The following is a 72,089-nucleotide window of genomic DNA, read 5'->3' as shown; positions in this document are numbered from 1 at the left end:
CAACAGTATACCCCTGCTTTTATATCCTAGTCATCTCAAAATGAACACTAGCAGAGGGAGCTCTGTTACATAGAATGAATACTGAAGGATTTACGGTCCGACCCTCCATTATTTCCAACTTTCCATAACTCCCTGACCAGGAACATCCCATCTCGGCTGTAAATGTTCTACTTTGGGTATAAAAAGTGTTGGATTGAAGGGGGTTAAGTGAAGCTGTTTGTTTAGTGACTGTAATTGATGTGAGTCTCCATGGATCCGATTAGTGTGTCTGGAGGGATTCCCCTCTTCTATTAATAAGGGGTTCCGTTCAATGTGTTGTCCCATTGAGGCAGCGGGAGCGACAACTCCGACACTAACAGAGATCAGCGGCTGTGGAGAGAGAGGGAGGGAGAGGAGAGATCAGAATCCGGGGAACAATGGATTGGAATGTTTCAACAATGGATCAGAATCTGGGAACAATGGATTGAAATGTTCCAACAATGGATCAGAATCTGGGAACAATGGATTGGAATGTTCCAACCAAGGACAGGAGTTTATTCTATTGGATTTCTTGGTTTACTGCAGATTATTCGTGGGTAACATCAGCTCATCGGATTGAATATCTACTGAAGGCGATTCAGTGCATTTACTATCCCCTCCTGGCGATTGTTGGTGTTCCGGGTAAGTCCTGGCTGGAATTGTACCGGCCCGACCGCCACGGGAATCGGAGCAGGCGAGGGGCGGAGCATGGGAAGGTCTGTTGAACACGGGTGGGATTTTGCAGCTTTGGGAAGATTGAGGCTGTAAACTCCCGTCCCCTGTGTCCAGCTCCTAATTCTAGAAAGGCTGTTCAACTGTATTGATTTCCTTGACATTTACTGTACTCGGCTTGCTGCTCTTGTTTCTGGTGAATCTCAGTCTCCGGTTATTAATTCTTTCAGCCACTGTCTGAGGGCCTATGGGCTAGGATGTCTTCTGTGTGCTGTGACTTTCCATAGACATGTGACCTCAAACGTTATTCCATCGTGAGTAAAAGATTGAGACAGAATCATTTTTACCCTCTGCATATAACACCAGTTCACCCACCAAATCACCACGCCACAGAATCAATTTTATTGGTCATATATGCACAGCAGGATCCCACAGAGAGAGAACATATTTCATAAAATTTTAAATTTATGCGTCAGTGTCACAAGTATGCGAACATTAACATTGCAATGAAGTTACTATAAAAATCCCCGAGTCGCCACACTCCAGCACCTGTTCAGGTACACTGAGGGAGAATTTAGCATGGCCAATGCACCTAACCAGCACAACTTTCAGAGAGTGGGAGGAAACCGGAGCACCTGGAGGAAACTCACGCAGACACAGGGAGAATGTGCAGACTCTGCACAGACAGCAGCCAAGACTGGAATTGATCCAGGGCCCCTAGTGCTATGAGGCAGCAACGCTATCCCTTGTACCATCACAAACTCTCCTAGAGTCACAGGAACACAAACACACAGACACACTCAAACGCACATATATTAATACAGACATTTACTGATAGAAGCAATCAGATTAGACACTTACTCGCACACACACAAATTCAAGATCCAAAATTGCTGTAACACTCCAGAATAACGCACACTTTGGAATACTCGTCAGGTACTCTGTTGCTCACACACAAACACACATGCATACTGGTAAAGACAATATAGACACACGCAACACACACACGGTAGGGGGCAGGATAACAACTACTGCCTGCCCATGGATGGCGTAACAGCCGAGAACTCAGGTCCACGCCCCATTTCTCGCCTCTTGCAACCTTCACCCGCAACGGAAATGGGGCGGATTGAGTCTCCTGCCCATTTCTGGCAAGAGGCTGAGTAAATTATTGAAATTTATTTTATAACAAATTTAATTAAAATTAGCGAGCCTGGGATGTAATCGTCCGGGCACGCTTACCTTTGCAGCCTCACCGGGAGAGGCTGTGTCCAGTGAGGGAAAGAGCTGGCCACATGTATGAGGACGAGTTGTGATGGCCTCACCGGTAGAAGCGAAGGCCATTGAGGACACCGGGCAAGGTCGAGGGCAAAGGAAGGTTCCCCTTGGGCAATGCCCACCGGGCAGTACCAGGGGGTGGTGCCTGAGGTGGCAGGGTCTACAGAGCGGAGCCTGAAGATAGCGGCGCCTGTGGGCCATGGCGTGCAGGAGCGGGACCTGCAGGGGCTGGACCTGCAGGGGTGGGAGTTGAAGGGGCAGGTCCTGAAGGCAGATGGGCCCTTGGGGAGCGGGCTGATCCATTCAGTTGAGTGGCCCAATGCCACGCTGCATGTGATTGGTGGAGTAGGGAGCGCACCCCCACTGCTGCTCTGCACGAGATTGGTGAGTGTAGCGGGTCCTCCAGCCACTCTGCACACGATCGGTGAGGCAGGGATGGGGTCTCGCTGCCTCTCCGCATGCACAGTGGGTTAGGGAGGGTGACCCTTAGCCTCTCTGCATGCACAGTGAGGTAGGGAGGGTGGGCGTGCTTCCTCTCTACATGCACAGTTGCGTAGGGAGGGTGTCCCTCTGCCTCTCTGCATGCACAGTGGTGTAGGGAGGGGGTCTCGCTGCCTCTCTGCATGCACAGTGGTGTAGCAAGGGGGTCTCGCTGCCTCTCTGCATGCACGGTGGGGCAGGGAGGGTGCATCGCCGCCTCTCTGCATGCACAATGGGGTAGTGAGGGGGTCTCGCTGCCTCTCTGCATGCACGGTGGGGCAGGGAGGGTGCATCGCTGCCTATCTGCATGCACAGTGGGTTAGGGAGGGGGTCTCGCTGCCTCTCTGCATGCACAGTGGGGTAGGGAGGGGGTCTCGCTGCCTCTGTGCGTGCACAGTGGGGCAGGGAGGGTTCCACGCTGCCTCTCTGCATGCACAGTGGGTTAGGGAGGGGGTCTCGCTGCCTCTCTGCATGCAAAGTGGGGTAGGGGGAGGGTCTGGCTGCCTCTCTGCATACACAGTGGGGTAGGACGGGGGTTCTCGCTGCCTCTGTGAATGCACAGTGGGTTATGGAGGGAAGCTTCGCTGCCTCTCTGCTGCACAGTGGGGTAGGAAGGGGGTGTCGCTGCGTCTGCATGCACAGTGGGATAGGGAGGGGGATCTCACTGCCTCTGTGAATGCACAGTGGGTTAGGGAGGAAAATCTCGCTGCCTCTCTGCATGCACAGTGGGGTAGGGAGGGGGTTCTCGCTGCCTCTCTGCATGTAATTGGTGTGGGGGAAGGGTGGATGATTGGTCTGGGATATGGGGAAGCGGGGGCCCTCTCTCCGGTCAGGGGCTGCTCGCGAAGAGCTGCGGCCCCCAGACTATCTGGATCGTCATGGAGGGACCAGGACAGGTTGTTGGTGATCTGGACCCATAAAAACTTGATGCTCTCGACCATTTGAACTTCACCCCAATGTTTAGACAGGGGCATGTACTCCACTCTGCTTCCTGAAGTCGATGACTATCTCCTTTGCTTTGTTGGCATTCAGGAAGAGATTATTGTGGTCGCCCCAGTTCACCAGATTATCTAGCTCTTCCCTGTCCTCGATCTCATTGTTGTTTGAGATCTGACCCACTGGTGTCATCAGCAAACTTGGAAATCGAGTTGATGGGGAATTTGGCCACACAGTCATCGGCGTATAAGGAGTATAGTAAGGAGCTGAGGGCACGGCCTTGTGGGGCACCGCTGTTGAGGATGATTGCGGAGGAGGTGTTGTTGACTTTCCTTATTTATTGCTTTCTGCGTATCAGGAAGTTCCGGATCAAATTGCAGAGGCAGGAGCCGAACCCCAGGACACGGAATTTGGACATGGGTTTCGCAGGAATAATGATGATAAAGGATGAGGGTTGGCAGCAGGAGAAATACTTAATACGATTAATGTTACCAGAGAGGCAGTGCTGGGTAGACTAATGATATTAACGATAAAGGGTTGGCAGCAGGAGAAATACTTAATACGATTAATGTTACCAGAGAGGCAGTGCTGGGTACACTAATGGGACTGAAGGTGGACAAGTCCCCGGGTCCGGATGGAATGCATCCCAGGGTATTGAAAGAAATGTCAGAGGTAATAGTGGATGCGTTAGTGATTATTTATCAAAACTCGTTGCATTCTGGGGTAGTGCCGGTTGATTGGAAAACGGCTAATGTTACGCCGCTGTTTAAAAAAGGAAGGAGACAAAAGGCGGGTAACTATAGGCCGGTCAGCTTAACGTCTGTAGTAGGGAAAATGCTGGAATCCATTATTAAGGAGGAGATAGCAGGGCATCTGGATAGAAATGGTTCGATCAATCAGACGCAGCATGGATTCATGAGGGGAAAGTCGTGCTTGACGAACATGTTGGATTTTTATGAAGATGTGACTAGGGCGGTTGATGGAGGAGAACCGGTGGATGCGGTGTTTTTGGATTTCCAAAAGGCGTTTGATAAGGTGCCCCATAAAAGGCTGCTGAAGAAGATTAGGGCACACGGAGTTGGGGGTAGTGTGTTAAAGTGGATTGGGGACTGGCTATCCGACAGGAAGCAAAGAGTCGGAATAAATGGGTGTTTTTCCGGTTGGAGGAAGGTAACTAGTGGCGTGCCGCAGGGATCGGTACTCGGGCCGCAACTTTTTACCATTTATATAGATGATCTGGAGGAGGGGACGGAGTGTAGGGTAACGAAGTTTGCAGACGACACAAAGATAAGTGGAAAAGTGAATCGTGTGGAGGACGGAGAAGATCTGCAGAGAGATTTGGACAGGCTGAGTGAGTGGGCGAGGATATGGCAAATGGAGTATAACGTTGAGAAATGCGAGGTTATACACTTTGGAGGAAATAATAACAAATGGGATTACTATCTCAATGGAAACAAATTAAAACATGCTACCGTGCAAAGGGACCTGGGGGTCCTTGTGCATGAGACGCAAAAGCCCAGTCTGCAGGTACAACAGGTGATCAAGAAGGCAAATGGGATGTTGGCCTATATTGCGAGGGGGATAGAATATAAAAGCAGGGATGTCTTGATGCACCTGTACAGGGCATTGGTGAGGCCGCAGCTGGAATACTGTGTGCAGTATTGGTCCCCTTATATGAGGAAGGATATATTGGCATTGGAGGGAGTGCAGAGAAGGTTCACCAGGTTGATACCGGAGATGAGGGGTTTGGATTATGAGGAGAGGCTGAGGAGATTGGGTTTGTACTCGTTGGAGTTTAGAAGGATGAGGGGGGATCTGATGGAGACTTATAAGATAATGCGGGGGCTGGATAGGGTGGAGGCGGAGAGATTCTTTCCACTTAGTAAGGAAGTTAAAACTAGAGGACACAGCCCCAAAATAAAGGGGGGTCGGTTTAAGACAGAGTTGAGGAGGAACTTCTTCTCCCAGAGGGTGGTGAATCTCTGGAATTCTCTGCCCACTGAGGTGGTGGAGGCTACCTCGCTGAATATGTTTAAAGCGCGGATGGATGGATTCCTGAGCGGTAAGGGAATTAAGGGTTATGGGGATCAGGCGGGTAAGTGGTACTGATCCACGTCAGATCAGCCATGATCTTATTGAATGGCGGGGCAGGCTCGAGGGGCTAGATGGCCTACTCCTGCTCCTATTTCTTATGTTCTTATTATGAGCTGAAGTCGATAAACACGAGTCTGTGTTCCAGGGTTCACTGTAGGGTGAGGGAGATGGCGTCTGTGGACGTTGTGGCGGTAGGTGAACTGTAGTGGATCCAGACAATCTGGGGGGCTGGATTTGATTTATGCCATGACTAATCTTTGATGCATTTCATAATATTGAATGTTCGAGTCACCGGACGATAGTCATTAAGGCAGACCGCTTGGCTTTTCTTTGGTCCCGGCCTTGGTTTGAGTTTTTCTTACTTCGTGCATAGATTAGCAACTTTCCTGCTGAGAGAGGACTCACTAAGCTTCAGTGGTCCAGTAGGCCATAGTGGGAGAGCAGCAAACGCACTGGGCACTCGAGACAGTAGCTATTCACTGAACCCTGAAGTTTTCTCCCACTGTTGAAAGCAAACCCTGGTAGTTGTGTTCTGTGCCAATCGAGTGTGAGATTACTGTTTCTTCCTGTGTTGTGCTACCGGTGGCCACAATGCTGTGGTCTCCTCTCCAGGGTACAGTCCTGTGTAAGTATAATAGAGTCGGAACTGTTGAGGCATCAGGATCTCCCTCTGCCAACTTTTAGTATTGTCCAGAGGCAAGGGTGAAGCCAGTACTGTTTGGTACCAGCTCTGCTGCAGGGGTTGTCAGTAAGCTGTCTGAGAGACGACAGATAACCACCTACAGTACTCCACTCCGGCTTTTCTGACAGGGTTTACTCCCTCAGCCTTCTTACCCTCCAAATCCCCCACAAGGTAGAGGGGCTATTCACCCGTAGCTGAGTGAGGGTCAATGTTGTGGACTCCCCGGAAAACTCTCACTCAAGTGTATACCATTGTGTCGCTACCATGGAGCAGAATGGTGACACAGTGGTTAGCACTGCTGACTATCAGCATCAGGGACCTGGGTTCAATTCCAGGCGTGAGTCACTGTCTGTGTGGAGTTTGGACCTTCTCCCCGTGTCTGTGGGGGTTGCCTCCAGGTACTCCACTTTCCTCTCACAGGCTGCAAAAGACGTGCTGGATTTTCTAAAAGCATAGATTTAATTATTCTGTGTCTGTGCACATTATTTCTATTTTCACCCGTCCTCAGTCTGAATTGTAATTTCTTCCCCTGAATCATATCTAATTTCATTCTTTATTTTCCTTCCTGACAGTGAACATAATCACAATTGTGACACTGATGAGCAGAAACTGTGGTCTGTCCAAATGTGTCACTCGTTACCTGGTGGCCATGTCAGTGGGGGATCTGCTGGTCGTTATCCTCGACCTGATATTGAGACACATTCCCATTGTTTATTGGGAACAGTTTTCTTTCCTGTACTCGCTCCCCGTGTGTAATATCCACGCCGTCTTGGTGTATGCAGCCACTGACTGTTCTGTCTGGTTCACCGTCACTTTCACCTTTGATCGATTTGTGGCCATTTGCTGCCCCAAGCTGAAAAGTAAATATTGCAGTGAGAAATCGTCGGCTGTGGTTCTGGGAACAGTGACGGTGCTGAGCTGTTTAAAGAACATCTTCTGGTATTTTAAGTTATTAAATGGATATTGGCTGATGAACAACCCCTCGTTTTGTGGCTTCACAATGGATGTTGTGGAATCTCCGGTCTGGGTAACAATCGAGATCCTCCACCACATTCTAACCCCGACTGTCCCATTCGCCCTGATTCTGCTGCTCAATGCTTTCACCGTCAGACACATTTTAGTGAGCAGCAGAGCCCGCAGGAGACTCCGGGCTCACAGCAGTGGGGAGACTCCCAGAGACCTAGAGATGGAGAGTCGAAGGAAATCCATCATTTTACTGTTTGTTATCTCAGCCAATTTCATCCTCTTATGGTCAACATTAATGGTCTTTTCAATATGGGGTCAGATGTATAATTTGGGCTTCCGGTTAGTGTGGTTAGATTACTTTGTTATGGATTTGGGCTTCATGCTGCAACTCCTGAGTTGCTGCACAAACACTGCCATTTATGCTGTGACACAGACTCACTTCAGGCAGCAGCTGAAAAATCTGCTGAAAGCTCCCCTTACTGCAATTCTTCGACTCATTAAACCCTGAGAGGAAACTACAACCACAAGACCCCTGACTCTTCCTATTGGACATTCAAACTACACATAACAAACAGCCTCACAGAGACAGAAAGAGTGACAGATAGAGAGAGAGAGAGGGGGCAGTGAGAGCAACAGTGAGAGTGATAGAGAGGCAGAGAGAGGGAAGGGCACAAATAATGGAGTGTGACAAATTTTGAAAGAGTTTCTAACAGGTTCAGGGATAGAAACAGAGACAGTGAGAGAGGGAGAGAGACAGAGAGAAAGGACAGAGACCGATAGGGACTCTCACAGAGCGAGAAAAACAGGGATAGAGATTGGGGGAAGTGGGGAGGGCGATGGACAGGGAATGAGAAAGGGAGACAGGGGGAGACAGATGGGAGGATGTAATCAGAGAGCGAGACTAAGATAGAAAGGGAGACAGAAAGGGAGGCAGAGAGAAACAGATACAGAGACAGAGAGCGTCAGCGAATTTTAAACAGTGAGACTGAATAAGTAGAATGGACACAGCAAGAGCAAAGGACAGAGCGATGCAGAGAGAGAGATAGACAGAGAAATAAGCAAAGGGGAACAGAGAAGGAGAGGGAAAAGGAGAGAGAGAGACTGAGAAGGGGAAGGAGACACAGAGGAAGAGTGTAGATAGAAGGTGAATGAGGGAGATGCAGAGAGACGGTAAGAGACAGAGAAACAGGCAGAGAGAGAGAGAGATACAGAGAGAGGGATGCACATAAAGACAGAAAGAGACAGAGAGAGACATATTTAATGACATTAACGATAACCATCAGTTGGAATTATTGGAAGTTTGTCACACTACACTTGGTCCCCAACTCCAAATCATCTATGTAAATCATAAACAATTGCGGTCCCAACACTGATCCCTGAGGCACATTTCTAGTCACTGATCGTCAACCGAAAAAACACTCACTTACCCCCACTCTTTGCTTTCTGTTAGTTAATCAATCCTCCATCCATGCTAATACATTACCCGTAACACCGTGCGCCTTTATCTTATGCAGCAGTCTTAGGTGCGGCACCTTGTCAAATGCCTTCTGGAAATCTAGATCCACCACATCAACAGGTTTCCCAATGCCCACTGCACATGTAATGTTCTCAAAGAATTCCACCAAATTAGGCACACATGACCTTCCCTTCATGAAGCCATGCGAGATCATAAGAACATAAGAAATAGGAGCAGGAGTAGGCCATCTAGCCCCTCGAGCCTGCCCCGCCATTCAATAAGATCATGGCTGATCTGATAGTGCTTTAGTTCCACTTACCCGCCCGCTCCCCATACCCATAATTCCCTTATTGAGATCAGAGATCTATCTACCTGTGACTTAAACATATTTAACGAGGAAGCCTCCACTGCTTCAATGGGCAGAGAATTCCAGAGATTCACTACCCTCTGAGAGAAGACGTTCCTCCTCAACTCTGTTCTAAACTGCCTCTCCCTTATTTTCAGGCTGTGTCCTCTAGTTCTTGTTTCCCTTCCACGTGGAAAGGATCTCTCTGCCTCTACCCTGTCGAGCCCCTTCATTATCTTATGTGTCTCTATAAGATCTCCCCTCAGCCTTCTAAACTCAAACGAGTACAGGCCCAACTACTGAATCTCTCCTCATAAGCTAACCCCCTCATCTCCGGTATCAACCTGGTGAACCTTCTCTGTACTCCCTCCAAGGCCAATACGTCCTTCCGCAAATAAGGGGACCAAAATTGCACACAGTACTCAAGGTGCGGCCTCACCAGTACCCTGTACAATTGCAGCAAGACCTCCCTGCTTTTATACTCCATCCCTCTCGTGATAAAGGCCAACATTCCATTTGCCTTCTTGATCACCTGCTGCACCTGCAAACTGAGTTTTTGTGATTCATGCACAAGAACCCCCAGGTCCCTCTGCACAGTACCATGTTGTAATTTTTCACCATTTAAATAATAGTCCATTTTACTACTATCCCTTCCAAAGTGGATAACCTCACACTTGTCAACGTTATACTCCATCTGCCAGATCCTTGCCCACTCACTTAGCCTATCCAAATCTCTCTGCAGGCTTTCCGCATCCTCCACGCAATTCACTTTCCCACTCATCTTTGTATCATCCGCAAACTTTGTTACCCTACACTCGGTCCCCTCCTCCAGATCATCTATGTATTTGGTAAACAGTTGAGGCCCCAGCACCGATCCCTGCGGCATGCCACGAGTCACCAACTGCCATCCAGAAAAGCACCCAATTATTCCAACGCTGCTTCCTGTGAGAAAGCCAATCCTCAATCCACGCTAACACTTTACCCCCAACTCCGTGTACCCGAATCTTCTGCAGCCTTACCAATGCTGCGCCTTACCAATGGGACAACTTATATCCAGATGTCTCGCGATTTCTTCCTTGATGATAGAATCAAGCATTTCCCTACTCCAGAAGTTGAACTAACTGGTCTAAAGTTTCCTGCTTTTAGTCTACATCCTTTTTTAAACAGTGGTGTCACATTTGCTGTTTTTCAATCTGCGACGAACACCCCAGAGTCCAATTTTGGTAAATTTCCACTGCTGCATTTGCTATTTCCCCCACCATTTATTTTAATACCTTGGGATGCATTCCATCAGGGCCAGGAGACTTGTCTACCTTTAGCCCCATTAACTTGCCCAACACTACCTCTTTAGTGATAATGATAGTTTCTAGAGCCTCACCTGCCATAGCCTTCCTGTCATCAATATTTGGCATGTTATTTCTGTCTTCCACTGTGAAGACCGACACAAAATACCTGTTTAATGCCACAGCCATTTTTAAATTTCCAGTTATTACATCTCCCTTCTCATCTCCTAAACGACTAATAACCGACCTATAATTTCCTGTCTGCTGCCTACCTCCTTCCTTAAACAGGTGTTACATTAGCTACTCCCTGCCTCCAGTGATTCCTGAAAGATCACCACCAATGCCTCCACAATTTCCTCGCCTATCTCGAATAGAATCCTGGGGTGTCGTCCATCCGGTCCAGGTGATTTATCCACCGACAGACCTTTCAGTTTCCCCAGAACCTTCTCCTTAGTGATGGCCACTACACCCACCTGTGCACTCTGACTCTCCAGGAGCTCTGGCATCCCACTGGTGTCTTCCACCGTGAAGACTGATGCAAAGTAACTATTCAGTTCCTCTGCCATTTCTTTGTTTCCTATTACTCCTTCTCCAGTCTCATTTTCCAGTGGTCCAATGGCTATTTTTGCCTCTCTCTCTCTTACCTTTTATATCTTGAAAAACACTCTTCCTATCTTCTTTTATATTACAAGCTGGCTTACACTCATATTTCATCTTCTCCCCCCTTATTGCTTTTTTAGTTGTCCTCTGCTCGCTTTTAAAGGCTTCCCAATCCTCTGCCTTCCCACTAATCCTTGCCACTTTCTATGCTTTTTCTTTTGCTTTTATCCCGTCCTTGACTTCCCCATCAGCCATGGATGCCTCGTCCTCCCTGTGGCATGTTTCTTCCTCCTTGGGAAGAATTTCTGTTGTGCCTCTGGAATAACTCTCAAAATCTCCTGCCATTGATGTTCCACTGTCTTCCCTGCCAGGCTCCCTTTCCAATCAACTCTGGCCAGCTCCTCCCTCATGTCCTCGTAGCTACCTTTATTTAATTGTAATACCGTTACATCTGACTCCAGCTCCTTCCTCTCAAACTGCGGGGTAAATTCTATCATGTTTTGGTCACTGCTCCCTAAGGGTTCCTTCACCTTAAGTTCCCTAATCAAATCTGCCTCATAACACATCACTAAATCCAGAATTGCCTGTTCCCTAGTCGGCTCTGTCACAAGCTGCTCTAAAAAGCCATCTGTCAGACATTCCACACTTTCCTTTTCTTGGGATCCACTACCTACCTGATTTTCCCAGTCCTCCTGCATATTGAAGTCCCCCATGATTATTGAAACCTTTCCTTTTGTATCGGCCTTTCCTATCTCCTGATTGATGTTCTGCCCCTCATTCTCTCACTATCCTCATCACTACCCTCAGTCTGTACTTTGCCCTTTACTCCGCCAATCGTACCCGATGTTTATATTTGAAGGCCAGTGTCTGAAGTTCAAAGTCTATTTTTCCTTCTCCCTTTCCCTTGCCTCCTTTTTTCTCATTTGCTTGTAATTCATATAGATTTAATTATTTTGCTTACTGTTCCTCCCTTTCCATTCCGTTTGCCTGCAATTCAAAGAGTTTTAATTATTTTTTGTATTCAGTCAGTTTCATTTGTAACTGAATTCTCGCCATTTCCAACGATTCTGACTGAGCTTCTGACAATTCCAAATCCTGTGCTATCGCCACAATTATCTCTTCTTTCCGTAATCTGTCAGATAATGTCAACGTCAATGCGTTTCCAATTCCAAAAGCTTTGCTTTAGTCACCATCTGTAAGGTCACTTGCATGAATTTCTCCACCCGCAGAAACTTCTGAGCCTCTGAAAGAGCCATCAATCCAAACCACACTCCCTATTTAAACTTCAATACAACACCTGAAAAGAAAACACAAATCTGCGCACCACTCACTGTCTTTGAGTTCACTAATCCCAAATCAATCAAAACAGACAGATTTCAACCCCGGAGCCCCCAGTTGTTATCAGTCAGGTTGGATACTTCCAGGTGTTCCATGAAGCTCCAGTGACCTGTAACGCTTTACCTTGAATCTGGCTAGAAGGAGCACGAGAGGTTTCACTTCAAGTGTGAGTCAACTGACCCACAAGGAACTTTTATTCAAAACAAAGTTTAATTAAGAATATTGTTGACATGTATAGGAAGACAATTAGCAAGAACTTTTAACATTTACAAACAAGAAACACTATCATGTATAACTCTGAAGGAAATATCTCGAGTGTGTTCCAACCAAAGCCAACATCCAATCCACAAAACCCTCTAAATCACCACAATACAGCAGAGGTAAGTGCCGAATTATTACATGTGTCCAGCCTCCTGGGCTGAATGCTCAAAATCCCCTGAGAAGAAACTCAGAAGAGGTTGTAGCCGATTCTGTTTGCAAAACACAGCTTTTTAAAAAGAGGACAGGACGAGGGAGAAAGAGATTGCTTCTTAGCTTCCACTAAACTGCTTCCCAAAACTAAACTAAAAGACCAAAAGGAAAAAAAATGATGACCTGACTGCCACAGCTTATCTCCACCTCCATGTAAGCTGCAAGATTCAACAAAACATTCTTAAAGGTTCATTCACATGACAACATTAACACTCTCGCTCTCAACTCAGGACCCCCCATTACCAAAACACGCTCCCTCTCACACCAACACTATCCTGTCACTTCAATACACACCCTTTTCTCAACACCCCCCCCCCCCTGCTCACCTCCATACTCCCCTTCCCCTCTCTACCCAATCTCTATCACACAGACATTACACCCTTTCTCCTCAACACTATCCATCTCACATCTAAATTCTCCCTCTCACATCCGAATTCACCGCCTGCGATCCACACCTCCCTTATCTCAAAACCCACCCCTTCTGATCTCAGCGACCATTCCTATCTAAACACTCCCCGCTCTCCTTAATACTCCCCCTCACACATCAACACAGCCCTCTCACATGAACATTCCTTCTCTCAGCTCGACATGCCCCATTACCTTAACACTGCCGTGCCTCAATGGAACAATGTCCCTCTCATGTCAAAACTCCCCTACTCACCTCAACACTCTCACCCCTCAAAACCACACCCTCAATTTAACACTCTCCTCCATCTCAACACACTTCCCCAATCCTCAACACACATCCCCGTACCGCAACATATTCCTTCTCATCGCAACAGGCCAATTCTCACCTCAACACTCAACTTCTCACATCTACATTCTCCCACTGACAACATCAGCCCTCTCACCAGAACACCACCTCTCAACTCAACACTCCACCACTCAACACAACTCTCCCCCTCCCACCTTAACATATTCCCCCCTCAGAACAATCCTCCCTGCTCACCTGTACATTACCCCAACCACCACAACACTACCCATCTGATCTCTACACTCTTCACCCAGCTTCACACTCTCACCTCAAGATCCCCAAGAGATAAATCTCCCATCCCACACCACACGGGGGTCGGAGCAGACGGGCACAGACCGTGTGAAGATCCCATTACCTCTGGCGGGATTATCCGATTTGGGGGTGAGCGTGGGGGACAAATCCCACCCTCTGTCTCACCACAACATTCTCCCCCCATCACGTCCGCTCTCCCTTCTCATCTCAGCACATTGCCTCACCTCAACTCCCACCATCTCATTTTAACTTTCCCCCTCTCACCTCAACAAACCCCCCTCATCACAATACACCACCTCTCATCTCATCACTCTCCCTCTCACTGCCACAACCCCTTTCCCCTCAACAATCTCTCTCCTCCACACCCACAATCCCCCCCTCCTCCTCGCTCCACCTCCCTCCCTCCCTCCTCCAGGCTCTCCCCTCGCTCTCTCCTCTGGCTCACCCCTCCCTCCTCTATGCTACCCCCTCCCTCCCTCCCTCCCTCCTCCAAACTCTCCCCTCCGTCTCTCCTCCAGGCTCTCCCCTCCCTCCTCCAGGCTCTCCCCTCCCTCCCTCCTCCACGCTTCCCCCTCCCTCGCTCCTCCACGCTCCCGCTCCCTCCCTCCTCCCTCCCTCCTCCACGCTCCCCCCTCCCTCCCTCCTCTACGGTCCCCGCTCCCTCCCTCCTCCCTCCCTCCTCCACGCTCCCCCCTCCCTCCCTCCTCCACGCTCCCACTCCCTCCCTCCTCCCTCCCTCCTCCACGCTCCCCCCTCCCTCCCTCCTCTACGGTCCCCGCTCCCTCCCTCCTCCAAACTCCCCCCTCCCTCCCTCCTCCACACTCCCACTTCCCTCCCTCCTCCACGCTCCCCCCTCCCTCCCTCCTCCACGCTCCCGCTCCCTCCCTCCTCCCTCCCTCCTCCACGCTCCCCCCTCCCTCCGTCCTCTACGGTCCCCGCTCCCTCCCTCCTTCAAACTCCCCCCTCCCTCCCTCATGCACGCTCCCCCTCCCTCCCTCCTCCACAGTCCCACTTCCCTCCCACCTCCACGCTCCCCCCTCCCACCCCCTCCACGCTCCCCCCTCCCTCCCTCCTCCACGCTCCCCCCTCCCTCCCTCCTCCACGCTCCCCCCTCCCTCCCTCCTCCACGCTCCCCCCTCCCTCCCTCCTCCACGCTCCCCCCTCCCTCCTCCACGCTCCCCCTCCCTCCCTCCTCCACGCTCCCTCTCCCTCCCCCCTCCACGCTCCCCCCTCCCTCCCTCCTCCACGCTCCCCCCTCCCTCCCTCCTCCACGCTCCCCCCTCCCTCCTCCACGCTCCCCCTCCCTCCCTCCTCCACGCTCCCTCTCCCTCCCCCCTCCACGCTCCCCCCTCCCTCCCCCCTCCACGCTCCCCCCTCCCTCCCTCCTCCACGCTCCCCCTCCCTCCCTCCTCCACGCTCCCCCCTCCCTCCCTCTTCCACGCTCCCCCCTCCCTCCCCCCTCCACGCTCCCCCCTCCCTCCCCCCTCCACGCTCCCCCCTCCCTCTCTCCTCCACGCTCCCCCCTCCCTCCCTCCTCCACGCTCCCCCCTCCCTCCCTCCTCTACGGTCCCCGCTCCCTCCCTCCTCCAAACTCCCCCCTCCCTCCCTCATGCACGCTCCCCCTCCCTCCCTCCTCCACAGTCCCACTTCCCTCCCTCCTCCACGCTCCCCCCTCCCACCCCCTCCACGCTCCCCCCTCCCTCCCTCCTCCACGCTCCCCCCTCCCTCCCTCCTCCACGCTCCCCCCTCCCTCCCTCCTCCACGCTCCCCCCTCCCTCCCTCCTCCACGCTCCCCCCTCCCTCCTCCACGCTCCCCCTCCCTCCCTCCTCCACGCTCCCTCTCCCTCCCCCCTCCACGCTCCCCCCTCCCTCCCCCCTCCACGCTCCCCCCTCCCTCCCTCCTCCACGCTCCCCCTCCCTCCCTCCTCCACGCTCCCCCCTCCCTCCCTCCTCCACGCTCCCCCCTCCCTCCCCCCTCCACGCTCCCCCCTCCCTCTCTCCTCCACGCTCCCCCCTCCCTCTCTCCTCCACGCTCCCCCCTCCCTCCCTCCTCCACGCTCCCCCCTCCCTCCCTCCTCCACGCTCCCCCCTCCCTCCCTCCTCCACGCTCCCCCCTCCCTCCCTCCTCCACGCTCGCCCCTCCCTCTCTCCTCCACACTCCCCCTCCCTCTCTCCTCCACGCTCCCCCCTCCCTCTCTCCTCCACACTCCCCCTCCCTCTCTCCTCCACGCTCCCCCCTCCCTCTCTCCTCCACGCTCCTCCCCTTCTCCACACTCCCAGTCTCACCTCACCATGCTCTGACAGTCACATTAACAATCCCGCCTTAACTCAAAGTTCGCCCTGTCATCACAACACAAACCATCTCAACAGAGCCCTCCCCCACTCACCTTAAACACTTAGTCTCATATCCGCCAGCCCCTTTGTCCTCAACGCTCTGCCCCTCACCGCAATACTCCCCTCTGACCTAAACACTTCCCCCTCACCTGAATATTTCCCTCTCACCTTAAACCACTTCGTCTGCCCTCAATACTCACCCCTCACATCAACACTCACCATGTGTTACCTCAACATTCACCCACTCTGTCCTCAACAAGAACCCCTCACACCATAAACCTCACCCACTCTCACCTGCACTGGCCCACCCCAATGTCGAAGCTTCCCCTCTCGCCTAAACACTGCCCCCAACTCAGAACTCACTGTTCACCTCAACAGCCCCACTCTAAACTCTCGCACTGTCACCTCAACCATCCCACAATCATCTCAACACCCTCGCCGCTAACCTGAGCTCACCCCCCACTCACCGGGACATTCCCCTCTCATCCCAAAACTCCCCCTCCACTCACCCCAACACACCCCCCTCCTCACCCCTACACACCCCCCTCCTCACCTCAACTCACTTCCTCTCACCTCAAAAGTTCCTTTTCACTTCCACACTCTCCATCTCAACGCAAAACTGCCACCCATGTCCACCCACCCCTCGCCCTCCAAGTTCCCCTCCCTCTCCCGTCGGCGTTTCCCCTTCCCTTTCCCGTCGGCAGTTCCTCCCCTCCCTCTCCCGTCAGCCTTTCCCTCTCCCGTCGGTCTTCCCCCCACTCCCTCTCCCGTCGGTCTTTCCCCCTTCCTCTCCCGTCAGCGATCCCCCCTCCCTCACCCGTCAGCCTTTCCACCCTCCCTCACCCGTCAGCCTTTCCCCCTCTCCCCCCTCGGCATTCCCCCTCTCAGGACCAAACAATCCCTCTCATCTCAAAACACCACCATCTCATCTCAGCAATACCCTCTCCCCTCAACTTTCTCTGATCTCAGCACGCCCCTTCTCGCCTCGACAGCCCCCACACAACTCAACACTGCCTCTCTCACCCCTACAATCTTTCTTTTTCTCCACAAAATTATCCTCTCATCATAAAATTTCCATCTCACCTCATCACTACCCATCTGACATCTAAACTCTGCTGCGGCTCCCACACTCGCTCCCCTCGCGCGCACGCGGCCCCCCTCTCCCACCCGCACTCCCCCCCACCCGCACTCCCCCCCCCACCCGCAATCCCCCCCCACCCGCACACCCCCCCACCTGCAACCCCCCCCACCCGCACTCCCCACCCACCCGCACTCCCCCCCCACCCGCACTCCCCCCCCACCCGCACTCCCCCCCACCCGCACTCCGCCCCCACCCGCACTCCCCCCCCACCCGCACTCCCCCCCCACCCTCGTACCCGCACTCCCCCCCACCCGCTCTCCCCCCCCACCCTCGCACCCGCACTCCCCCCCCACCCGCACTCCCCCCCACCCGCATTCCCCCCCACCCGCACTCCCCACCCCACCCTCGCACCCGCATTCCCCCCCACCCGCCCTCCCCCCCCACCCGCACTCCCCCCCCACCCTCGCACCCGCACTCCCCCCCACCCGCCCTCCCCCCCCACCCGCACTCCCCCCCCACCCTCGCACCCGCACTACCCCCCACCCTCGCACCCGCACTCCCCCCCACACGCACTCCCCCCCCACCCTCGCACCCGCACTCCCCCCCCACCCGCACTCCCCCCCCACCGGCTCTACCCCCCACCCGCACTCCCCCCCACCCGCAGTCCCCCCCCACCCGCCCACCCGCACTCCCCCCACCCGCCCCCCCCACCCTCGCACCCGCACTCCCCCCACCCGCACTCCCCCCCCACCCACACGACCCCCACCCTCGCACCCGCACTCCCCCCCACCCGCACCACCCCCACCCGCACTCCCCCCCACCCGCACCCGCCCCACCCGCACTCCCCCCCACCCACACCCCCCCACCCTCGCACCCGCACTCCCCCCACCCGCACTCCCCCCCACCCGCACTCCCCCCCCCACCCGCACTCCCCCCCCACCCGCACTCCCCCCACCCGCACTCCCCCCCCACCCGCACTCCCCCCCCACCCGCACTCCCCCCCACCCGCACTCCCACCCCCACCCGCACTCCCCCCCCACCCGCACTCCCCCCCACCCGCACTCCCCCCCCCACACCCCCACACGCACTCCCCCCCAACCCCTCACCCGCTCTCCCCCCCACCCGCACTCCCCCCCAACCGCACTCCCCCCCACCCGCATTCCCCCCCCACCCGCACTCACCCCCACCAACACTTCCCCCCCCACCATCCCACCCGCACTCCCCCCCACCCGCATCCCCCCCCCACCCGCACTCCCCCCCACCCGCATTCCCCCCCCACCCGCACTCCCCCCCCACCCGCACTCCCCCCCACCAACACTCCCCCCCCCCACCATCCCACCCGCATTCCCCCCCCACCCACACTTCCCCCCCCACCATCCCACCCACACTCCCCCCCCAACCCCGCACCCGCACTCCCCCCCACCCGCACTCCCCCCCACCCACACTCCCCCCCCACCATCCCACCCGCACTCCCCTCCCACCCACACTCCCCCCCAGCCCTCGCACCCGCACTCCACCCCACCCGCACTACCACCCCACCCTCGCACCCGCACTCCCCCCCCACCCGCACTCCCCCCCCACCCTCGCACCCGCACTCCCCCCCACACGCACTCCCCCCCCACCCTCGCACCCGCACTCCCCCCCCACCCGCACTCCCCCCCCACCGGCTCTACCCCCCACCCGCACTCCCCCCCACCCGCAGTCCCCCCCCACCCGCCCACCCGCACTCCCCCCACCCGCCCCCCCCACCCTCGCACCCGCACTCCCCCCACCCGCACTCCCCCCCCACCCACACGACCCCCACCCTCGCACCCGCACTCCCCCCCACCCGCACCACCCCCACCCGCACTCCGCCCCACCCGCACCCGCCCCACCCGCACTCCCCCCCCACCCACACCCCCCACCCTCGCACCCGCACTCCCCCCACCCGCACTCCCCCCCACCCGCACTCACCCCCCCACCCGCACTCCCCCCCCACCCGCACTCCCCCCCACCCGCACTCCCCCCCCCACCCGCACTCCCCCCCCACCCGCACTCCCCCCCACCCGCACTCCCACCCCCACCCGCACTCCCCCCCCACCCGCACTCCCCCCCACCCGCACTCCCACCCCCACACCCCCACACGCACTCCCCCCCCAACCCCTCACCCGCTCTCCCCCCCACCCGCACTCCCCCCCAACCGCACTCCCCCCCACCCGCATTCCCCCCCCACCCGCACTCACCCCCACCAACACTTCCCCCCCCACCATCCCACCCGCACTCCCCCCCACCCGCATCCCCCCCCACCCGCACTCCCCCCCACCCGCATTCCCCCCCCACCCGCACTCCCCCCCCACCCGCACTCCCCCCCACCAACACTCCCCCCCCACCATCCCACCCGCATTCCCCCCCCACCCACACTTCCCCCCCCACCATCCCACCCACACTCCCCCCCCAACCCCCCACCCGCACTCCCCCCCACCCGCACTCCCCCCCACCCACACTCCCCCCCCACCATCCCACCCGCACTCCCCTCCCACCCACACTCCCCCCCAGCCCTCGCACCCGCACTCCCCCCCACCCGCACTACCACCCCACCCTCGCACCCGCACTCCCCCCCCACCCGCACTCCCCCCCCACCCTCGCACCCGCACTCCCCCCCACCCGCTCTCCCCCCCCACCCTCGCACCCGCACTCCCCCCCCACCCGCACTCCTCCCCCACCCTCGCACCCGCACTCCCCCCTCTCATACCCGCACTCCCACCCCACCCGCACTCCCCCCCTCTCATACCGCACTCCCCCCCCACCCGCATCCCCCCACCCGCACTGTCCCCCCACCCCCCCACCCCCCCACCCGCACCCCCCCACCCGCACTCCCCCCCACCCGCACTCCCCCCACCCGCACTCCCCCCCACCCGCACTCCCCCCCCACCCGCACTCCCCCCCACCCGCACTCCCCCCCCACCCGCACTCCCCCCGACCCGCACTCCCCCCCACCCGCAATCCCCCCCCCACCATCTCACCCGCACTCTCCCCCACCCGCACTCCCCCCCCACCATCCCACCCGCACTCCCCTCCCACCCACACTCCCCCCCCCACCCTCGCACCCGCACTCCCCCCCACCCGCAATCCCCCCCACCCTCGCACCCGCACTCCCCCCCACCCGCACTCCCCCCCACCCTCACACCCGCACTCCCCCCCACCCGCTCTCCCCCCCCACCCTCGCACCCGCACTCCCCCCCCACCCGCACTCCCCCCCCACCCTCGCACCCGCACTCCCCCCTCTCATACCCGCACTCCCACCCCACCCGCGCTCTCCCCTCTCATACCGCACTCCCCCCCCACCCGCACACCCACACCCGCACTGCACCCCCACCGCCACACCCCCCCACCCGCATCCCCCACCCGCACTCCCCCCCCACCCGCACTCCCCTCCACCTGCACTCCCCCCCACCCGCACTCCCCCCCACCCGCACTCCCCCCCACCCGCACTCCCCCCACTCGCACTCCCCCCCACCCGCACTCCCTCCCCCACCCGCACTCCCCCCCGCCCGCACTCCCCCCCACCCTCACTCCCACCCCACCCACACTCCCCCCCCACCCTCGCACCCGCACTCCCCCCCACCCGTACTACCCCCCCACCCGCACCCCCCCCACCCACACCCCCCCCACCCGCACTCCCCCCCCACCCGCACTCCCCCCCCACCCACAGTCCCCCCCCCACCCTCGCACCCGCACTCCCCCCCACCCGTACTACCCCCCCAACCGCACCCCCCCCACCCGCACTCCCCCCCAAACGCACTCCCCCCCACCCGCACTTCCCCCCCATTCGCACTCCCCCCCCCACCCGCACTCCCCCCCACCCGCACTCCCCCCCACCCGCACTCACACCCCCACCCGCACTGCCCCCACCTTCACTCCCCCCCTCCCGCACTCCCCCCCACCCGCACTCCCCCCCCCACCCGCACTCCCCCCCACCCGCACTCCCCCCCCACCCGCACTCCCCCCCACCCGCACTCCCCCCCCACTCGCACTACCCCCCCACCCGCACTCCCCCCCACCCGCACTCCCCCCCCACCCGCACTCCCCCCCACCCGCACTCCCCCCCCACCCGCACTCCCTCCCCCACCCGCACTCCCCCCCACCCGCACTCCCCCCCACCCTCACTCCCCCCCACCCGCACTCCCCCCCCACCCGCACTGCCCCCCCACCCGCACTCCCCCCCACCCGCACTCCCCCCCCACCCTCGCACCTGCACTCCCCCCCCACCCGCACTCCCCCCCACCCGCACTCCCCCCCCCACCCGCACTCCCCCCCCACCCGCACTCCCCCCCACCCGCTCTCCCCCCCACCCGCACTCCCCCCCACCCACACTCCCCCCCCACCCGCACTCCCCCCCCACCCGCACTCCCCCCACCCGCACTCCCCCCCACCCGCACTCCCCCCCACCCGCACTCCCCCCCACCCGCACTCCCCCCCCACCCGCACTCCCCCCCACCCGCACTCCCCCCCCACCCGCACTCCCCCCCACCCGCACTCCACCCCCACCCGCATTCCCCTCCCACCCGCACTCCCCCCTCCACCCTCGCACCCGCACTTCCCCCCACCCGCCCTCCCCCCCCCACCCGCACTCCCCCTCACCCTCGTACCCGCACTCCCCCCCACCCGCCCTCCCCCCCCACCCGCACTCCCCCCCCACCCTCGCACCCGCACTCCCCCCCACCCTCGCACCCGCTCTCCCCCCCACACACACTCCCCCCCCACCCTCGCACCCGCACTCCCCCCCCACCCGCACTCACCCCCCACCCTCGCACCCGCACTCCCCCCCCACCCGCACTCACCCCCCACCCTCGCACCCGCACTCCCCCCCACCCGCACTCCCCCCCCACCCTCGCACCCGCACGCCCCCCCCACCCGCACCACCCCCACCCGCACTCCCCCCCACCCGCACCACCCCCACCCGCACTCCCCCCCACTCACAACACCCCACCCTCGCACCCGCACTCCCCCCACCCGCACTCCCCCCCACCCGCACTCCCCCCCCACCCCCCCACCCGCACTCCCCCTCACCCGCACTCCCCCCCACCCGCACTCCCCCCCACCCGCACTCCCCCCCCACCCGCATTCCCCCCCCCACCCGCACTCACTCCCACCAACACTTCCCCCCCCCACCATCCCACCCGCACTCCCCCCCCATCCGCATTCCCCCCCACCCGCATTCCCCCCCCACCGCCACTCCCCCCCCACCCGCACTCCCCCCCACCAACACTCCCCCCCCCACCATCTCACCCGCATTCCCCACCCACCCACACTCCCCCCCCACCATCCCACCCACACTCCCCCCCCAACCCCCCACCCACACTCCCCCCCACCCGCACTCTCCCCCCACCATCCCACCCGCACTCCCCTCCCACCCACACTCCCCCCTCACCCTCGCACCTGCACTCCCCCCCACCCGCACTCCCCCCCACCCTCGCACCCGCACTCCCCCCCACCCGCTCTCCCCCCCACCCTCGCACCCGCACTCCCCCCCCACCCGCACTCCCCCCCCACCCTCGCACCCGCACTCCCCCCCTCTCATACCCGCACTCCCACCCCACCCGCACTCCCCCCCTCTCATACCGTACTCCCCCCCACCCGCACCCCCCCACCCACACTGCCCCCCCACCCCCCCACCCGCACCCCCCCACCCGCACTCCCCCCCACCCGCACTCCCCCCACCCGCACTCCCCCCCACCTGCAATCCCCCCCCACCCGCACTCCCCCCCACCCGCACTCCCCCCCCACCCGCACTCCCCCCCACCCGCACTCCCCCCACCCGCACTCCCCCCCCACCATCTCACTCGCACTCCCCCCCACCATTGCACCCGCACTCCCCTCGCACCCACACTCCCCCCCCCCACCCTCGCACCCGCACTCCCCCCCACCCGCACTCCCCCCCACCCTCGCACCGGCACTCCCCCCCCACCAGCACTCCCGCCCCACCCTCGCACCCGCACTCCCCCCCCACCCGCACAACCCCCCCACCCTCGCACTCACCCCCTCTCATACCCGCACTCCCACCCCACCCGCGCTCCCCCCCTCTCATACCGCACTCCCCCCCCACCCGCACAACCCCACCCGCACTGCCCCCCCACCCCCCACCCCCCCAGCCGCACCCCCCCACCCGCACTCCCCCCACACCCGCACTCCCCCCCACCCGCACTCACCCCCACCCGCACTCCCCCCCCACCCGCACTCCCCCCCACCCTCACACCCACACTACTCCCGCACCCAAGCACCCACACTCCTCCCCCAGCCTCGCACCCACACTGCTCCCCCAGCCTCGCACCCGCACTACGCCCCCACAATCTCACCCACACTACTCCCCCACCCTCACACCCGCCCTCAAAGAACAAAGAACAGTACAGCACAGGAAACAGGCCCTTCGGCCCTCCAAGGCTGTGCCGTTCCTTGGTCCAACTAGACCATTCGTTTGTATCCCTCCATTCCCAGGCTGCTCATGTGACTATCCAGGTAAGTCTTAAACGATGTCAGCGTGCCTGCCTCCACCACCCTACTTGGCAGCGCATTCCAGGCCCCCACCACCCTCTGTGTAAAAAACATCCCTCTCATATCTGAGTTATACTTCGCCCCCCTCACCTTGAGCCCGTGACCACTCGTGATCGTCACTTCTGATCTGGGAAAATGCTTTCCCCCGTTCACCCTATCTATACCCTTCATAATCTTGTATACCTCTATTAGATCTCCCCTAATTCTCCGTCTTTCCAGGGAGAACAACCCCAGTCTACCCAATCTCTCTTCATAGCTAAGACCCTCCATACCAGGCAACATCCTGGTAAACCTTCTCTGCACTCTCTCTAACGCCTCCACGTCCTTCTGGTAGTGCGGCGACCAGAACTGGACGCAGTACTCCAAATGTGGCCTAACCAGCGTTCTATAGAGCTGCATCATCAGACTCCAGCTTTTATACTCTATACCCCATCCTATAAAGAGAAGCATACCATATGCATTCTTCACCACCTTCTGCACCTGTGTTGCCACCTTCAAGGATTTGTGGACTTGCACACCTAGGTCCCTCTGTGTTTCTATACTCCTGATGGATCTGCCATTTATTGTATACCTCCTCCCGACATTATTTCTTCCAAAATGCATCACTTCACATTGATCTGGATTATATTCCATCTGCCACCTCTCCGCCCAATTTTCCAGCCTAGCTATATCCTGCTGTATTGCCCGCCAATGCTCATCGCTATACGCAAGTCAAGCCATCTTCGTGTCATCCGCAAACTTGCTGGTAACACCAGTTACACATTCTTCCAAATCATTTATATATATATATATATATATATATATATATCACAAACAGCAGAGGTCCCAGTCCAGAGCCCTGCGGAACACCACTGGTCACAGACCTCCAGCCGGAAAAAGACCCTTCGACCACTACCCTCTGTCTCCTATGGCCAAGCCAGTTCTCCGCCCATCTAGCCACTTCTCCTTGTACCCCATGAGCCTTAACCTTCTTAACCAACCTGCCATGTGGGACTTTGTCAAATGCCTTACTGAAATCCATATCGACGACATCCACGGCCCTTCCTTCGTCAACCGTTTTTATCACTTCCTCAAAAAACTCCAACAAATTTGTAAGGCACGACCTCCCTCTTACAAAACCATGCTGTCTGTCACTAATGAGATGGTTCCGTTCCAAATGCACATACATCCTGTCTCTAAGAATCCTCTCCAACAACTTCCCTACCACGGGCGTCAAGCTCACCGGCCTATAATTTCCCAGGTTATCCCTGCTACACTTCTTAAACAACGGGTCCACATTCACTATCCTCCAATCCTCAGGGACCTCACCTGTGTCCGAAGAAGCGACAAATATTTCCGTCAGAGGCCCAGCAATTTCATCTCTCGTCTCCCTGAGCAGTCTCGGATAGATGCCTTCAGGCCCTGGGGCTTTGTCAGTTTTATTGTTCCCTAAAAAAACCTAACACTTCCTCCCTTGTAATGGAGATTTTCTCTAACGGGTCAACACCTCCCTCCGAGACACACCCGGTTAACACGCCCCTATCCTTCGTGAATACCGATGCAAAGTATTCATTTAGGATCTCCCCTATTCCCTTGGTTTCTAAGCATAATTCCCCTCCTTTGTCCCGGAGAGGTCCGATTTATCCCTGACAGCTCTTTTGCTCCTAATGTAGGAATAGGATGCCTTAGGATTCTCCTTAATCCTGCCTGCCAAGAACATCTCGTGACCTCTTTTTGCCCTTCAAACTCCCCGTTTGAGTTCTTTCCTCTTCTCTCTGTATTCCTCCAGAGCTCCATCTATTTTCAGTTGCCTGGACTTAACGTACGCCTCCCTTTTCATTTTATTCTCATTCTCAATTTCCCTGGTTATCCACGGCTCTCGAATCCTACCTTTCCTATCTTTCCTTTTTACAGGCACATGCCTATCCTGCAGCCTTGTCAATAGTTCCTTAAAAGACTCCCACATGCCAGACGCGGACATACCCTCGAACATCCTCTCCCACTCAGCGTCCACCAATTCCTGCCTAATCCGGCTACCGTTAGCCTTCCCCCAATTTAGCACCCTGCCTGTAGGACAGCACTCATCCTTGTCCATTACTGTCCTAAAGTTAACAGAGTTGTGGTCACTTTTTGCCAAATGTTCCCCTACCGAAACTTTGACGACCTGATTGGGCTCATTTCCCAGAACGAGGTCCAGTAAAGCCCCCTCTCTCGTCGGGCTATCTACATACTGTTCCAAAGAACCTTCCAGTATGCATTTTACAAATTCCTCCCCGTCTGGAACCCCAGCTCTAAGCACTTTCCAGTCTATACCGGGGAAATTAAAGTCCCCCACTACAACAACCCTATTTTTTCTGCACCTATCCAGAATCTCCTGATATATCCTTTCCTCCACTTCCCGTGGGCTGTTGGGTGGTCTGTAGTACACCCCCAGCATAGTGACTGCACCATTCCTGTTTCTGAGTTCCACCCACAGCGACTCAGTACATGACCCCTCTAAGTTGTCTACCCTCTGCACAGCGGTAATATGCTCCCGAACTAATATCGCTACTCCCCCACCTTTTTTAACCCCTCCTCTGTCTCACCTAAAACACTTATACCCCGGAATATTCAGCTGCTAGTCCTGTCCTTTTAACCAAGTCTCCGTCACCACAACCACATCCAAATTCCGCGTAAGCATTAAGGCCCTAAGTTCATCTGTCTTACCCGTTACGCTCCTCTCATTGAAGCAGATGCACTCCAGACCTCCAGGCTCACTCAGGTCATCCTCCTCCAGAGTGCTCCTCTTCTTAGCTAGCCTTGACCTGGCCCCCAGCTCAACCCCAGCCTCAGTACTTACTGACCTACTGTTTTGTTCCCCACCCCCCTGCCACACTAGTTTAATTCCTGCCGAAACACTCTAGCAAAACTCCCAGTCAGGATATTTGCTCCCTTCCAGTTAAGGTGTAACCCATCCTTTCGGTAAAGTTGCCATCCTGACTTGAAGACTTCCCAGTTATCTATGAATTTAAAACCCTCCCTCTTGCACCAGTCCTTTAGCCATGCGTTCAACTGTAGAATCTCCCTGTTCCTAGCCTCACTTGCACTAGGCACCGGGAGCAGTCCAGAAATTGCTACCCTGGAGGCCTTACTTTTTAGCCTAGCACCCATCTCCCTGAATTTCTCTCGTATGACCCCCCTGCTCTTCCTATCTACATCATTTTCACCAATGTGTATAATTACGTCCGTTTAACTATCTTCCTTTTTTAATATGCTTCCTACCCTCTCAGAGACATCCAGTACCCCGGCACCAGGGAGGCAGACTACCATCCTGGATTCTTGTTTGCTCCCACAGAAACGCCTGTCCGTGCCTCTAACCATTGCATCCCTGTGGTAAACCACTGTTATCTGTTATCTGTTGTGGTTAACCTCTGTTAGTTCGTATCTATTATTACCTGTATTTGTGGCACATCCCTGTCGGCTCCACCCAAGACTCCTCCCCCTGTTCCGGGTATAAAGGCGATGGCTCCTCCCTCTAGCCTTTAGTACTGACCAGATCTCCAATTGGGATGGCTCCAAGTTCTTGTGAATAAAAGCCTACTTGTCTTGCTTACAACTAGTCTTTTGCTTGATTGATGGTGCATCAATTTTATTCACAAGATTTTTAAAATGGAACAGATGTTAAAACCCGACAGACTGAATCTGGATCCTCAAACTGTAGGAGCGTCAAACACGTTTGATCACTGGCTGAAATGCTTTGAAGCCTACATTGCGCCTCCACTGTTGTCCGCACAGATGCCGACAAACTACGGGTGCTCCACAGCCGGGTAAGCAATGTAGTATATTCTACGATTTGGGAGGCAGAAAGTTACAAGGACGCTATCGAACTTTTAAAGGGCCAGTATAACAAACGGCCTAATGAAGTCTACGCGAGACATCTCCTAGCTACGCGCAGACAGCAGCCAGGAGAATCGGTTGACCAATTACTGCGCGCGTTGCGGCTGCTTGCCCGGAACTGCAACTGCAAGACTGTGACTGCCACCCAATACACAGAGGACTGAATCAGGGGTGCCTTTGCCACGGGCATCGGGACGACCTATAGGCAACAACGGCTACTGGAACAGGGTGCACTGGACTTAAAGAAAGCGGTGGAACTGGCTGAATCCTTCGAGGTGACCTCCCAATATCTTGAGGCCTACTTACCTGACCACGTGGGCGCATCGTGGACACCGCAGCCGTCGCTACCACTGTACTCGGCAGGGCCACAAATTTACGCCGCACCATGTCTCACTGGTGATCTGACCACTGCAGCAGCCTCTGGAGGCCCGAAATGCTACTTCTGCGGCCTGGGTAAGCACCCCGAAAGCGCTGCCCGGCGAGGGAGTCGTTCTGCTCCGTGTGTGGGAAGAAGAGACACTATGCTAAAGTCTGCCGTAAGTCCACCTCCAAATCCACGAGTGCCACGTGTGACCCGCGGGGGCCGCCATCTTGGACGACTCCGGCCGCGTGCGACCCGTGGCGGCCGCTATCTTGGATGACGTCATCGGCCGCCGGCAACCCGCGGGGGCCGCCATCTTGCATGACTTCGGCTGCGAGCGACCAGCAGGGGCCGCCATCTCCACCCTCATCAGCCCCCTATGGCTATCTGCAGGATTCAACGGTGGCATTGGTTACCCTGGCCCAGTCCAAGCCTCATCGATTCGCTAAGTCCATGATGGACATTGAGGTAAACGGGCACAGGGAGCATTGTTTGTTTGATAGTGGGAGTACGGAGAGCTTCATCCACCCTGATACAGTGCATCGATACACCCTTCCCGTGTGGCCCGTCAAGTAACCAATCTCCATGGCATCGCAGTCCCGCTCTGTAAATGTCCTCGGGTACTGTGTGGTGACCCTGAAGGTGCGGGGCACAGTATACGATAACTTCAGGCTCCTCGTGCTGCCACATCTCTGCGCTGCTGTACTCCTGGGGCTAGATTTCATTACCCATCTGAAGAGTGTCCCTATACAGTTTAATGGGCCTTTTCCCCCGCTCTCCGTTTGCAATCAGCGGCATCTAAATTGCCCACCGCGCACCACCTGCAGTCTTTCGACCCTTAAAATCGCCCCTCCCTCCTTGTTTGCGAATCTCACTCCTGACTGCAAGCCCATCGCCACCAAGAGAAGGCAATATAGTGCTGGAGACGGGGCCTTTATCAGGTCCGAAGTCCAGCAGCTCCTCACGGGGGGGATCATCGAGGCCAGTACCAGCCCCTGGAGAGCACAAGTGGTAGTCATTAGAACTGGGGAGAAACACAGAATGGTCATTGACTACAGTCAGACCATTCACCGATATACGCAGCTGGACGTGTACCCTCTCCCCCGCATATCTGACATGGTCAATCAGATTGCACAATATCGGGTGTTCTTCACTATTGACTTGAAGTCGGCGTACCACCAGCTCCCTATCCGCCCGGAGGACCACCAATATACGGCGTTCGAGGCGGATGGTTGTCTTTACCACTTCCTTAGGGTCCCTTTTGGCATCATCAACGGGGTCTCGGTTTTCCAGTGCGAACTGGACCGAATGGTAGACCAGAATGGACTGCGGGCCACCTTCCTGTACCTGGATAATGTCACCATCTGCGGCCATGACCAGCAGGACCACGATGCCAACCTCCACAGATTCCTGCACACGGCTAGCCTCCTTAACCTGACCTACAATAAGGAGAAGTGCGTGTTCCGTACACACCGCCTCGCCATCCTCGGGTACATAGTGGAGAATGGGGTCATCGGCCCCGATTCCGACCGTGTGTGTCCCCTCCTGGAACTTCCCCTCCCCACTAGCCTCAAAGCACTGAGAAGATGCCTGGGTTTCTTCTCGTACTATGCAGAGTGGGTCCCCAACTATGCGGATAAAGCCTGTCCGCTCATAAAATCCACCTCTTTTCCCCTGACGGCAGAGGCCCGTCTGGCCTTCGACCGCATCAAAGCTGATATTGCGAAGGCCATGATGCACGCTATAGACGAATCCATCCCGTTCCAAGTGGAGAGCGATACGTCTGACTTCTCCCTAGCCACCACCCTTAACCAGGTGGGCAGACCCGTGGCCTTCTTTTCACGAACCCTCCAAGGCCCCGAAACCCGACAATCCTCTGTCGAAAAGGAGGCCCAAGCCATAGTGGAAGCTGTACGGCACTGGCATCACTATTTAGCTGGTAAACGGTTCACCCTACTCATGGACCAACGATCCGTTGCCTTCATGTTCAACAATACGCAGTGGGGCAAGATCAAGAACGACAAGATATTGCCGTGGAGGATTGAACTCTTCATCTACAATTACGATATCTTGTATCAGCCTGGGAAGCTCAATGAGCCACCTGACGCCCTGTCCTGTGGAACATGTGCCAGTGCACAGGTGGACCGGTTACAGGCTCTCCACAACGACCTCTGCCACCCGGGGGTCACCAGGTTTTTTCACTTCATTAGAGCCCGAAACCTGCCCTACTCCGTTGTGGATGTCAGGTCCATAACTCAGAATTGTCAGGTCTGCGCGGAATGCAAGCCGCGCTTCTACCGACCAGACAGGGCACAGCTCATAAAAGCCACCCGCCCCTTCGAACGCCTAAGCATTGACTTCAAAGGCCCCCTCCCCTCATCTGATCGCAACATATATTTCCTCAATGTCATTGACGAGTATTCACGTTTCCCCTTCGCTATTCCCTGCCCAGATATGTCCTCGGCCACGGTCATCAGGGCTCTGTGCAGCCTCTTCACCCTGTTCGGTTTCCCTAGCTATATCCATAGCGACCGGGGATCCTCCTTCATGAGTGATGGACTGCGACGGTACCTGCTCTCCAAAGGTATAGCCACAAGTAGGACTACTAGCTACAACCCCCGGGGAAAAGGACAGGTAGAGAGCGAGAACACAACAGTCTGGAAGACCGTTTTACTGGCGCTACTGTCTAAAGGCCTTCCAGTCACCCGCTGGCGAGAGGTCCTACCGGAGGCACTACACTCCATTTGGTCCCTCCTGTGCACGGCAACCAATGCCACTCCCCACGAACGGATGTACATGTTCCCCAGGAAGTCTTCCTCGGGGACTTCACTACCATCGTGGCTGGCATACCCGGGCCCTGTCCTGCTTCGGAAGCATGTCAGGACCCGTAAGTCTGACCCCCTGGTCAAAAGGGTTCAAATCCTCCACGCCAACCCCCAGTACGCCTATGTGGTGTACTCTGATGGGCGGGAGGACACGGTATTTATCCGTGACCTCGCACCCGCAGGTGACTCAGGGATGAATATGGACCCCAACCCCTCATCCCCAATCCCCAACTTTGTCCCTACCACGTCAGAACCACTATTCACTCCTCTCACCCCCTATTACAGCTCGCCTGAGCCCCAGGAGTCGTCACCACGCACTCAACGATCGGACGAGACTACGGATGACAACAACTTCCTGGTGCTTGAAACAACACCGCGAACTGAACCTACATTGGAACCGGCACTACGGCGATCGCAGTGGCAGAGCAAGCCTCCAGATAGACTGAACCTGTAAATATTGTTCATTCTGCCTCACCCCCGATGGACTCTTTTTTAAACAGGGGGTGAATGTGGTAAACCACTGTTATCTGTTATCTGTTGTGGTTAACCACTGTTAGTTAGTATCTATTATTACCTGTATTTGTGGTACATCCCTGTCGGCTCCGCCCAAGACTCTTCCCCCTGGTCCGGGTATAAAGGCGGTGGCTCCTCCCTCTAGCCTTTAGTACAGACCAGATCTCCGACAGGGATGGCTCCAAGTTCTTGTGAATAAAAGCCTATTTGTCTTGCTTACAACTAGTCTTTTGCTTGATTGATGGTGAATCAGCACCCACCACTATCGCTCTCCTAAACCCCTTCTTTCCCTTCCGGACCCCTGAGCCTGTCTCCGTGCAGGAGATCTGGTCCTCGTGGCTTACCCCTGGAAGGTCATCCCCCTCCATAGAATCCAAAACAATATACCTATTTTGGAGGGGGACAACCACAGGGGATCCCTCCACAGACTGCTCACTCCCTTCCCTTATCCCATCTGTTGCCCATCCCTTTCTTTTATGGGAGACTGCCACTGGGGTACTTTCTGGCACATCACCCTCCTGACTATTACCCCTCCTAACTGTGACCCACGTGTCTTCCTTCCGAGACCCTGGTGTCACTACCTGACTATAACTTCTATCTATTAATCTCTCATGTTCCCTAATTAAACTGAGGTCATCGAGCCGCAGCTCCAGCTCCCTTACACGATCCCTCAGGAGTTGCAGTTCCACACATCTGGCACAGATATGGACTTCCGGGAGGCAAGTCGTCTCCAGGAACTCCCACATCTCACACCGAATGCAGTACACTGGCCTCCCACTCATACGTGCCATTTCCTTTTTAGCTTTTGGAAGATCAAACAAAAAGGAGGGGAACGGAAGAAAAACAAATAACCTTCCTCGCCTCCGCCGAAGCCCTGTGAGCAAAAACCCTTACAGCTCACACTCTGCTCCCTGCTCACTACGCTGTCCACTCCCGACACTGCCCGCTCAAAAGTGCGGCCTGCTTTTAAACCCTCCAAAAGCCTTCCCAGGCTTCTCCTGGGCCTACTTACGGTTTTGGAAAAAACCTCCGAATTTTAACACAAAAATCACTGAAAAATAAATAAATCAATCAAATGCCGATAAATCAAACAAAGAACTGGCCTTACTCCCCTCCCCCCCGCCCATCCCACACCCCCCCCCCCCCCAGAGAATGGTGTGGCCTCACTCACCCCCTCCCCCTCAGGCAACGATCTGGCCTCACTCATCCCTCCCCATCCCCCGACCCCCAGAGAATGGTCTGGCCTCCCTCCTTCCCCCGCCCCACCACTGATCTGAGTCAGAGAGCCGTTGGAAGCTCTGAACGCGCTCTTCAGCAGCTGGAGCGCCCGACTCAGACTTTTATTTAGTCGGTCCATTAGGGCGCGGTTCCGGATTGGCAAACTCGGTGGTAAAGGGGGAAATGCTGATAAAGTTGGGGGGGCAGTTAATTAATTCAATTTAAATGCGTGCAAATGCATTTAAATCGTCGTTGCGCCTGTTTTGGGCATGAAGCGGATCGCCGCCATTCCCGGGTTTCAGTAAAGTGGCCACCTGCACGGATGCGGGCGCGGATCGCGTTAATGGCCTCACACCCGACTTTATCATGTTTTCACGCCCGAAAATGTTACACACACAGATATACACACAGTGTGACACCCACACACAGATGGACACACAGTGTGACACCCACACAGATATACACGCAGTGACACATACCGTGTGTTACACACACAGATATACACACAGTGACACACGCACACAGATAGAGACGCAGTGACACACACAGATATACACATAGTGACACACATACAGATATATACACAGTGACACATAGATATACACACAGTGACACACACAGACAGAGACACAGTGACACAAAAGATATACACAAGTGTGACACACACACAGAGGTATACACACAGTGTGACATACACACACACAGATATACGCAGTGTCATGCACACATATACACACACACAGATATATACATAGTGTTACACACACACAGATAGAAACACAGTGTGATATACACGCACAGATCTACATGCAGTGACACACACACAGTGCGACACATACACATAGATATACACACAGTGTTACACACACAGATATACACACAGTGTGACACCCACACACAGATGGACACACAGTGTGACACCCACACACAGATATACACGCAGTGACACATACCGTGTGACACACACACACACAGATATACACACAGTGTCACACACACAGATATACACACACAGATATACACACAGTGTGACACTCACACACAGATAGACACACAGTGTGACACACAGATATACACACAGTGAGAGACACACAGAGATATACACAGTGTGCCACACACATAGATACACACAATGTGACACACACAGATATACACTCAGTGTCACACATATAGGTATACATGGTGTGACACATATGCAGATATACAGTGTGACACACGCACACAGATATATACAGAGTGTCACACACAGATATACACAGACACAGATATACATAGACACAGTGTAACACCCACACACAGATAGACACACACTGCGACACACAGATATACACACAGTGTCACACATATAGGTATGCATGGTGTGACACATATGCAGATATACACAGTGTGACTCATGCACACAGATATACACAGACGCAGATATACACACAGTGTGACACCCACACACAGATAGACACACATTGTGAAACACAAATATATACATAGTATGACACACGCACACAGATGTACACATAGTGACACACACAGTTATACAGACAGTGTGACACACACACACACAAAGACGTACACACAGTTAGCAGGGAATGAGAGGAAGGGTGAGATAAGGGAGTGAGAGAGAGAGAGAGAGCAGTTGAGAGAGAGAGAGAAAGAGAGGGTGTTTGAGAGAGAGAGAGTGATTGAGAGACTGATTGAGAGAGAGAGCAGTGAATGAGACAGCTGGATGTGAAGGAGAGTGAAGTACGGAGAGTGTACGCTGAATGAGAGTGATTAAGAGGGAAAGAGAGAGGGAGAGGGAGCGGAAGAGAGGCAGCACGATGGCACAGTGGTTAGCACTGCTGCCTCACAGAACCAGGGACACAGGTTCGAATCCCGGCTTGGGTCACTGTCTGTGTGGAGTTTGCACGTTCTCCCCGTGTCTGCGTGGGTTTCCTCTGAATGTTCCGGTTTCCTCCCACAGTCCGAAAGACGTGCTGGTCAGGTGCATTGGCCATGCTAAATTCTCCCTCAGTGTACCCGAACAGATGCCGGAGTGTGGTGACTAGGGGATTTTCACAGGGCCATAGAGGTTTACAACATGGAAACAGGCTATTCGGCCCAACTAGTCCATGTCGCCCCTTTTTTTAAACCCCCAAGTTAGTCCCAATTGCCTACGTTTCACCCATATCCTTCTGTACCCATCTTACCCATGTAACTGTCTAAACGCTTTTTAAAAGACCAAATTGAACCCGCCTCTACTACCACCTCTGGCAGCTTGTTCCAGACACTCACCACCCTCTGTGTGAAAAAATTGCCCCTCTGGACACTTTTGTATCTCTCCCCTCTCACCTTAAACCTATGTCCTCTAATTTTAGACTCCCCTACCTTTGGGAAAAGATATTGACTATCTGGCTGATCTGTGCCCCTCATTATTTTATAGACCTCTATAAGATCAACCCTCAGCCTCCTACGCTCCAAAGAAAAATGTCCCAGTCTATCCAGCCTCTCCTTATAACTCAATCCATCAACTTCATTGCAGTGTTAATGTAAGCTGTCTTGTGACACTAATAAATACTTTTACTTTTACAGATTGACACACAGTGGGATCTACATTACACACACATTTCTGTTACACCTACACCCACACACACACACACACACACATGCACACACACACGTGAGTGTCTCTCGCTGTGAATTCCCTGAATCTGCAGCTCCTAACTCAGCGCATTCCCAGCCGGAGAATATTTCTCACAGTGAGGTGAGGAACTGCATCGAGCCCGGCTCGGGGAGGGGGGGAGGGGGAGGGGCAAACAGTCCAGAGATTCCTCCGAGTCAGCCTGAGCCAAGACTCTGCACTTCGGCCAAGGATTCAACACCCAGCTGCTACCAGTCAGCCTGCCGTCAGTGCCGTGTTTATTGGCCCGTAACTCCCCCCACCACCCTACCCCCAAGCTGGCCTCATCAATTCCATCGCCAAGCGGGGGAGGGGGCCACCTGGAATCATAGAATCCCTAGACCACGCCCACCAGTGACTTTCTCCCCTTACTATTCCTTATCTCCACCCACAACGATTCCACATTCTGCTCCTTGGAGCCTATATCATCTCTCACTACCGCCCTGATGTTATCTTTAATTAACAGAGCTATCCCACCTCCTTTTCCTTCCTGTCTATCCTTCCGAAATGTCTGATACCCCTGGATATTCAGTTCCCAGTCCTGGTCACCCTGCAACCACGTTTCTGTAATGGCCACTAGATCATACCCATTTGTACTGATTTGTGCCATCAACTCATTCACTTTGTTTCGAATGTGGCTGCTCAGTTTCTCATCCCCATTCTCTCGCCTTTTCCCGGAAACTTTGATCCCCTTACAAATCAAAAACATATCTACTCAATGGCCTGACCTCCACATCCTTCTGTGGCAATGAATTCCATCGATTCACCACCCACTGGCTGAAGAAATTCCTCCTCATCTCTACTTTAAAGGATCGTCCCTTTACTCTGAGGCTGTGCCCTTGGATCCTCGTCTCTCTGACCTACACGGAAATATCTCCCCCAGCACCGCACTTTTTCCAAAGTCTTGGTATGCTCTGGACTTCGGTGTACCCGGGATTTGAACAGAGAATTCCAGGAATGATGCCCGCAGGTTTAGCATCATTTTACGATGTAAGTAGGAAACGTAACAAGGACTTTCTACAGAGCACCAATTCGGATTCCTGGGCAGCATTTGTGCCTTGGTATGTGTTGGAGTAAACCCTGAATCGACTCAACAGCCAAATGCGAACTTGCATTAAACAACATTTGTCAGCAGAGGGCGCCAATCTCGAGCCCGGTTTTGGAGTGGGGAGGGATGTTGGGGGGAGGGGCGGTGCTACAATCTCACGTGACATTATCACTGGAGCCTGTATGGATGGTAGGCTGCTGAGGTCACAATAGACTCCACTTCCCCTCCCCACAATTACACCCACACAGACAAACTGACTCACACTCACTCACACACTGCAATCAACGGAGCAGAGTCTGGGTTCCCGCTCTCTTTCTCACTCTCTGACTCCTCCATTCTCATTCACTGAAATAAATCCACTCGGACATGTTTCTGATCATTCTGGCGGCGCTCTTGCACAGTAAGTACCGGACAACGTTCATCAAACCACGGAAACATATTTATACACAAAGATGCCAATTTAATTAACCATCAAAAATATCCATGTGAGGTGTAGATGGGAGGTTCCAAAAACTATAAATTTACATGAACTCTTGATATTTAATTCCTCTACCTTTACAGGTGGACTGTGCGCAGATCCAGTAACTCAGTCACCGGTGACAATAACAGCATCAGAAGGGGATTCGGTGCAGTTGGATTGTAACTATACAGACAAGGAGATGAGCTACATGCAATGGTATCAGCAGAAACCGGCACAGCCACCGAGATGGATTATTACCAATGCATTCGTAGTGGAGGAAAATGAAGTTTCAGGACGATATCTGGCGGCTACTGACAAGTCCACACAGAGCGGCTCCCTCAATATAAGCGCCCTCAGTTTGGAGGACGGGGCGGTCTATTACTGTGCAGTGAGGCACAGCATTAGATTACAGCTAAACCCCGTACAAAAACCTCAGCGCGTATTTACAACTCCATGAAGATGTTTTGATCACGTGTTCACGAAGGCGGCGATTCTATTTACCGGACAATTTGACCTTGTTCAAATCATCATAGAAGCACTTTGGTAAATCTCGAGACTAAACCCCATGCCGCGATTTATATAGTAAGCAGATACCAGGAGTATCGAGCTATCAGTTGAAGGATGCGCTCAGAAGTGGAGGCAATAGAGCAGAAAATTACCGGCTGTTCATCCAGAATTGTTAACTCAGATGAGCCCACGGACACAGACTCCTCGGCATTCGTTCCTATAACTAAATTCAGAATGGATCAAAGTCTGCTGAGTTCATAACAAATGAAATGCACAATAACCGCCACATAGACTCACTTAGCAACACGACTATTATTATAAATCCGGGACAGAGACTCACCTCGCAGCACGAAGATAGTCTATTCCCGCAGCTGACATTGGTGTATTGTGTGGTGGTGAACTGCCTTCTTGTGGTCCCTGATGTGCAGGTACACACACTGTGCTGGTTGTGAGGGAGTTCCAGTGATTTGGCACAGTGACCGTGAAGGAACAACGATATATTTCCATGTAGGGATGTAGAATAACTTGGAAGGGAACCTCGAGGTTGTGGTGTTCCCATGTGCCCGCTGCCCTTCTTCTCCTAGATGGCAGTGCTCGTGTGTTTGGATTGTGCTGCCTAAAAAAAACCTTGGGGAGTTGCTGCAGTGTATCCTGCAGATGGTGCACACGGCTGTCACTGTTCGTCTGTGGTGGCAGGAATGAATGTTCATGGAATGGGTAGCAATCAAGCGGGCTGATTTGTCCTGTATCGTGCCGAGCCTCTAGAGTGTGGTTGTAGCTACACTCATCCAAGCAAGTAGAGGGTATTCCATCTCACTCCTGACTCGTACCTTGTAGATGGTGGACAGGCTTTGGGGAGTCAGGAGGTGAGTTACTCGCCGCAGGATTCCTAACCTTTGATCAGCTCTTTTAGCCAGTGTATTTATATTCCTCGGTCCAGTTCAGTTTTCTGTCAACTCCCAGGATGTTGATGGGGTGGGGGTTTAATGTCTATTAAGTCCCATCTTACGTGTACCCATATACAGATGGGTGCACATAAGATGGTTGCCTGGCACGCAAACAGTCACCCGGGAAAGAGACATTAAACTCAAATCGGTTCTATAGTGTCGTCCCTCTATTCTGGGGTTGTGTGCCGTGTAAATCCTTTCAGTATTCCTGATGGCAGGTGATGGGAACGGAACAGATGCCTGGTCAACAATACTGCAGAGGTCAATGGCAATCCGCTGGAATAATTTGAAATAAACAGTCACAGAATGATAAGGACATTCATGGTCACCAATGCCCTCTTAGGGCATGGTAACTGGAAGAGCAGGAGGTGGATGGCACAAGAGGCCTAGAGAGTGGACTCTATAAATCATTGCATTCCAATGTCTCTGGGCAGACTGGGCAACAATGTTTGCACAACGTTTCTCATCAATAAACAAATCTGCTTAAAAATAACGGCGTCCACAGTTCCTTATTTGTTAACCAACAAAACCACAATCCTACACTAGAAGTTAATGCATATACTTTACATTGTGATTATATTAATCCGTCAAGCCTGCTTCGACAGCACCTTGCGAACCCGGAATCTCTTCCATCTAGAAGGATAAGAGGAACAGCTGCATGAGAACACCCCTTCAAGCCGCACACCATCCTCATTTTGAACCATATCATAGAATCATAGAAACGCTACAGTGCAGAAAGAGAACAGTTGGCCCATCGAGTCTGCACCGACCACAATCGCACCAAAGCCCAACCCCATTTCCCTGCTAATTTTACCCGCTAATCCCTCTAACCTACGCATCTCAGGACACTAAGGGGCAATGTTAGCATGGCCAATCAACCTAACCCGCACATCTTTGGACTGTGGGAGGAAACCGGAGCACCCGGAGGAAACCCACGCAGACACGAGGAGAATGTGCAAACTCCACACAGACAGTGACCCGAGCTGGGAATCGAACCCAGGTCCCTGAAGCTGTGAAGCAGCAGTGCTAACCTCTGCGCTCTCCATAACGCCGCACCCTTGCGTCAGAATCCTGGAATTGGTTTTCGGTTTAAGATTACGGGCAGAGGACAACAAATCAGAAAAGTATGAAAGGAGAATTGAAGGAAAGTGAGACATTACGAGTGCGAAATACAAAGTCAAAAGCTGTGAGAAAGACAGAAAGGAAGAGATTCAGAAATGACCCTGAATGCATTGTTCTTTCAAGTTACTCATATTTCACTCACGTCTATTTATATAGTTGCATTGTTTGAAAACACGTCTCTCAGTAAAAGCCCGCTGGAGACGGCCCATCGACAACCTTGCACTTGCGGACAGCGTCACGTAACCTGAGTCACCGCCAGAGGGCGCAGTCGTCACATATTTCTCCCAACTTGAAATGATGGCGGCAAAACCTCTGGCACCATTCGCATATCGCTGCTATTGGCAGTAACCACGCAGTCCCATTTTTTCTGCTCTCACCTCATGTATCCTGTATTAGTAAATGGGCGACACGGTGGCACAATGGCTGGCACTCCTGCCTCATAGCAAAGGGGGCCCAGGTTCAATTCCGGCCTTGGGTAACTGTCTGTGTGGGGTTTTCACCTTCTCCCCGTCTCTGCGTGCGTTTCCACCCACAGTCCAAAAATGTGCAGGTTAGGTGGAATAGTCATGTCCCTTAGTGTTAGGGGGATTAGGAGATTAACACGTGGGGTTACGGGGATAGGGCCTTGGTGTGACTGTTGTCAGTGCAAGCTTAATGGGCTGAATGGCCTCCTTCGGCACTGTAGGCATTCTATGAAGAGATTTCTGTTGATTTACTTGTTTGGCACTGGTTGTATCAGAAATGCGGGTGGATCTATGAGCGTTGTGGGGGCGTGAATCTGTGTTTCCACTCCAGGAGAATATTTCCTGAGCTGCAACGTTACTGATTCGGGAGAAGGACCTCTGCTCGTCAATATATCACTTTTTCACTTAGCGTTTCCTTCCCAATTAAAAGTAAAGAATATGCTGTTCTCCTGACTGCTGTAATTTAGGTATTACTATTAATCAAATGATGACTACTCTTTTTAAAGAAAAATATTGATTGGGTGTCGGTCACAAGTCCAAGATTTTGTCGATCACTAATTGTCCTCGAAACTGGCTGGGCTATTTGAGAGTTAGTTATGTGACTACAGTTGTTCTGTAGTCACACACAGACCAGGCTAGGCTAGGAAGGCAGATTTCCTTCCACAAAGTTCATTAGTGAACCAGGTGGATTTGCAGTGATCGCGTTCGGAACGATCATTGCGAGTAGCTTTCAATATCAATTAATCACATTTAAATTTAACCAGCTGCTGGGGTAGAATTTTGACTACTTTTCTCGTCAATCGAATTTAAATGTAACCAGTTGATATGATGGGATTGAACTATTTTTCCCAAAGCATCATTCTGGGTTCGTGAATTACTTTCCCAGTGACCCCATGTTGACAATGATTAAGAAGAAAAAACGGAAGTTCTTGAAGCTGACACTTCCCAGTATATTATATGAGATGGGGCCACAACTACCAAGTGCATCTTGTTGTCCCTGAGAGGACCTTTGAAGAAAAGGCAATGTCATAATTAGCTGCACTATAACAATTTGATATCCTAACCCTGCTGATTTCAGGCATGGTGAAGTTTCAGTACAACATCCACAGTACACTTTTTACATTATCTCAGGAACAATAAACAGGCAACTGGAGCTCACTGATCGACTTCCCTGTTCCTTTAGTAAAACAACGAAGATTGCAAAGTATCTCACAGCCCATCCACTGATATCTGAACATTCGAACATAAAAATTCGGCTGCCTGCAAATCTGCTCTACCATTCAGTCAGATTACAGTTCATCTGATCTTCCGTTTAAATCCACTTTGCTGCCTTGATCTTCTTGAACCGTGGCATAAATTTTAGTTAAAATGTTGGTTTCACTCAGCTTTAAAATTATTCTGTGGCCCTCAGCCTCCACCGTTCTCTGGACTCTCACTGGAGTCTCAGGCACTAATGCTCGGATGCGAAAGCTAAGAGAATGTGCACAGAACATTGATTGGAAATCCACCAAATCAATCAACACTCCTTGCTCCTCCGTTCCAATAACAAAATGAAGATTTTTTTTTCTTGACATCCCGTTTCCAAAGCGGAACAATTCGCCCAACAGGGACACCGAATGGAGGACAGGTTGGAGAGCTTCCATTCACTAACAGTCATCTGAGCAATTATCAATCTCACGGAGCCACTGGCGAGACACGGAATTGACGCGTGAGCATTCTGAGACTCGTCATCAGATTAATAAGGGTGGGGATTAGAATGGGTGTCTTCAAATATCCGATTCCTCCTTTACAGAGCGGACAGAGACAATGCGGGTACTCGGCACCTGGATTGTGTGGGGGGCATTTCTAACAGGTATTTCTGTACATCACGTTTGTTTTCTCATTTCCAAAACTTGGGTTGAATCTTACTGTTGAGTAGACGTCACTCTATTCTTTATCTATCTGAACATATTTTCCAGGTCTGACCCATGGAGATTCTGTCACTCAGCCGCTGTCCTCAGATGTTAAGACAGAAGGAGACGCGGTGACATTAAACTGCAACTATGATACTGCAGAAACCAGCTATAATTTATACTGGTATCGACAGCATCCAGACTCCCAGCCCGAGTACATACTGAGAAAGAACTCGGGGGGTAATGAATATCAAGCAGATTTTGCTAAAATCCGTTTCTCGACTGACCTCCAAACCCCGAAGAAATCCATCAGTTTGACTATCTCGGATCTGCAGTTGTCTGACGCGGCCGTGTATTACTGCGCTTTCAGCCTCACAGTGATGGAAAGCAGTCTGACTCCTGTACAAAAACTGTCTCAGCAGGATAAGTCAGAGCTCCTCGCTGCTGTATAGAAGTTCTGGCAGATGCAGCCACAATGAGCAGCGGCGCTGTCAGCCGCTCAAACACAAACCGACAGGAAACCATATTCACCTCGGATCAACTGTCACCCAACTGTTTCCAGGAGAGGCCGAGGAAACAAACTGCAGAACCGTTTTAGGCCGACAAGTCCATCACATAATGAATGTGTCAATTAAATCGTCCCTTCTGCTGCTAATCAACTCTGTATTCCTCTAAAATCAGACCTGGGTGATAAAATCCCAAACATCCGTCAAACCTGACCGTGAAGCGCCACACACACAGCAGACGGACAGTTCTCCATGTCTGTGCGACGTCCTCTGATCCCGAAGTCCCTATTTGTCCTTTCCTTCCTTTTCCATGCCTGCTTACCATATTGAACACCACTCGCTCCGTCTCCCTTTTCAGTTTCTGGGGGCCTTTGAGGGTGAGCTGTTCATAGCGTTTATTTGATCACTATTGCTACATTCCAGACAGCTTGCACACCCTGAACACATTTCATAAAGTTGCGACTTTGATTTCTCAAATAAATCCGAAGTTCAGAGCAGCCAGTTTCCACATCTCCCTGACTGTCTCCACCGAATACCAGGGTAGCATTAAACTTCTTATCATATCCGCATTGTTCATCTGTTTCTCGCTGCTCCTCGTTTCTGTAAATCAGATGAATATTCGAATACTGTTCGGGAAAGATTGTGAAATTCAATTGAATGATCAAAGCCAATGAGTTCTGAAATCTGTTCATTTTTCATAAACTGTTTCTGACCCAACAACACACTCTGATCAAATAAAACCAGAGAACTGGTCTCGGGCCAAAGGCTCCAGAAATCTAAAAGGGGAGATGAACAAGAGTTGTTTAATGTTACAGAGAGGCATGGAAACAGCTTCAAAACACTAAGTGAACGAAATAGATCAAATAGATTTCCAAAGGCGAGTTTTATTATGAACGCGCGTTAAAATCAACTGATACAATTCCGCAAGTGTCCCTCACTTCTTCTTATGGGGGGTTATGTTTTGTTCTTTTCTGTGACTCTCACTGGGTTTAATTCTTGTCCCGATTGATCGGTGTGACAGCGCCATCTTCTGGCCACCAACTGGAACCCCCATTCTGGGGGGTTTCGGACTGGATCCGCTCTATCTCTGTATCAGTGTGTGCTCCATCGCACGGAAATACACGGCAGTATCCGACAGCGAGATATAAGGAACTGTTTCATTTCCCTTCTGCAAATCTGCAGAAAACCTCCGTTTGGGGACCTTTCGTAACCCCCTAAGCTATATTTCTTCAGGAAATATCTTGGAGCTTCCCCGGAATACTGCATGTACCAGAGTAGAGTTAGGGTAGTGCAGGTTATCAAGTAACGGCAGTCCAGTCCACACTGTCCTTCCCGAATTGTTAATTCGAAATGAACCTGGAACACTGAAGTTTTGCCACTCATTCATGTCACGTAAATACAGATTAGCTCAAAAGTCAGGGTTTAAAAATAACCACTGGATGACATGGTTACCATTTAATAATGGACCCGCCGGGCAGCAAGATCATTATAATCAGTAAGGAGCATGGAGAACACATGGTTTCCGGGTATACATCTCGATGCAAAGTAACAAAATGCTCTAATTCTGCCGATAATTCCAATCCAGTGTAAAGGGTAGCCCCTGTTATAATCTGGGTTTATTTTTTGAGAAACTGAGGGGCATTTCCCAGAGACAGGATTGGCTACGCTGCCGGAACTGATGGATATTCCCCGCCAATAAATGAGAGCTGTAAAGAATCGCATTTTCTGGTTCCTTCTGTGTCTCATGTGACTTTCATCATAACTCTGTCTCATTGCTTCCGTCTCTTTGTTATACCAACCTCTCATTTTTTGTAAACCTCCTTATCGCTATCAAATGACTGGAAATTAATTCAAATAATTCAAGGGGTGACAACTGATTTTGACAAACTCGACAAACAAAGCTACCCGAAACCACCAGCAGGTGGCGTGATTTACCGTCATTGCGGAGTTTTCACATTGCTACCTGAAAATCACTGTGTCCTTTCTATTTGTCTCATTTAATGAAACCGTCATTACCAGAGACCATGTGAATGGCAGTGTAAATAAGAGACAGCTAAAGTTAACGACATAAACTTAAGATCACATGTGTTCTCCGCTCTTGGATTGTTTGGAAATGGATAATGTTCACCAGATTTAAGCAGTGATCCTTCCTTGTTGATCAGCCCCACAACTCGCCATCAGCAATTACTGAAACGATTCATTCCGTTGCTGTCTGCACCCGGGCAAAGTCAGTGAAGGCAAAAGTAGCGGAGCAGACCATGGCTGTATTTTGCGTTTCATTGACAGTCATCCAATGGAGCAGCACCACCTTATCCTCACTGCTCACTTCCGCACAGCGAAGTGTGTAAACCACCAAAGAAATTCTGTAAATTCAGAACATTTGCAGATCTTGCGATGGGCCATTCACCCCATCGTGCGTGCTTGGCTGTCATTAATTGGTACAGTGGTGTCACAGTGGTTAGCACTGCTGCCTCATAATTCCAGGAATCCGGGTTCAGTTCCAGGCTACGTGGAGTTTGCAGATGCTCCCAGTGTCTGTGTGGGGTGCCCCTTTTCCTCCGACAGTTCAATGATGTGCAGGTTAGATGCGTTCAGCATGCCAACTTGTCAGAAATTTGTGGGTTAGAATAAATCGCCACGAAAAATCTGTGGGGTTACGGTGATGGAGCAGGGAAGAGGACCAGGAAAATATACCCTGTCGGAGAGTCACTGCAGACTCGAAGAGCCTGATGGCCTCCTTTTGCACTGTATGGATTCGAAGACAATTATTGATCTTTTCATCAACTGCATTCCCTAAACTCCATATTCATTATGCAAACGTAATTGGAGCAGCGCTGGTAAGCTTACTTCCAGCAATGTAGCTCAAACAGACATGAGAGTTTCTTTACTGAATTTTCAGTCATCTACCTGAATCACTCAAACATTCTGGGTTCATGCCTACCATTAAGGATACCTGTGGCCACGGAGGGGCATCATGGTGATTGAATAAGCAGTGATCCTCAATTGAGTTACAATTAATGAATCAGTCGTTATAGTAAAAGACTGAGTTTTTATTTGCTGTTAAAATGTAAAATCTTAATTGCTGTGTATGTAACGAATGTGCAATGAAGATAAATTTTTAAAGTTTATTTATTTGTGTCACAAGTAGGCTCACATTAACACTGCAATGAAGTGACTGTGAAAATCCCCTAGTCACCACATCCGGCGCCTGTTCGGGTTACACTGAGGGAGAATTTAGCATGACCAATGCACCAAACCAGCACGTCTTTCAGACTGGGGAAGGAAACAGGAGCGGCTGGAGGAAACCCACGCAGACACGGGGAGAACGTGCAGACACCACATGGACAGTGACCCAAAACGAGAATCGAAACCAGATCCCTGGCGCTGTGAGGCAGCAATGCTAATCACTGTGCCACTGTGCCGCAGCTGGCGTAGTGTACTGGCGAGAGAGATCTTCAAACTCTGATTAGCCTCAACATTTGAAACTGTGTGAATAAGGGATTGTATAGAATCAGATAAAGGGATAGTATGAACCAGTTCTCTTGTATTCCTGTCTAAGATAATGAGAGAAAGTGGTGTCAGTAATTGAGGATCCAATTCAATTAATCTGGTGACCAAATTGACCAATTGTCATGTTCCAACAGGCCCAACTCTGACGTGTGGTAACGGTCACTTTGGGGATAAAAGTAGAGGTTCTGAAGGTTTTCCTTGTGAACCAAATTCTGAAGACTCCAAAGGCTGAGTTCCAAGGAAATTCCTGTCAAAGAAGGAGCCAGAGAGGGTTACTCTTCTACAGACTGATCACCCGCATGAAGCTGTGAAAGTCAATGTCTTAAAGTTTATTTATCAGTCACAAAGAAGCTTACATTCACGCTGCAATGAAGTTACTGTGAAATTCCCCGAGTTGCCACACTCTGGCGCCTGTTCAGGTACACTGAATGAGAATTTAGCATGGCCAATCCACCTAACCTGCACATCATTGGGCTGTGGGAGGAAACCGGAGGACACGGAGGAAACCCATGCAGACATGGGGAGAATGTGCAGACTCCACACAGACAGGGACCCAAGCCAGGACGCTGTAAGGCAGCAGTAACCACTATGCCACTGTGTTCAGTTGTTCAGTGAACCTTTTTCATTCAATAAACTTCTTTTTAAATTTACTATCCAGAGAATTCTGCCTTTACCACAAAGAGGTCAGGGAACAGATAAAGAGAAACCATTTGTGTCCAGAACATTGTGAACATCCTTTTACTCTGGTTGTCTTTGATCCTCAAGTCATTTTCTGTTTGTTTTAACCATGTTCTGTTTCATTGATAAACTTTTATCAGTAAAAATATTTGACTGTTCTGGATTTTTCCTGATGAAATTGATGCACTTTAGGGAAAGTGGGTGAGAGGGGTTGGCAGGCTCTTTAACAGAAAGTGAATCCCTCTAAGGTAATTGCCAAAGGAGCCAGAGGGGGAGATGAGATTTTATTTTATTGTTTGACACAGCGAGTTGTTCTGATCTGCCTGAAAGCAGATTCAAGCGAATCTTTCCAAAGGGTAAAGACTTGAAAGGGAAGAATTTGCAGGGCTGTGGGGAAAGAACAGAGTAAGAAGTTTAACAACACCAGGTTAAAGTCCAACAGGTTTATTTGGTAGCAAAAGCACAGAGCAGGAAAGAACAGAGCAGTTGGATGAATCAGAGTCCTTTCAAAGAGATAGCAGGGGCACGATGGGCTGAATGGACTCCTCCCGCAGCCTGTCAATCTCAGCCTCCTGCTTTTGTGCAGGTTTGAAGAGCAGATTTCAGTGCAGCCTCTTCCCTGTATCTGTATTTAAAGAGACAGGTTTCTCTTTAGTTCTGAGTGACTGATATAACAATTGGTTGGAGGCCCATTTCCCACTCAGTCCTCCAACACTTTCCTGTCTCTCCATTAGTGCGACGCCCAGGGCAGTTTCCCAACTGGGACGCAGGCCCCATTATTCTCAGCTAAATTCAGCCCTCAGCTCCGTCGCCTGGCTGTCATTGACACGAGCAATAGAGAGACAGAAAGGTGCCACAGGCTCAAATGGGAAGTCAAAACGTGTGGCTTTAAATGAACTGTTAGCATCTCTGACGATCAACAATTTTTAAAAATGAATTCTGAACCCAGTAAACAAATTAAAGATTCACATGACAAAACTTCAAGTTTTCTGATGTTTACTCCAACAAACTGGAGGCAACAATGATTAAACACTTTTTTGAAGGGAACATAGTCCTTAAACTGTAAAATTAAACTTTGCCCTTTTACTCTGAACACCATTAAATATCCACTCAATGGATATATTTTACTCTGCCTTGGAATGTTGACACTCTTTCTCCAAAAACCAGCCCAAAGTGATTTTTCACTCCTCAAGGGTTTATTTCCATTGTTTTCCTTTTCCAGTCTGACAACCTTTAATCCCAGAACTGTCCTTCACAGTGATGGTTCTCCTGGACATTTTCCCACTAACACAAGCAAGGCGAATCTTCCAGCCTTGTTTCACAATTCTCAGGAATTTGTGACCAACATTCGACATCGGAGCAGAAATTGGCCATTTGGCCCTTTGAGTCTGCTCCACCGTTTATTTAGATCATGGCTGATCTTTTTGTGTTGCGTTCTCGTGCTATACCTGATACTTTTGATGCCCTTATCGAACAAGAATCAGTATAAAGGCAAAATTCTGCTGTTTTTGGAATCTGAAACAAAAACAGAAAATGCTGGACAATCTCAGCAAGTCTGACAGCATCTGTAGAGAGAATAGAGACAACATTTTGAGTCAGGATTACTCTTTGTCAGAGATGAAGACAAGAAAAATCGGACAAAATATATCCTGTGAGGGTCAAGAATTGGGAAGCAATCGATTAAACCTCCTCTGAACCACTTTCAATGCATTTGTATCATTTCTTAAATAGGAGACAAAACTGCACGTATTCAAGATGCAGTCTCAGCAACGCCCTGTATAACTGAAGCATAATATCTTTACTTCTGCGGTCAATTTCTCTCGTAATAAAAGATTGCATTCCATTTGTAAGAACTTTGATTTATTTGAACTAAGATTTATGGGGGTTCTCTTGTTTACAAAAACCTCCCTCATCGTAAATCACACCAGGTTCCAGTGTCTTGACCATGTGGCAAGAAAGAACACTTTAAATGGTGAATTCAGAAAGTTTATTAATCATTAAAAATGTATCAAGTCAGAAAGATAAAAAACAGAGTGTCGATTAACAGTTAATAGAGAAAGTTTAACTTTAACAATTGAACAGACTTCTCTCCATCCCTCTCAGACCAGGACATGAAGTGACCGCTCCAAAAACGTGGATAACTTGTAAAACCAACAGCTCTCAACACCTCTCTGTAAACATCTCTCCCTCCACCTCTCTCTACCAAATTGCCTTCCCAAGACCACTTTTTTATACTTTAAAAGTGCCGAAAGCCTATCTTAGCCAATTCCCATAAATCTTCAATTATAAACTAAAATAGACATGAGTTTTCAGATGATTTGAAAACAAATGAACTGTCTGCTGAAAGGGTTAACTTTTCTACAGAACCTGAAGGGATGGGGAGTGAGCAGAAAAAATTTGGCCCTCAATAATACCACTTTACACAAGTATAAAAATCAAAACAAACTAGATTGTAATCGTCATCTCTTAATTTTTTTGTTATATTCCACAACCTAATTATTTTTATTTGATCAGTTTTTGTTAGGGATGGATAACTTCTGTTCTTTATAAACTGCTTCACTCATTTTGTTGATTCTACATGGGCTCAGAGAATCAGAACCCAGACTTTATCATCCTTATCCTTTTTCCCCTTTTGCCACCACTCCCTCTGTTTTGCAGGAAGGTGGTGGGGATTCCAATCAGACCGAATCATTTTATCATAAAAGTTAAATACTGTGGATGCTGGAACCTGAAACAACAACAGAAAATGCTGGAAAAGCTCAGCAGGTCTGACAGCATCTGTGGAGAGAGAATGGAGCCAATGTTTCAGGTATGGATGACCCTTCATAAGAGCTGTTATGAAGTGTCTTCCAGACTTGAAACGTTAGCTGTATTCTCTAATAATTTTATCGATAAGTTTCTTGTTCTTAGTTTCCAAACAGCAGGTAAGAGACCTGTCCAGTCCTCACTCGAGCTTTGATTTTTTTCACTGGCCATGCTTGGGTCAGTTTATAACCATTAGAATCTACTCTGAGGTCTGCTTTTCAGTCCAGTGCTATTTGGAGAATACCGTTACTGCACCGACTAACGGGTCACAAGTCCCTCACAGTTCTTATCACAAATTTGGGATAAAATAATTTAAACAATGCCTGAGAACGCTTTTTAACTTCTTAACCAACTATCTGCCACTGTTTGTTGATTGGTCAGACCTCCTCTTCACAGATTCAGGAATCTCAGCCGCTGAACACTAGCCGGTCCTGGGATAAGTTTAATTCAAACTCATTCTGAATAAATATTCTCACCAGGTCCTCTGTTGGGGCCCTGCTAAGCAGCTTTAATGGTCCGTGATTGCAGAAACTGAGCAGTCACAGGAATGTGGTCAAGATAGTCCAGTCCCACAATGCCTCACATTCAATCTGCAGTCCTTCAATTATAACAGAACATGTGGCTGTATGTAGCTGCCTCGGCCATGGTCAACCCCAACGCTGCCTTCCTGAACTGCTACAATGCCTGAGGTGTAAGTACACCCACAGTGCTGTTAGGGAGGGATTTCCAGCTACACATTCCAGACTTTCACTGGACTGTAGGTGGATACCAGATTGATATATTTCATTCAACCACACCCAAGTTGAGTTATTCCAATTTCTTTATTGTCCAAGACAATATATTCACAATATCTTTAAAACAGAAATTAAACATTCCCATTTGATTTCAGGTATTAACATATTCTGTTAGTTTGTTCTTTATTGTCAATGTCAAGCTGGGGTTGTTCTCCTTGGAGCAAAGGAGGTTGAAGGGAGATTTGATAGAGGTGGACAAGATTCTGACAGGTTTAGATAAGGTGGACAAAGAAAAGCTGTTCTCATTAGTTGATGGAACAAGGACGAGGGGGACACAGATTTATGGTTTTGGGTCAGAGATGCAGCGGGGGATGTGAGGAAGAATATTTTGATGCAGTGAACGGTAATGACCTGGAACTCGCTGCCTATGAGGGTGGAGGAAGTGGAGACAATAAACAATTACAAAGGAAATTGGATGGGCATTTGGGGAGGTTTCAAACAGAAATGCTGACTAAGTATCTCTGAATTTCCTCACACCCGGTCACTCTGTGATCCGTGTGAAATTTGAAACGAGGTATTCGCAACAAGTCTCAAAGAGCATCAGCCCACTGGAGGCAAAGTCATGAGACCGGCCAGTCCAGCAGAAAGAAACCCCCCGACCCTCCCCATTGACCAACTGTGAGAATGAACAAAATGCAGTCCTGGATGTAATTGAGAGCAGAAACAATAACAGCAGAATCCAACCCCTGTGAACTTGTTGGTGTCTCAGCAGCTGGGATGAAATTCTGAACCCTTTTTATACACTGAGCAGGTGGACGGTTTCTCCCCAGTGTAACCTCGCTGATGTCTCAGCAGGTGGGATAACTGAGTGAATCCCTTCCCACACTGAGAGCAGGTGAATGGCCTCTCCCCATGTGAACTCGCTGGTGTCTCTGCAGGTTGGATGAACGAGCGAAACCCTTCCCACACTGAGAGCAGGTAAATGGCCTCTCTCCAGTGTGAACTCGCTCGTGTGTCCGCAGGACGGATGACCGAATGAATCCCTTCCCACACTGAGAACAGGTGAACGGCCTCTCCCCAGTGTGAACTCGCTGGTGTATCCGCAGGTCAGATGACCGAGCGAATCTCTTCCCACACTGAGAGCAGGTGAACGGCCTCTCCCCATTGTGAATTCGCTGGTGTCTCTGCAAAGTGGATGAGACAGAGAATCCCTTTCCACACTGAGAGCAGGTGAACGGTCTCTCCCCAGTGTGAACGCGCTGATGTGCCTGCAGGTCGGATGACCGAGTAAATCCCTTCCCACACTGAGAGCAGGTGAATGGCCTCTCCCCAGTGTGAATTCGCTGGTGTGTCCATAGATTGGATAACTGGTTGAATCCCTTCCCACACTGAGGGCAGGTGAACGGCCTCTCCCCAGTGTGAATTCGCTGGTGTCTCTGCAAAGTGGATGACACAGTGAATCCCTTTCCACACTGAGAGCAGGTGAATGGTCTCTCTCCAGTGTGAACTCGCTTGTGTGTCTGCAGGTGGGGGAACCGAATGAATCCCTCCCCACACTCAGAGCAGATGAATGGCCTCTCCCCAGTGTGGTTGCGCCGATGAGCATCCAGCAGAGAGGGGGCTCTGTATCTCTTCCCACAGTCCGCACATTTCCATGGTTTCTCCATGGTGCAGGTGTCCTTGCCTCTCCCTTGGGTGGCCAATCAGTTGAAGCCTTGTCCACACACAGAACACGTGTACAGTGTCTCCCCGCTGTGAATGGTGTGGTATTTATTCAGGCTGTGTAACTGGTTAAAGCTCTTCAGTCAGTGCACTGGAACACTCTCACTTGAATGTGGAAGTGTGTTGGTGCTTTTTCAGTCAGATTGATGTTTGAAATCTTTTCAAATCTTCCAGATTCAATGGCCGATGCTATTCAGGTCCCAGGGAATATGACTCTGCCAGATCTAGACGTGACGTTTGAGATTTTAGCCTGTGATTCCTCTTTCAATATCCTGCAAAACAAGTTGACACAAGTCATCAGTGTCAGTACAGGATCGAAATTCAGAACAGACAATTCCAGTTTCTATGGAACATTCTTTCTCTCTCAATCCCCAAAAGCTGTGAATCTCCATCCCACACACTCTCCCTCCATTCTCACTCTGCTGTATCTAATATTCACCCTCCCAATTCTCCTGAAGGTGCTGATTGACAGATCCATGCTCACTGCTTCCTGTCCTGGACCCAGAGAGCTGATATAACTGGACTAAAAATGTGTGGAATATACAGACTGGATTCACTTCCTTACCCTTCAGTTGCTGCAAGTCCCCAATTTCCCCCAGAATGAGAAAAGAAATGGAAAGGGGGAAACATTGATTTCCTCCCAGATGTTGCCGAGAGGAAGATTCAATCATTGGCCCACTTCCGCATTGTGACGGCACAATGGAACATCGCCTGAATTAGCCAATAGGAATAAGTCTGTTCCCATGTGACGTCCTGTGGTTCCAGTGCGCAGGCCCGGGCGCGCGTCCACGGGAGCCCCGCCCCCACCCATTGTTCCCTTCCCCCTGCACCAGATCCAGCCAAGGTTTCCAGGCAACTGGCTGACGGCTCCGGCCAGAGCGAGAAGCCGCTCGGTGATCTCCCCCTCCCCCCTCTCTCTGCGGCTGCTGCTCCAAAAAGAGATCGAGAGCGACCGCTGGCGGCAGCCGCACTGCGCCTGCTCCGGACAGCTCGGCTCAGCAGCGCTCTCTGCGCCTGCTCCGGACAGCTCGGCTCAGCAGCGCTCTCTGCGCCTGCGCGCTGGGCTGCCAGCTGAGGGAGTGGGGGAGGGGACTTTGCAAAATCTCTTCCCATCATTTTCTTCCAAGTCCCGCAGTTTGATTTGAAACAGAACAGCTTCTGTTTGTAGCTTCACCACAGACTCAAACTTCACACACAGACTCAAACCTCCTCCTCTGGACAACATCTGTGAGGAAAACACTTTCTTTCTCCCCCTGGGAAATACAGAGACAGAGAAATTCTCTGGAACTGGAATTAGAGCCAAATATACTGAGGGGGAAATGTTTGTGATTTTGTGGAACCTGTTTTTATTGCCTGAGCTTTTTAAAGTGTAATTTATCTTGTCTATTCAAATACTGTTTCTTAATGCATGATTCAGTGATGTTAATTTTAGATTAATTTTTAAAGTAACTTTTTTTTAAATGAAACATTGTCTTTTAGTTTATTCTATTGTGATTTGTGGGAATGTGTTTATTATAAGGTGACCATGAGGATCGTAACAACATTGATATGTCTGGTGTTGTTATATGGTGCATATGATGTGGAGATGCCGGTGTTGGACTGGGGTGGGCACAGTAAGAAGTCTCACAACACCTGGTTAAAGTCCAACGCGTTTATTTGGAATCACGAGCTTTCAGAGTGCTGCTCCTTCTCACCTGATGAAGGGGCAGCGCTCTGAAAGCTTGTGATTCCAAATAAACCTGTTGGACTTTAACTTGGTGTTGTGAGACTTCTTACTATATGGTGCATGATAAGACTATTATTTATGTATTTGTATTACAGTTGATTTTGTTTAATTCCAGAATAGTATTGTAACTACTCTGTATATTTTCCAGTCAAAGAGTCATCAGAGCACAAGATAAATCAATTCAGCAACTTGAGTCCGTGCCAAGTCTCTGTCGGGGAATCCACTCAGTGCCATTTTTCCTCGATATCCCTGTTCCCCAGTACGTTTCATTCCTTCAAGTGCCCGACCAATTTTATTTTGAAATCACTGGTCGTCTCCACTTCCACCACTCTCATCGTCAGTGAGTTCCAGAACATGATTCCTTGCTCCCTAAGTCAAGTTCTTCCGCACCCATCTGTATCTCTAATCATGTAATAGAGTTCTGAATATTGCATACATTTTTAGTTCACTAAATATGCAAATTTTTTATATGTTTAGACACAAGCCTGTGTGAAGATTTCGGGAATATGTGTCCTGTACATGAAACAGTCAGCACGGATCTGTCGATGAGGATGAATCAGCACCCTCAGGACAATGTCTATTTCAGGTCCAGCAAAGTGAGAATGGAGGGAGAGTGTTTGGGATGGAGATTTACACATTTTCAAGAATGAGAGGAAAGAATGTTCCACAGAAACTAGAATTGTCTGTTCTGAGTTTTTATCCTGTACTGACAGCAATGATTTTTGTGAATTTCTTTCACAGGCTATTAGAAGGGGAGAGTTTACAGACACAAATCTCAACAAACATGACGTTAGGATCTGACAGAGTCACACAATTATTCAGGATCTGAATACCATCGGCATTTGAAACTAGAATGGGAAATTTTTGTCTGTTCCTTCAAACTATTTAAACATCAGTGTGACTGGAAAATCACTGAGACACATTCACTCGAGTGAGAGTATTCCAGTGAACTGACTGTGGAAAGAGCTTTAACCAGTTACACAGCCTGGAAAAGATTGAAGGATTCACAGTGAGGAGAGACCATGTATGTGTTATCCATGGGATCAAACCTTCATCTGAACTTGGAGATGTACAAAGACACTCAGACCATGGAAGTGGAGGGACTGTGGGAAGGGATTCAATTGCCCCTCGAAGCTGGAATCCCTTCGATGCAGCCACACTGTGGAGACACCGTTCACCTGCTCTGAGTTTGGAAGGGGATTTCGTGATTCATCCACCCTGAGGAATCACCAGCGACTTCACATCAGGGAGAGGCCATTCACCTGCTCTGAGTGTGGGAAGAAATTCAGCGATTCATCTGCCCTGCTGACACATCAGCGGGTTCACAATGGGGAGAGACCATTCACCTGTTGTGTGTGTGGAAAGGGATTCACTCAGTCATCTACCCTGCAGAACCACCAGCGATTTCACACGGGTGAGGGACTGTTCCCCTGCTCAGAGCGTGGGAAGGGATTCACTCACTCATCCCTCCCGCTGACACACCAACGCATTCACACTGGGCCGAGGCCATTCATCTGCTCCGAGTGTGGGAAGGGATTCACTCAATTATCTAGTCTGCTGAGACACAAAGGATTACACACTGGGGAAAGGCCATTCATCTGATGTGTGTGTGTGGGAAGTGACTCAGTCAATCATCCAGTCTGCTGGAATACTGAGGCACCTCCCCCAATAAGAAACCTGTTCAATGCTCTGACTGTGGGAGCTGCTTTAAAACCTGAGCCTACCTGAGGGTCGACCAGCGCATTCACACTGAGGAGACCCCGTTCAGGCGCTCTCACTGTGCAAAGAGGTTTAGAACATCATCTGACCTACTGAAACATCAGGGAATTCACACTGGGGAGAGACCCTGATAATTCCCACTCACTCTCAGCAATTTCTCATAAAACCTACCAGATTGGAAGCTTCTGCCTGAAATTTTATTTTCCCTTAGTTTCCAAACTGAGACCATTCACCTGCTCAGTGTGTGGGAAAGGATTCACTTGTTCACCCAAGCTGCTGAGGCACCATGGCAGTCACACCCATTAGTGAGCTTTTGGATGGTCTGACTGTGGCTGATAATTATATCAATAGAGGTTAAGTTTATTCAGATGGAGGGTATTGATTAGATAGTTATAATGAGCAGGTAAAAAGTGGGACTCACTAATATAGCTTGGAGTCAGAGTTGAACCTGTAATGTTTGATTCTGTGAACAAATCTAGACCAAATAAAGATTGACTCCACCCCAAGGCTGTCAGGATTATAACATGGTAACAGAAAATGCTTGTCAAATGGTGAAGGTTGGAAACTAAAAGTATATTTCAGACAGAAGCTTCCAATCCCAGCAGCTTTTGTGAGAAATGACTGAAAGGCAGTGGGAATTGTCAGGGTCTGATTACCTGCTGATGTTCTCGGAGTCTGAACCATACAACCAGTGGAAGAATGAAGTGGCGATGTGGACACGGGTTACATCCCGATCAAGGAGGAAACAAGGTCTGGCCTTGGCACTGTCACTTCCTAACACAAGGAAAATCAGCAACAAAGCATTTTCTGATCAGCCAAACTTCAAGTTGATACCTGCACTGGCACGGATGATTCATGTAAAGAATTCACTTCAGGTGGTTGGAGGGTAGAATCCCTGTCAATTGGTCTATGGGAGAAATCCCTAATTCCCCTCTGTGCTGGGCGATCGCCCTCCTGCTTTAAAGGGATACAATTAGTTCCATTTTCAGTCATCAATTATCTGATTGTTCCATGAAAAGAATTGCTCGAAGAAACAAATTATTGGAGATACCAGAAGAGGGTTTCTTCATGTGTAACGTTTGGACTGAAGGAGAAAAAACATCTTTTTCTTCGATTTGTTTTGAAACACTGTTTGTGTGAATTTTTGCGATCCCGGTCAGGACTGCAAACATTTGCAGAGAAATTCGAACACCCAGTGATTAACTGAAAGAATTACATCACAAGATTCCACATTTTTAAACAAAAACAAACTTTACTGTATGTTTAAATAAAATTTAAAAATACAACACTACAAATTGAATACTACACTCAATAAAGATTTATGATATAAACCTAGTTCTATTTTTTTACCTCACCCCAAGAGTTTCTTTATACTTAACAATATCTTGAAGGTTCATTCACTTCTGTTCCTAGGACCAAGCTCCACAATTCACTTTAATTCTCCCCAGTACTCCAGATATTCTCCAAGCTCCAAGAGTTTATGGGAATCCATCCATTATCTTTTCACTAAACAAGCCTCCAATTTTCCTTTCAGCTCTCAAACTGTGGACTCCTCAGTCCAAACATGGGCTTCACTGCATTCTTGCTGAGTGATTTAAATGTTGGAAACACCCCTGGTTTCTAATGGTCCTCTCAGCTTCTAGTCTCACAGCTGGTTCACAGCTCCTGATCCCACAACTGGTGGCTTCCAAGCTAACTGCAGACTGTCCGCTGTCTATCTGTGGAACCAGGTCATTGATTGGAAAGGACTCAAAAGGTTATGGGGAAAAGGCAGGAGAATGGGATTGAGATTTATCAGCCATGATCGAATGGCACAGCAGATTCGATGGGCCGAATAGCCTAATTCTGCTCCTATATCTTATGGTCTAATTCTAACCAAGGCTCCACCCTGAATCACATATCCCCATGGTAACAGAGACCAGGTGGAATGTCCGACAGATATTTCGCTTCAAAACTAAACCCTTTTTCCCTGATGTCTTCATGAAGAATTCACCTAGCAAAAACAGTACAATAATTGTCAGACCCAATGTCTCCAGCTAAAAGACCCAGCTGACCTTTTACAGTTCTTACCTCTCGAGTTTTGACTTCTTAAACCAACATGGGCCATGCTTTGTGACTGCGAATTCCCTGAGGGTGTTTTTGTCAGATTCTCAATCCAGGTTTTCCATTTTTTAAAAGCAATTCTTGCAACTAATTCTTATTTCTAAAACATAGGAATTATGAAATTAGATTTTTGGAACAAAAACAGGAAAAAATGGAAATGTATCACCTTCATAATATCCCATTTAGAATATTACAATATACAACATGCTGTATATCTTAACAACAGCCATGATCTTATTGAATGGCGGAGCAGGCTCGAAGGGCCAAATGGCCTCCTCCTGTTCCTAAATCCACTGTTTTCCTCTGTTGATCTATCTTATAACCTGCAACAGACACAATAATCCCTCCATTGTCCACTTCACATTCACAAGTCCAGCTTGGTAACAGCACACTGCTGGGTTCCATGTCCAGGAATCTCAGTCCACTGAAGATGGAAATTACTGCTTGCAGTCTTTTCTGAAACTTTTCTTTTTACAATAATTATAGTCCAAAGTTCCTCCTGCAAAAGGAAAGTCTTCATTGCTGTTCATTTGTGAATTTTCAAGTTCTATTTTGAAAACAGTCTGTACAGAGTTCACATTTTGAAATGTATTTTCTTCCATGTTTGTAGTTCCTCCATTGTTTAAATCCAGAGAGAATATTCCAGTCAATTCCACATTGAAACTGTCTTCTTCTTGCTCAGTTATAGCCGATTCCTTTATTGTCCAGGACAATATATTCACAATATCTTTAAAACAGAAATTAAACATTCCCATTTGATTTCAGACAGGAACATATTCTGTTAGTTTGTTCTTTATTGTCAATATCAGGCTGGGGTTGTTCCCCTTGGAGCAAAGGAGGTTGAGGGGAGATTTGATAGAGGTGGACAAGATTCTGACAGGTTTAGATAAGGTGGACAAAGAAAAGCTGTTCCCATTCGCTGAAGGGACAAGGACGAGGGGGGTCACAGATTTCTTGTTTTGGGTCAGAGATGCAAGGGAGGGGGGGGGGGGGGGGTGATGTGAGGAAGAATATTTTGATGCAGTGAATGGTAATGACCTGGAACTCGCTGCCTACGAGGGTGGAGGAAGTGGAGACAATAAACAATTAACAAGGAAATTGGATGGGCATTTGGGATGTTCCAAACAGAACGAAGAACAAAGAAAATTTTGTTTTCTTTAAAGAAAACAAAAAAAAGAACAAAGAAAATCCATCAAGACACCATTTGACTGAGTTTGGCAGAAAGGGACCGACACAGGGTTGGAGTCGGTAGGATTTGGCGGGGGGGAACTCTCCACCGGTTGGGGATATACCAGGTACAGACGATGATGGCTGTGGTTGTTGGAGGTCAGTCATCACTGCAAGAGTCACTGCAGGGTTCATCTAAAACTCTGCTGGCCATGTTTAAACTCACATTAAGTGTTATTCCACTATCACCCTTGTGCACGATGATCCACCCAGTAAAGCAACAACTTAATATTAAAATTCTCATCCTTGGTCTCAAATCACTCCATGACCTTGCCTGTCCCAATATCTATAATCTCCTATAAGCCCCACAACCCTCAATATATTACACTGCTCTAATTCTGGTCTTTAGTTTGTCCCTGACCTTGCTTCACCATTGCAAGCTCTACCTTCAATTGCTTCGGCTCCAACCTCTGGAATACCATCCCTACATGTCTCCAACTCTCCACCTCGCTTTACTCCTTTAACACACCCCTTAAAATCTACCACTTTGACCAAACTTTTGGTCATCTAACCAAATATCTTCTTTGTGGCTCAATGTCATACTTTATTTTACAATGCTCCTTGGATGTTTTATTACTTTCAGGCGCTATATAAATATATTTTGTTGTTCCTCATGTCTCCTGGGCCTAATCATTTTCAGCGGCTTCATTAATTACCGTCTCCCCACCGTAGGGTCGGAAACGGGGATGTTCACTGATGATTGCAGTGTATATGACCATTCACAACTCTGAATACTGAAGCTGCCCGCATGCAGCGCAGGACCAGGACAACATTCAGGTTGGAGCTGATTGTCAATTCATATTGACACCACATAATTATCAGGAAATATCTATTTCCAGCAAGAAAATCGAACCATCTTCCCATGATATTCAATGGCATTACCATCAGTGAATGCCCCACCAGCAATAACTTTGGGGTTACCATTGACCAGTCATTTAAATACTGAGGTTACAAGAGCAGATCAGAGGTTGGGAGTTTTGTGGCAGGTTACTCACTTAATGACTCCCCAAAGGCTTGCCATGATTCACAAGGTATAAATCAGGAGTAAGGGGGAATATTCTTTACCTGGATGAGTGTATCTGCAACAATTTTGTAGATCCTATCCAGGACAAAGTAGCTCGCCTGATCAGCATCTCAAATACCACCTTAAACATTCACTCTCCACCATTAGCCCACAATGGTGGCAGTGTATCCCACATATTAGATGCACTGCAAGAAATCACCAAGGCTGTTTTCACAGCATGTTCCAAACCCTAACTTCTACCACTTGAAAAACAAGTGCAGCAAGCGTTTGGGAATGCCACCATCTGCAAATTGTACTCCACATCACATACCATTCTGACTTGAAAATCAATCACCATTCCTTCTCTGTCACTGCATCAAATTCCTGGAACTCCCTAACAGCGTTGTGGGTATACCTACACCAGATGGATTGCCGCGATTCAAGAAAGTGGCTCACTTTCTTCACAAGGGCAATCAGTGATGCACAACGAATGTTGGCCTTGCCAGTCACATTCACATCCCCTGAAAGAATAAAACAAAATCCTCATCCCTGGTATCATTCTCAGTCATGAGGACTGCAATTATCAATGAACAGCTCCGCTTTTGACTTTATGATGGGGGGAGGGTCATTGGTGGAGCAACTGAGGATGGATGGGCCTCGGACACTACCCTAGGGCTGAGATGATTGGCCTCCAACAACCGCGATCATCCTCCTCTGTGCGGGATGTGGCTCTCGCCGGTGGAGAGTTTCCCCCTGATTCCCATTGACTTCAATGTTAATAGGGTTGCTCGATGCCACGCACAGTCAAACGCTGCCTTGATGTCAATGGCAATCACTCCAACATCACCCAGTTCAACTCTTTTGTCCATGTTTGGACAAAGGCTGTAAATGAGGCAGGAGGTGAGTGGTCCTCGGTGGAACCCAAAATGAGCATCAGTGAGCAGGTTATTGCTGTATAAATGCTGCTTGATCGCACCGTTGGCAACAACATCTTCCATCATTTTGCTGATGAGCGAGACTCGAGACATTGGAGGGCAGTTGGCCAGTTTGGATTTTTCCTTATCCATCGCCTTCAGCAGTTTATTGATATCCCTTGAAGTGAATCGAATTGGCTGAAGATGGGCATCTGTGATACTAGGGACCTCAGGATGGATAATCCATATGGAGAGATTAGAGAAGCTGGAATTGCACTCTATAGAGCAGGAAAGGTTAAGGAAAGATTTAATAGAGATATTCAAACTTTTGAGAGGTTTTGATAAAATGCATGTCTGTTTCCACTGGTTTAGAACCAAAAGACATCGGGTGGAATTTCATGAAAAAAATTCGAAGTGCTGAATGAGTGAGAAAAGTTTCAAACTCGTTTCTTGGGCAAATTTAAAAAATCAATCTTGTGGCACTTAGTCAAAAACAGTCACAATATAATACTCACTGCAGGAGGAAGGGGAGGAACCTAAACTTGCTGGGGAAGCCAGCTGCTGATCTGGAGGGGTGTCATTGTGCATGCGCTCCATTCTCCCAGTTTCCATCTTCAGTGGACATCCCCCCCTCCCCACAGAAATCGCCCCGCCAATCTCCTCATCTGTAGCGTTTCCCCCAAATCACCAACCCCTCCCCCCAATCAGCATCCCTGCAGAGTTCCCCCTCTCGCCCCCCCTGCAGAGTTTCTCCGACAACCAGCTCCCTCCCCCTTCAGGACTCCTGCAGAGCTCCCCCCACTAACCCTCTCCTCAATCACCACCCCTGCAGAGTTCCCCCTCTCGCCCCCTCCCCGATCACCACCCCTGCAGAGTTTCTCCGATCACCAGCTCTCTCCCCCATCAGGACTCCTGCAGAGCTCCACCCCCTAACCCTCTCCTCAATCACCACCCCTGCAGAGTTTCCCCGATCACTAGCTCTCTCCCCCATCAGGACTCCTGCAGAGCTCCACCCAACCCCCTCCTCAATCACCACCCCTGCAGAATTTCCCAATCACCACTCTCTCCCCCCAGTCAGCTTCACCGTCCCATGGAGTGACCCAGGGGTCCATTGGCGCCTCGAGGGAGGAGGGGGGCCTGGGGACGGTGCTGGGTCCTTCCACCCGGGGGATTCTGGCCGATGGGATGCACGGCTTTCCGACTCCCCCTTTCCTGACACCGGTGCATCTCAAGAGCAGCAGGGTGAACAGCAAGGCAAGGATACATCCATATCACCAGGAAGACGGCTGGATCCCTCTCGGTCCCAGCTCTCCAGCAGACGCCTGTCAGGGGCATCACAGGCAAATGGGTGCGGAGTGCAGCTGGCTGCCTCCAGTTCTGATGTGCATCCTGGGGGGACGTGTTGATGTGGCGCTGGACCACGGGAGATGGAGATGTTGTGGGGTCGCCAGGAGGGCACGGGTGAAAGTCTATATGAGAAAGGTTTAGGGAATTGGGCTCTGTTGACGATTACATCCACCTGTTTTATAGCCCTGTTAACTATCGGCCCTTCGTGTTATTGCATTGTTAGTTTCACCAATAAATGTCCAAAGATGTGAAGGTTAGGTTGATTGGCCATACTAAACTGATCCTAGTGTCAGGGGGATTAGCAGGGTAAATGTGTGAGGTTGCGGGAGTAGGGCCTGGGTGGGATTGTGGTCGGAACAGGCTCGATGGGCTGAATGGCCTCCTTCTGTACTGGAGGGATTCTATTCTATTCTCTATAAAATTACAGCACAGAAACAAGCCCTTTGGCCCTCCAAGCCTGTAGCAACCATTCTGCCCGTCTGAACTAAAACCCCCTACCTTTCTGGGGACCATATCCCTCTATTCCTATGCTATTCATATATTTGTCAAGACACATCTTAAAGTCACTATCGTATCTGCTTCCACTACCTTCCCCGGCAACGAGTTCCAGGCACCCACCACCCTCTGTGTAAAGAACCTGCCTCGTACATCTCCTTTAAACCTTGCCCCTCGCACCTTAAACCTATGCCCCCCAGTAACTGGCTCTTCCACCCTGGGAAAAAGCTTCTGAGTATCCACTCTGTCCAACCTGTCATAATCTTGTAGACTTCCATCAAGTCGCCCTCCTCAACCTCCGTCGTTCCAGTGAGAACAAACCAAGTTTCTCCAACTCTCCTCATAGCTAATGCCCTCCACACCAGGCAACATCCTGATAAATATTTTCCGTACCCTCTCCAAAGCCTCCACATTCTTCGGGTAGTGTGGTGACCAGAATTGAACACTAGATTCCAAGTGCGGTCTAACAAAGGTTCTATAAAGCTGCAACATGACTTGCCAATTTTTAAACTCAATGCCCCGGCCGATGAAGGCAAGCATGCCGTATGCCTTCTTGATTATCTTCTCCATCTCATTGCCACTTTCAATGACCTGTGTACCTGTACACCCAGATCCCTCTACCTATGAATACTCTTAAGGGTTCTGCCATTTACTGTATATTTCCCATCTGTATTAGACCTTCCAAAATGCATTACCTCACATTTGTCCGGATTAAACTTCATCTGCCATCTCTCCACCCAAGTCTCCAACTGATCTATGTCCTGCTGTATCCTCTGCCAGTTCCCATCGCTATCCGCATTTCCACCAACCTTTGTGTCGTCCACAAACTTATCAATCAAACCAGTTACATTTTCCTCCAAATCATTTATATATATTACAAACAGCAAAAGTCCCAGCACTGATCCCTGAGGAATGTCACTTGTCACAGCCCTCCATTCAGAAATGTACCTTTGCACTGCCAACCTCTGTTTTCTTCTGACTAAATATCTCGAAACTTCCTAACACCCTGTCACTCTGTGATCCTTGTGACATTTGAAACCAGGTATTCGCAAAGAGACTCAAAGAGCATCAGCGCCCTGGAGGCTGAGACCGGCCAGTCCAGCAGAAAGAAACCCTCTGACCCTCCCCATTGACCAACTGTGAGAATGAACAAAATGCAGTCCTGGATGCAACTGAGAGCAGAAACAATAACAGCAGAATCCAACCCCTGTCATCACTCGTGAACTCGCTGGTGTCTCAGCAGCCGGGATGAAACGCTGAAACCCTTTCCACACTGACAGCAGGTGAATGGCCTCTCCCCAGTGTGAACTCGCTGGTGTGTCCGCAGGTCGGGTAACCGAGTGAATCCCTTCCCACACTGAGAGCAGGTGAACAGCCTCTCCCCAGTGTGAACTCGCTGGTGTGTCTGCAGGCTGGATAACTGAGTGAATCCCTTCCCACATTGAGAGCAGGTGAATGGTCTCTCTCCAGTGTGAACTCGCTGGTGTGACTGCAGGTGGGATGACTGAATGAATCCCTTCCCACACTGAGAGCAGATGAACGGCCTCTCCCCAGTGTGGCTGCGCCGATGAGCTTCCAGCAGACATGGGGCTCTGTATCTCTTCCCACTGTCCGCACATTTCCATGGTTTCTCCATGGTGCAGGTGTCCTTGCCTCTCTCTTGGGTGGACAATCAGTTGAAACTTCGTCCACACACAGAACAAGATTACAGTCTCTCCCCGCTGTGAATGGTGTGATATTTATTCAGACTGTGTAACTGGTTAAAGCTCTTTAGTCAGTGCATTGGAACACTCTCACTCGAGTGTGGCAGTGTGTTGATGCTTTTTCACTCACACTGACATTTCAAATCTTTTCAAATTGACAGACTGGACAATCATTTCTCCTTCTGGATTCAAAGTCCGATGATATTGAGGTCCCAAGGAATATGATTCTGTCACGTCTGGACGTGACGTTTGAGATTTCGGCCTGTGATTCCTCTTTCAATATCCTGTAAAATGAGTTTACAAAAGTCATCAGTGTCAGTACAGGATAGAAATTCAGAACAGACAATTTCTATGGAACATTCTTTCCTCTCTCATTCCCCAAAAGCTGTAAATCTCCATCCCACACACTCTCTCCCCATTCTCAGCAGGTGTGGCAGCATCTGGATGGAGAGAAAAGAACTGATGTTTCAGAGCTTTGACAAAGGGTCATCTAGACAAGAAACATCAGCTCTTTTCTCTCCTTACAGATGCTGCCAGACCTGCTGAGATTTTCCAGCATTTTCTCTCTTGGTTTCAGATTCCAGCATCCGCAGTAATTTGCTTTTATAAGGCTGCAGATACCTCCTCCCAAGTAGCATGCGTGTGCCCAAGACATCACCACTTGTTTCCCTTATTTCTTTAGCACCCATGGTGCTCTCCGCAGTAAACACAGAGGAGAAGTATTCATTAAAAATCTCACCCATCTCCTGTGGCTCCACACACAGATGGCCATGCTGATTTTTAAGGGGATCTATTCTCTCTCTAGCCACCCTTTTACTCTTAATATAGCTATAGAACCTCTTGGAATTGTCTTTAATTTTACCTGCCAGATCCATATCATACCCTCTTTTTGTCCTCCTGATTTCCCTCTTCAGTGTTTTCTTACACTTTTTATAGTCAGAGTGATTCACTTGTCCCCGATTGCCTAAACCCAATGTCTGCTTCCTTCTTTTACCTGACCAGAGCCTCAATGTCCCTTGTCTGCCAGAGATCCCTAAATTTACCATTCTTTCCCTTCATCTTAACAGGAATATACTGCCCCTGGACTCTTGATATCACACTTTTAAAACCTCCCATTTGCCAGTCATTCCTTTCCCTTCAAACAAACTCACCGAATCGACATCTGCTCGATCCTGCCTAATGCCCACAAAAGTGGCCCTGCTCCTGTTTAGGGCCTTGACCTGTGGACCTGTCCCATCTTTTTCCAGAACTATTTTGAAACTATTGGTGCTCCCAATTGTGCTCCCTGACTGACACTTCAGTCACTTGCTCGACCTCATTTCTTAACTGTCTAATAGAAAGTGAGTCCAGGAATTGAGAATGAAAAATAAGGAGCTGGGAGATGAATTGAACAAGTATTTTGCCTCGGTGTTCACAATAGAGGATACAGTTAAAACTCAGAAACAGCTGGAAATCAGAAAACAGAAGTGTGGGATGAACTCTGAAAAAGCACAATTCCCAGGGAAGTGGTCCTCAGCAAACTGTTGGAGCTGTGGGCTGATGAGTCCTCGGGTCCTGCTGGGCTTCATTCTCGGGTCTTAACAGAGTGAGATAGTTGATGTGTAGTTCAATTTTCTAAAATTCCCCATCGGGAATTGGATAAAGGGAAACCAGTGGATGCGCTGTACTCAGATTTCCAGAAGACATTTGATGAGGTGCCACATCAAAGGTTATTGCAGCAAATAAAAATTCATGCTGCGGGGATGACATATTGGCGTGGATAGAAGATTGGCTAACAGCAAACAGTGGGCAGAAATGGATCATTTTCTGGTTTAAGAGAGAGGGAAACCTGGGCCAACCTTTCCAGAGTCTGCAGCCTCCCTGGATTCACTTCCTTTCCCTTCAGTTGCTGCAAGTCCCCAATTTCCCCCCAGAATTAGAAAAGAAATGGAAAGGTGGAGAAAAGGAAGTGTTTTACTCACAGATGTTGATGTTGTTCAATTTTCTAAAGTTCCCCATCGGGAATTGGATAAAGGGAAACCGTCCGTCGCCATTCCCCGCACTGCGCATGCTTCAGGTCCCGCCCCTCATTCACTCCGATTGGTTGGAGGACCAGCCGCTCCTCTTCCTATTGGTCCGGAGCTGCCGTCAATCAGTGCCCGGGCATTGTGATGTGGAGCATGCGCAGTGTCATTGCTGTCCTTGGCGCTTGTTTGTCCCGGAGAAGCGGAGTCAGCGTTAGGCGGTGGCTGGGAGGATTTGGAAACACTTTGTGGATCCGCAAACCCTTCAGAATCATTGTCAGCTCCCTGGTTGAATCTTAAATTCCCTCTGATATGACACAGCAAGCCACTCAGTTGTACCCAACTAGTACAAAGTTACTAAAAAGGTATGGAAATGGGCAGACCAGGCATGGGCCTTGGCACGGGAAACGGCCTTGTCGACCCTGCAAAGTCAGATTTAGAAAATAAATATTTGAACCTGGTTGTAAACAGCCTGCTTCAGCACCAGAGTGGGATGGTGTCAGTGTCCACGGGGTGGAGTTTGTAGCACGGACTGAAGACAATTGTTTCATGTTTCTCACTCTTTAAATGGAGGAAACTTCTCCTAATCCAGGACAGGATCTCAGTCCAGTCGCGATGCTGTGTGACTTTGAGGTGATGATGTTCACATTCACCTGTGAACCTGGTCTTTCTAAATGGTGGAGGTTGAGGGTTTGGGAGTTTCTGTCTGGTTGTTGATGTATCCACTCCTTCACCTCTTCTCCTCCCACATCTCTTAATCCCGCCCATCCGCTGCCTCTTCACATTGAAGCTCTGGTCTTGTATAGGTTCAGACTGGCTCAAAGGTTCCCTTCCCTGAAGGACATTAGTGAACCAGTTGGGTTTTTGTGACAATCCATCAGTTTTCTTGGTCTCTTTTTCCCAGTGCCGGCCCCACAAATTACCAGATTCATTCAGCTCAATTTCACAACCTGCCTTTGTGTTTTTGTGGGTTCTCTCTCACTCTCTTTTTTTCTTTTTTAAATCAATTTCACAGCATATTCAAAGGTGAGGATTTGCAGTCGGAAAACTGAAACCAAACATCACATCAAGATCTGACAGAGTCGCCCAATTTATCGTAATATGCGTATCATTGGATTTTGAACATGGAAGGAAAAAGCACCGCTCACAGTGGGGAGAAACTGTACACGTGTTCCGTGTGTGGACGAGGATTCAGCCATTTATCTGGCCTGTCAAAACAGAAATGCAGTCACAACGGAGAGAAATTGTGGAAATGTGAGTATTGTGGCAAGGGATTCAGTTCCCCATCAGAGCTGGAAATTCATCGACGGTGTCACACTGGGGAGAGACCGTTCACCTGCTCCGAGTGTGGGAAAGGATTCACTCAGTTGTCCCACCTGGTGAGACACCAGCGAATTCACTCTGGAGAGAGACCATTCACCTGCTCTGTGTGCAAGGTGGGATTCACTCAGTCAGCCCACCTGGTGTCACACCAGCGAGTCCACACTGGGGAGAGACCATTCACCTGCTCCGAGTGCAAAATGGGATTCACTCAGTCAACCCACCTGGTGACACACCAGCGAGTTCACACTGGGGAGAGACCATTCACCTGCTCCGAGTGTGGGAAGAAATTCAGCCGGTCGTTTCACCTTCTGATTCACCAGCGAATTCACTCTGGAGAGAGACCATTCACCTGCTCTGAGTGTGAGAAGGCATTCATTACATCAACAGAACTGTTGACACACCAGCGGATTCACACTGAGGATAACCCGTTCACCTGCTCCAAATGTGGGAAGGAATTCGCTAACTCTTCGAACCTGATCTGCCATCAACGGATTCACACTGACGAGAGACCTTTTAAATGCCCAGACTGTGGAAAGTGCTTTAAAAGTTTTGGGAACTTGATGACCCATCAACGGGTTCACACTCGAGTCCGTTCAGATGCTTTCACTGTGGGACTGAGTTCAGATAATCATCTCCTCTCACTGTAAACCAGCGAGTTCACACTGGGGAGAAACCATTCATCTGCTTCAAGTGTGGGAAAGGATTCAATCAGTCATCCAACGTGCTGACACACCAGCCAGATTGGAGTTTGCTGTTAATCACATCCAGAACTGAACTATATTTATTGGGGTCTGATGTTAACAATATCCAGTGCAGATTTAGATATTAGTATTCTGGGTTCAAAATAAAAAAAATCAACTTTGCTTTAATTTTTGAATGACTACATCTTCATTTGGGAGGCTGGGATTATCCCCGTTTCGAGGGAACTAAGGAATAGACCATAAGCCGTAGGAGCAGCATTCGGCCATTCAGCCTTCATTATAACAATGATCCCATTGTGATTCCTGCTGGTTGGGAAATGTGCGATATTGATGCCAGTCTGTCTGTCTTTAATTATCTTCAATCCCAGTCCTCTGGTTACTGACCCGCATCAGTGGAACAGTTTCTCCCGACCTGCTCCATCAAACCACCCGTCCCCACCCCCATAATCTTGAACAGATCCATGAAATCTCCATTTAAGCTTCTTTGTTCTAAAGGGAACAAATTTGGGGGAGGTGATGTCTAATGGTATTATCGATAGACTATTAATCCAGAAACCCAGCTAATGTTCTGGGGACCCGGATTCGAATCCACATTTTGAAAAAGATGAACAGTGTCTGTGGTACCTGCTGGATGTGGTGCAGCACATTTCCCAGGACATTGGAGCAGTAATGAATGAGGCCAGGATGACAGAGTCAAAACAACATTATATTCTTTATGCTTGAAACCTATCTTAGAATTCTCTTCATTAACTGGACCATCAATGTGAGGGGAATTAGCATCTTCTGTAATTCCAGAACCAAGAGACACTGATTCCCCTGGGATGTTGTTCTGTAATTTACACTATCTCCCAGCAGGGCTCTTCACCCAGGCTGACAAGAGGCAGCTCAGTGTTCGTGATTTGTCACTGCTGCTCTCCCAGATGTTGTTCAACGTAGACTCAAGTTTAGAGAAAGGAGTGGAAATGGGTCATCAGAACTGCTCACAATCCCTGGAGGGTAATGGTTACTTGAATTTCTCAAACATTGTGGTTTGTAAAGACACTGTTATTTCATCTCCAGTATTAGTCAGAATGGGCTGTATTCTCCACATGACAGGGCTGGAATTATCTGTGTGGGTGTGTCTATGAATGAAGATGTCTGTCTGGGTGTGGGTGTGTGTCTATGAATGAAGATGTCTGTCTGGGTGTGGGTGTGTCTCTATGTTTGCCCATGTCCGTGTAAGAGACAGGGAGAGAGAGTGTGTTTGGATCTCTGTGTTTGGATATCTTTATGTGCTGCTGCTTCTTAGGTGGTTTGTCTCAAAGGTTCCTCTCCGGGTGATTTGAGTAGAATCATTCAGAGATTCTTCATCCTGGGTGAATCCACAGGCTGACCATCTGCTGTGTAAAACCTGACATCCACACCACTAGACCCACTTTTCCTGGAACAACATAAAGTGTTTGCTGCTTTCCTGATCCTTTCCTCTCTCTTTTCAATTGTATCACTTCTCATGATTCTGAATTTCAGAGAGGACAGACTCATCCCACTGAATGTCCTCCAAAGACAACCGCCTCATCTCAGGAATCAATCCAGTGAAATTTAGTTGCACAAAGACAGTGAGCAAATAGAACAAAGACCAAAAGAGGGAAATAGATAGAGACACAGAGACTGTTCGAGTGAAAGAGACTGAGCGAGAGTTACAGTCATAGTCATACAGTGCAGAAAACACCCTTCGACCCACAGAGTCTGCACCAACAATAGCTACCACTAAACCCCATGCTAATCCTATTTTCCAGCACTTGTTCCATATCCTTATCTGAATGCTATAATATTTCAAGTGCTCATCCAAATACTTTTTAATGGTTGTTACGTTTCCAGCCTCCACTACCTTCCCAGGCAGTTTATTACAGATTCCCACCACCCTCTGATTTTTTTTTCTCAACTCCCCCCTGAATCTCTTGTCTGGCACCCTAAAGCTATGTCCCCTCATGCTTGACCCCCTCAACCAAGGGTTCTACTCACCCGGTCCATATCCTTCATAATCTTATTCACCACAGTCATGTCCCCCTCAGCCTTCTCTGCTCTAAACACTCTAAACCTATCCAGTCTCCTTATAGCTCAAATGTTCCATCCCAGGCAACATCCTGGTGAATCTCCTGTGTACCCCCTCCAGTGCAATCACACCCTTCCTATAGTGAGGTGACCAGAACTGCACACAGTACTCAAGCTGTGGCCTAACCAACATTCTGTACAGCTCCAACATTATCTCCATGTTCTTATACTGTATGCCACCACTGATAAAAGCAAGTGTCTCATATGCCTTCTTATCTATTCTATTCGCCTGCTCTGCTACCTTAAGTGAATAAGTACCCCAAGCTCCTCTGATTTTACCTCGTGTCCTTCCTTTCATTAATTATTTCCTGTCTTGTTGCTTCTTCCAAAGTGCATCACTTCGCACTTATCAAGGTTAAATACCATATTTTTTTTATTCATTTGTGGGACATGTGCATCGCTCGCTGGCCATCCCTAGTTGCCCTTGAGAAGGTAGTGGTGAGCTACCTTCTTGAATCGCTGCAGTATATGTGCTGTGGGTTTACCTACAATGCGGTAAGGGAGGGAATTCCAGGATTTTGACCCAGTGACTGTGAAGGAATGGTGATATATTTCGAAGTCTATCACTGTTCTGCCCATGTGACCAACCCAACTATATCTTGCTGCAACCTACGACAGAGTGGGGTAGACTCGAAAAGGACCCTGGGTCTCTGGAATGCTCGTCCAGTAACAATCCCACCATGCACATTGGTAGATGTATCAATTGGTTTAATAATTTTATATATTAACCCTGTAGTTCTGATTGTAATTGGATGACAAAATACAATTTTGTGTTGAACATTATCTCCTTCCTATGGCGGTCCTCTTACCCAGCATTCGCAGCGAGAGAGACTGTGCCGTATTGTCACAATAGCAGTCGCTTGCGCAGGCGCAGTACCTGATTCTGAGTGGAGCATGCGCTGTGCGGATTCGGACTGGCCCATGCGCAGTGTGGGTGCTGGAGCTGCAGGGAGGCAGGGAAGTGAGTGCAGAGGCTTCAGAAACAGCCAGTGGAGGAGGCCTCAAACCCAGAATAAGGAACCCCCGGGCCCGAGTTTGCACCGACCCGGGGGGTAATTGCAGCACCTCTACAATCGGGGAGGTGGTGGTAATATCAGTGACACAGCCTAATGTTCTGGGGACAGGGGTTCAAGTCCCATCATGGAGCTGGGGGGGTTTAAATAGAATTCACAAAACGCTGGAAAATCTGGAATATAATTTCACTTGAGTAACCATTACAGCTGTGAACAATTTAAAAAACCCATCCTGTTTATTCATGGGAATCTGCTGTCTTTCCATAGACTTGTCAACGTGCGATTCAGTCTCGAACTGCCCTCCTCAGGGGCAGGAAATAAATTCTGGTCTTGGCAATAAAACCCACATCACATGAAATAGTGAAGGAGAAACACTGATAGACTTGGGTTAATGGCTGTCATCTTTCTCGGGGGCAGGACACAGGCACGGTTATCACTGTCCCTGTGAGAAAATGTGAATTTCTATCCTGGACTGACATTGATGGATTTTGGAGTCTCCTTTTCCAGAGGGTGAGAAGGGGAGGATTTACACACAGTAAACTCAAACCAAGAGAAATATTTGCTTCAATTTTTAACTTTGGACTTTTTTTTTACAGGATATTAGAAGTGCAGGAGTGGAAGGGAGAAAACTCAAACCAAACATCGCATCAGGATCTGACGCTATCGCCTAAATTAGTGTAATCTGAATATCATTGGGTTTCAAACATGGAAGGGGAAAGCACGGTTAACAGTGGAGAGAAACCGTACACGTGTTCTGTGTGTGGACGAACATTCAGCCGATCATCTGGCCTGTTGAAACATAAATGCAGTCACAACAGGGAGAAACAATGGAAATGTGGAGACTGTGGGAAGAGATTCAGATTTCCATCTGAACTGAAAACTCATCGACACAATCACACTGGAGAGAGACCATTCACCTGCTCTGAGTGTGGGAAGGGATTCACTACCTCATCCATCTTGTTGACACACCGACGAGTTCACACTGGGGAGAGACCGTTCACCTGCTCCAAGTGTGGGATGGGATTCATTTGTTCATCCCATCTGCTGAAACACCGGTGGGTTCACACTGGGGAGAGGCCATTCAACTGTCATGAGTGTGGGAAGGGATTTGCTACCTCATCAATCCTGCTGACACACCAGAGAGTTCACACTAGAGAGAGACCATTCAGATGCTCTGAGTGTGGGAAGGGATTCCCTACCTCTTCTATCCTGCTGAAACACCAGCGAGTTCACATTGGAGAGAGGACGTTCACCTGCTCTGATTGTGGGAAGGGATTCACTGATTCATCCGACCTGCTGAAACACCAGAGAATTCATAATGGGGAGAGGCCA

General features: G+C 50.4%; 2 protein-coding genes across 2 annotated transcripts; one reads left to right on the top strand and one right to left on the bottom strand.

Annotated features, from left to right (window-relative positions):
* Positions 1-42,335: 42,335 nt before the first annotated feature.
* Positions 42,336-63,559, bottom strand: LOC144486946 (uncharacterized). Its single transcript, XM_078204959.1, has 3 exons — positions 63,149-63,559; positions 50,588-51,355; positions 42,336-42,566 (listed from the first exon to the last, which is right to left on the bottom strand). Exons 1-3 carry the CDS (start codon positions 63,557-63,559, stop codon positions 42,336-42,338), a joined length of 1,410 nt encoding a protein of 469 aa, XP_078061085.1.
* Positions 63,560-66,244: 2,685 nt separating this feature from the next.
* LOC144486945 (uncharacterized) lies at positions 66,245-72,086 on the top strand (the record flags this gene model as incomplete). The annotated part of the gene is made up of 3 exons (XM_078204958.1): positions 66,245-66,319; positions 66,850-67,595; positions 71,444-72,086. Coding segments are annotated over exons 1-3 (1,464 nt in total), but the record flags the coding sequence as incomplete, so codon positions are not given.
* Between the last annotated feature and the right edge of the window lie 3 nt (positions 72,087-72,089).

The sequence above is a fragment of the Mustelus asterias genome, unplaced genomic scaffold (genome assembly GCF_964213995.1).
Source record: "Mustelus asterias unplaced genomic scaffold, sMusAst1.hap1.1 HAP1_SCAFFOLD_528, whole genome shotgun sequence".
Lineage (NCBI taxonomy): Eukaryota > Metazoa > Chordata > Chondrichthyes > Carcharhiniformes > Triakidae > Mustelus > Mustelus asterias.
The sequence above is the reverse complement of the archived record's forward strand: the minus strand, read 5'-3'. Positions and strand labels throughout refer to the sequence as shown.

What these genes read in the sequence shown, in the direction of transcription:
- LOC144486946 (XM_078204959.1), bottom strand. Translation starts at nt 63,559, where the DNA reads ATGGAGAAACCATGGAAATGTGCGGACAGTGGGAAGAGATACAGAGCC. An exon ending in GGCTGCTGAGACACCAGCGA is followed by an intron (nt 51,356 to 63,148) that starts GTTCACGAGTGA and finishes GCCACCCAAGGG; the next exon opens with AGAGGCAAGGACACCTGCAC. An exon ending in ACCTGCAGAGACACCAGCGA is followed by an intron (nt 42,567 to 50,587) that starts GTTCACATGGGG and finishes TTTCCCGAACAG; the next exon opens with TATTCGAATATTCATCTGAT.